This window comes from Mytilus galloprovincialis, chromosome 2 (genome assembly GCF_965363235.1).
Source record: "Mytilus galloprovincialis chromosome 2, xbMytGall1.hap1.1, whole genome shotgun sequence".
NCBI lineage: Eukaryota > Metazoa > Mollusca > Bivalvia > Mytilida > Mytilidae > Mytilus > Mytilus galloprovincialis.
Window position 1 is genome coordinate 34,402,474 of NC_134839.1, and position 59,186 is coordinate 34,461,659.

Consider the following 59,186-nt stretch of genomic DNA (forward strand, 5'->3'; position numbering starts at 1 on the left):
TACATTATTTTACAATTATTATATTTTTCTTTAAACAACATATGTCACCTGTTTACCAATAAATAGTATTTTAGTACGTTTGAAAAGCCTTACGAAACTAGAAAAAAAACTATTAAAAATCGAACGTATATCCATAAAATATCACTCTACCTAGAACAAATTTGCAGACTGGTTAAAATGAGAAATCTAAATGTATATTTGATACCATACACTCACAAAAGATTCACATTAACCTTTCATATTTCACGGGTGAAATTAAAAACAAAACTACTTTTCCGATTGATGACATCACAGTTCCTCCTACTTCTTTTCTTATTTTACTTATTCTTTTTTGACGCAAACCTTTCAATAACACCTTTCTGACTTCAACATGATTAAAAAGTGATTAGTTTTCCTGACTGTACTTTTCGGCGGTATATATACAGATTTGTTTTCCAAAAAAGAGTAAAACACTGAAAGAGGATGTACTGGATAGCTGCTTCCATCCTGCTGCTGGCAGCGTACCAGGTTAGCTTACTTGTAATATGTCTTTTGGTCTATACCAGAGGAAAAGATTTATTTCAAAATTCTAAAAAATAGTTTTCTAAAAAGAAGATTAAAGCATGCAAAATCTAATTAGTCTGGTTTCAATCTATGTATTTTCATACATATTTTATATTCACAAAAACTTTAAATAAAAATAAAGTTTATCAAAAAATTGTATCAAAATTACAATTAAAAAAATAGTTAGAAATGTAAACTGTTTTATTCTACAATTAAGCAAATTTGAAACAAAATAAACCAAAGAATGCAACAAAAGATCATGACCCGATTAAGGGTAAAAATTCCTGTTTTAATTTATTATATTTTAATTACTTCGACTTGATTATTATTCATTTTCTGAGTAACATTTTCTTGTCTTATTAATATCATGTAAAGAATTACTTTTTTAGGAAGTCCTCTTTTGACAAAAATAAATGAATAAAAATATTATTTTCTTAAAAAAAATGTATTTGCTATTTTTTTTCCAGGTTAAAGCTGGTTCAATAAATTGTAAGTACAGATAATATTTTATAAAATGTTTACTTTCTTGAATGATGTAAGGTATATGTAAGCAAGTATGTTCCTAGTGTTAACAAATTAAAGCCACGGTGTTGCATATTTATTCTTGCTCAAATGGAAAAAAGTCAAATAATTTAAAAAAGAACATGTGGTATGATTGCCAATGAGACAACTATCCACAAAAGACCAAATGACACAGATATTAACAACTATAGGTCACCGTACGGCCTTCAACAATGAGAAAAGCCCATAACGCATAGTCAGCTATAAATGGCCCCGATAAGACAATGTAAAACAATTCAAACGAGAAAACTAACGGCCTTATTTATGTAAAAAAAATTAACGTAAAACAAATATGTAACACATAAACAGACGACAACCACTGAATTACAGGCTCCTGACTTGGGACAGGAATAAATCTGCTTTTTTTATTTAGATTTATTCATATTTTAAAGCCGAATCTAACATAACTTGTTCTTGTTGTTCGAATGCCAGACATTCCATCAGATCATTAGAATTTCATCCTCAATTGAATTTGAAGAACGAAATTTACAAATCTTCGTAACGACAATGCTAAATATCTAATTTACTGCCACTAATTCTAATGCTCGTTTTGTTTGTGATACTTTCTAGTCTTGTTTTCGACATTTAGTTAAATGTAAATGTCTCTTATCAAAATAACTCTAAATTTGAGATCAGTTCGTAGTTTACCCTTTTCCACTGTAGAAATTTTAAAAGATATGTTGATATGAATCCCAATTTCTTTATTGAGACATTAAAAAATAGGTCTTGCATTTAAAAAAAAAACCAACATGTTTGAGACTTGTCCACTGGAGCAACACAACAGATTTTTCGTAAAGTGAAGATGAAGTACCCATAACCTAGGGCACCTTGAAATGATCAGGAACCTGTGACCTCATTTTACGCCGTAGATTTTTAAATTGCATCTGAATACATAATTGTTTCAATTTCAAGACATTAACATATACTTAATTCCAGTTATATAGTCATTTGGTAGTCGTTGTTTGAAGTAATCGTCTTTGTTTTAAATAGTTTTTTTTTCAAAACTTTAGTTTTCTCTTTGAATTGTGCACCATTTGTTCTCCTTTTATATTTTGGTTACTAGTAATTGGTTTTTGCTCATTGGTCATAGGGGATAGTTGTCTCATTGACAGTAATTTGACTATCTTTGTAAACTTGAAATTAAAGAAATCGGAATCGGGTAAATCAAATTGAGAATAGCCAGGAGGTCATCAGAGTAAGAATCTCCTTCTTGTCATGAATCATTCGTAATTTCGGATTTTGTCATTGAATTTGAAGGTTAAGGGGGTAGACCTTGGTTCAGGGAGATAACTCTTTAAATCAGTTATGCGTTTGTAAAAGTCAAGTTCCGTCAATGAATCTTAAGCATTTACCTGAAACAGATGGGAAATAATCTATGTCTCCAAGAAGCTTAGAACCTATTTATGAAAATAGCTGACACAAACGTACTGGTGATTTTAAGAATTATTTCCCTTAACCTCCTTAAGTTGGCTAAAAACCCAGGTTCAATCCACCATTTTATTCGGGTATTGTCAGTATCAAGTGAGGAATATGACAGTTGTTTTCCATTCGTTCCGTTTGTTGATATAGTCTAATGTTTGTGATCTTTGTCAGGTTTATGAACTTTCTTTTTTGAACTTACCTCGGAGTTCGTGTATAAAAATATATTTTTTTTCTAGGTTGTAGTCTACCAGCTGTCTATGGAAACGGCCATGAACGTGTGAGGAGATATTTCTGGGACTCGAACACCCAACAATGTATAAAGTTTGATTATTCCGGGGACGGGGGTAACGGTAACTGTTTTAACACGGAAGGGGAGTGCATGTCACGGTGTGGATCAGGTGCCCATGAATATTATGGACTTGGAGACGGATATCACAGCGAAACTATCAATAGTAAGTTATACCTTCAGACAAATAATCATATTCTGTTTGTTTTTAGTTTAGTTAAAATTTGAGTTCTTTTAATGTGAAGCCTTATAACGTGTAATGACTAGTATGCACAACAATTCTTTGATTGTTTATTGATCATAAAGGATTCTTTTACCCCTAGAATAGATGATTATGGGTGATGGGTTTTGCTCATTGTTGAAGGCCGTACGACAACTTATAGTCGTTAACTTCTATGTTATGTGGTCTCTGATTGAGAGATGTCTCATTGTCTTATATACATTATACCTGAGCTGAATGTGGCAAAATCTTTCGAAACTTTGGGCCTGCACTGCTCTTCAAATTTGTACTTTATTTTTCCTTTTGACTCCTTTATTCGAGCTTCACGGAAGATTATTTTGTAGATAGAAACGTGTGTCTGGCGTAAAAATGTTAAGCTTGGCACCAATGATGACTCTATTACTAGTTTTATTCCGTTAGCGTAGGACATTAGCGATAATTTAATGTTATAGACAAACTACGAGTATACAGTTTCTTTGCATGTACATTGTACAAGTATTTTAACATAGGACAACGAATGATTATAACGCGAAACTTTATATATAGTTTATTATTTCTGTCAGAATGAGGACGACGTTTACAAACGATTACATAAGGGTAATATCAAACGAAATAATATCATTCATGTATTTACAATTTCAGCCCCTATTAATGGCTACTGGTCTGATTGGTCTGCTTGGGGACCATGTAACCAAAATGGTTTTACAATAAAAAGAAGAACATGCAATGTCCCGCAATACGGTGGACTGGATTGTGAAGGCCATAAGGCAGTCAAAAAGAGGTGTCATCCAAAAGGTATATTGCAATTCAACAGTCTTAGTTCTTATACATCATTGATATTCATATGTTCCTAATTTAGATAACTCCAAAAAAGCGCTTTGGACGCATAAAATGTAGAATTTGTTATTTTAACTTTTTTTTCGATAGGAGCAGTGTAATTCAAAGATGATTTATCGTACATGTAAAATAGCAAAATGATTTTGTAATTTCAAGGCTCCATTAAGCCCCAAAATTATACCCTTTTGTTCAAAAAGGGTTCCAAATTAATTCATATTCATTGTTAGAGCGTCAAATAGAACAGTTTTGTCGAGATTTAAACCCTCAGTCACATACAGATTTTACTACCCTCCTTGATAGGATTATTCCCGATCTAAATTTTCAGAACGCTTGAAATGTTAAAAATCATTTATTTAATCACACAAATCAGATAATGTCATTAATCACAAAAATCAGATAATGTCATGACGCGTTCCGATTATCTCGTTCTTAAGCATAAATTATTTCAAATTGTTTCTTTCGCGTGGTAAAAAAACAATTCTCACTCCATTTGTATATTTCGCACTATTAAAAAAAGACGAAAAATGGCCCGACAGCGTACCGATTCTACAGCTTGCGACCCGATATTGGTTAAGGAACAAACGCAGGACATTATAACGATTTTGATCCGATACAACAGAATCTGGCATGATATAGTCACGGATGTAATTCGACTAAAACAAATGGCTTAGTTTCCCAAATGTATTTGCACATTGAGAGCCCTTGCAACAACTCTTTTAGGGGGCAGAATGTAGACTGTAGGAGAGCTAGATTTCTGCCTTAACTTTCAAGTGACAGTCCAAATTTTCCAAACCTTCGTTCCGGATGTCTTCTATCTGAACCAGGAATATTTGCCTCTGAACTTTAAGCAATAAACAACCAAACAACCATAATAACTTCGAAAAATCACGTCATATAGTAATAATACTATAGTCTTTAACAAGATAATTATTTGTTTTAATGACTTCAGTGGTTAAGTTATACGTCTGTATAGTAATTGAATATCTTTACTTCGAACACATTTGTGTTTTTTATAACACACATATTTACAACAGATAAGCTCATCTTATTGATATTGTATTAATTCATCTCGAAACTTCGTAAAGCAATGCTACATTCTGATTGTTCGCAACAAGTAACTTGTTATTTTTTCGATCGAAGCACATTGACTCTGGATTTTTCAGACCATCTTTCTCGGAAAGCAATACTCGATGTGTATTTCCATCTGGTGAAATGACGCCGATATTGTTAGATTTAAAGCCTGATACGTAAACACGTCCGTAATTGTCTACTGTAATACCACGTGGCTCTATTAGATATGCTTCAAGTTTAAATTTCCATTTGATTCCTCCTTGAAGATCACAACATGTAAGTGAACGATCCTTGTTTATAAAATAAAGATTATCCAACCATATAGCAATGCTGCTTAATGGAGACAAAGGAACGTTAACTAATTTTGTAATAGATTCGTCTTCTAACTTTATAACACATAATCCACTTTTAGATGAATTATAGAATAATTTTCCATCTTTGTGCACTTCTCCATAATTGTCCGACCCAACATTAATCGATTTCTCAGTTTTTCTGTTTTTGATATCGATAATTGAAATGCAACGGTTGTAGTTATACCCAGATGTAACGACAAGTATTTGGCTTTCATCTATATAGAATATATGAGATGGAAAAAATCCTGACTCCAGTGTAAAATCTAAAGTCCCGTCGGGTTTGATGACGTGTATTTTGGCATTTCCTTGGCAGGAAAAAATAATTCTGCCATCAGGTAGTAAAGTGCAATCATTGACATCTCTCCCTATTGAGTTCACGGTCTGCCTTAAAGTAAGTTTGATATCATCAATAGCAGGAATATGTGTGATAGTCATCATTATCTGGACTTGTTTGTTCTTCCTGTTTGTTAATGTTGCATCACATGACCTGGTATCCAGTGTAATTATTCCCATCTTCTTGACCGTGGTAGGTATAATCTCCACAGCGTTTTCGGTTTTCCAAGAAATACATGCATGGTTCATTTTTCTCCCTTTATTAAAGATTCCAGAAATTGTTCGTTGTTCATGACATCTCGTTGGATGTGTTTCAAAGCTAAGAATGTCTGCAGGTCTGAAGCATGCTGTTTTATTTTATCGAAAGTAGTTTGGCTTTCTGAAATCTTTCTTTCGTTCTCTTGTATGGATGTTATAATGTTTTTGATTTTTGTGCTTTCTTTTTCCTCAGCTACATACAGCTCTTTCATCAAAGTTTCCTGCAGCTTGTCTAAATGATTGTTGATTAATATTCGAGTCTGCTGAACTTCTTTTTCTATTTTTGCCCTATTCTCTACCAGACTTTTTATGTTTTCTTGCCGATCTTCCCTAATTCTTTGCAAATTTTCTGAAAGTTCTGCCAAACTGTGTTCTATCTCTAAGAATGCATTTGATGATTTAACATTTTTAATGACGTCATCAATCACATCTACCTCTTTACATTCGTTATGAGTTTCAGTAACACATCGTCTACAACATGGAGTATCATGCTTCTTACAAAATATGACGTATTTGTCATCGTGTGTTGGACATATTTGAGTAATTTCCAATATACCGGAAGGTAGATTCTGGTACTCCGAGACTGGAACAATACTATGGTTTCTGGACCCTCTCGAAGCTGCATGATGATCTTTACATTCCTGACAAAGTCCTTCATCACATTCGGAACACCAGACGACTGATGGCTTGTTGATGTTACGGTACTCACATACTCCACATACAGTCAGTTTACTCGATGACATGCTGCAAAAATAATTAAAAATTAAAATATTTGCTTGCATTTTAAAGTTTAACTCAATTTAGGTAAAACAATAAACCTTAAAATATGTATATGTTAAGGTTTATTAAATATTTTTTTTGATTTAATGAAAAAAGCAATGCATAAATTATTTTTTCTTGTTTGTAACAGGACCGAATAACTTATATTTTAAAATCTTGCAAATCTCAGTGAATGTATTTGAAATAATATTGGCGCATGTCATATTATTATATGCTTGATTTATGTACAAAAGGGGCAACTCCTAAAATTTTCGGAGTCACTCATATTTCCTGTTAGACTTATAATACTTCTTTCCTGTAAAACTGCATACAATAGACTTTATAGGAAGGCCTAGCATTTATCATTTTTGAAAAAAGGGCCTTGAATATCGGAGACAGGTAGAAGATCGTTATTCACTTTTTACCGACATTACTACTAAAAAGAAGCAGATAAATACGAAATAGAGCAAAAAGGCTATGTTGGCATGATAAATATGTAACACTAGTAATTCACAGAAAACAGTAATTTGTCTGGTGTTTGTATATACAAATACTAATACTTGTGATATAAGTATGCATCATTTAGTCCACAAAGGATAGAACCGGTGTCGGCAATACATTTGCTAACTCTGCTTTTCAACTTTGTACTTGTTTGGGTTCATAACTATTGTGACCTGAGCGTCATTGAGGAGTTTTATGGAGACGAAACGCGCGTCTGGCGTTTTAAATTATAATCCTGGTACCTTTGATAATTTTTTACCACCATTAAAGATTGCATTGTATTTCGTAAGACTTCATCATTTTTCAAAAGTTTACCCGAATCCATAAAATATGCCGTATAAATGAAGTCCCTTTTTGTCAATAACTCTGATTTGCACAGCCAGTCTAATATGACATTTAGAAACTAATCACAATTTGATATAAAAAAAAAAGAAGGATGAATTAGATGTTAAGAATGTCATTGTAAGTGTTACAAACATAGGTATACCTGAGATAAAGAAAATATCGATCCTTTCAGACAAGGTAGGTATTTGTTCACGTGACCCATAAACACTTCCTATTGAGTGTAATATCGCGGTAAAATATAAAATTATAAGCTTATTCGTGATTATTGTCTATTCTTTTATAAGTAAACACAAAACTGTTTGAGATTAGGACTGAATCCCTCTTTTTCGACATTTTATTTTTTAATATAAATTTCGATAATGTTTCAACGTACAATATATATTTTATTCGCTCTTACAACGATAGTAGTATATATGTGCTACCCGTTTATTCTTTAATACGATTATACATATCGATCGGGTAAGATCTGCGTCCGGAGCAACTACACATGCTACAATCATCTGTGTTTTATGGTAGATTTTTTTCATCTAATGCACACTTTTCTGCATTTACTTAATACCTTAATAGGAAAACATAAAACTTGTCATTCCAGAAAATTAAACATAGACATAATTGAAAGCAAACAATAAGCAGTTATCACCAGTGCGTTGTTTTATTTGGGCCTTTTTCACAGGAAAAGCATTGCAAATAGTTTGTTTCATTTTATCAAAAACATATCAACTGACATGATGTACAAATTAGAGGAGTTGAAATTCAAACTAAACAATGCACATAACACTGCAGCGGTCATACTAAATTGAAGTTAGATTTTAGTACCAGATATAAACCATTATTATTTTGATTCAGTATTAGCCACTAACTAGAGAAATATTGCACACAGGGATGCCAACTAACGTTTAATTACTGATATTTTTAATAGTTGATGGTTGCTGGGGATCATGGAGTTATTGGTCATCCTGTTCTGTGTCATGTGGTCACGGAACGAGTAGTCGAACACGTGAATGTAATAATCCTTTACCATCCTACGGTGGTCAGTCATGTGACGGTAGTGACACCGAGACAATGGATTGTTTTACACAGAATTGTGGAGGTAAGATTCTGTCACTTCCACGAAAGACGTTTTGTCAATCATTGTCAATATGGTCCTAAAAATATATTGAGCTATAATAAGTATTGTATTTTAGAGTCAACTGATGTTCAAATCCTATTAATAAATTTGAAACTTCATCTGGAATGATCATTCATCAAATATTTTCGAACAAATGCTTTATAAATAATTAAACGCACAAAAAACTCTATGATGACACTGGACCGCAAATTTTTATATAAAAGATGTCGTGTTTGATACCAATATAGTAACGAAGATGCAAGTAATTTTAAAAAGATTGATGTTTGCACAGTCCGTGAATATTTGGTACAGTAAATACTTTACACAGCATTTTTCATACCATTACCCAAAACGGCAACCAATCCATAAATATAATCATCTTAAAATATCTTTCATTTAAAATTTAAACACGAAAGCGAATCCGTTTCTTGAGCACTTCAAAAGAAGGACAAAAGATACCAGAGGGACATTCAAACTTATAGATCGAAAATAAACTGACAAAGCCATGACTTAAAAAGAAAAAGTCAAAAAGACAAATAATAGTACACCAGACACAACATAGAAAACTATAAAATAAGCAACACGACTCCCCTCTTCCACAAAAAAAAACCAAAACGTGTGGTGATCTCAGGAGCACCGGAAAGGTAAGCAGATCCTGTCTCACGTGTGGCACCCGTCGTGTTATTCATGTTACTACAAACCCGGTCAATAGTCTGATGCGGTAGGTCACATTAATGAAAAGGGAAGGGAATCGTAGTTACGACATAAGAAACATATCCGATATAATATGTGAAACAGACATTCCATAACGGTCAACCAACTCGTGATGGCGTCCGTAAAATTTACGAAATGTCATTACAAGCATTCGACCAGATAATACCTTTATAAAGCAACCATAGAAAATGCGTACAAAAGAACTTAACCTGTTTTACCCACATTTTACATGGACATTTAGTGAATATAAAATGTGAAGCTTCAATTGACAGGTCAGAAGTAACTGGTACATATGGAAGTTGTATAAGGAATAGGTTACTTGATTGTAAATAATAAAGCTCCGAAATGCGACCACTCATAGTTGTTATGTTGATTAAATCCACACAAAATGTTTGATAGATCCGTTTATAGATATTTTCAAAAATATTTACTATACATGTGTGTGTCCCATTTTTCAGTGGTGGCCTACTATAAAATTAAAAACCAAAAAAAATTGACAATCATCTTATTAAAAACTCAACATCATCTTTACAGTTGATGGGTGCTGGGGATCATGGAGTGAATGGTCAGGTTGTTCTGCCACATGCGGTCAAGGACATATGACTAAATGGCGTGAATGTAATAATCCGATGCCAGAATATGGTGGTCATGATTGTGATGGTGATACTGTTGAAACGGCAGACTGTAACACAAAGCATTGTGAAGGTAAGGAATTGTATGGTGTAACTGTGAAGGAACCTTGTTAAAACACAAAATGTCCATTTCATGTAGTCAAAATCCATGACTACCTGTATCTAGTGTTTTTATTTCCTATCTCATAATGTGATCTAGAACTAATTTTCGTATAAAGGGGCACCAATTGCAAAGATGCTGCTAGTCACAGGTAGCCGTAGGTATGAACTCAATGAACAGGTAAGATGATCAACATTCCAATTAAATTCGTCAAAAATGGTACTATTGTACAGCTTGCATAAGTCTAAAATATTCCTTCCTATATAACAATGAAGTCAATATTAAGTAAGTATAGTTACATGTCAGATAATACATGCGCATAAAAAGAAGTAGTACATTGTATGAATGCATGATTATTTACATAAAACATTTCTCCTTATTATGAATACATCTATAATTTATTTTAGTGAATGGAGGATGGGGTTCTTGGGGATCTTGGTGTGACTGTAGTGTGACATGTGGTGGAGGTATTATGAGCAGGAAACGCGAATGTAACAATCCAGTACAAGGATATGGCGGTTATGGGTGCCAGGGGGATGGGGAGGAAACACATACTTGCAACGAAGGATATTGTATCGGTGAGTTAATGAATCCTAGTTGGAGAGACTACATTCTACAGATATCTGCCAAGGAAGTTAATGCACTTTCAGGTTAAAGTTTTGAGTATACAAAGTCTGACAGAATGATTAAAACATTTCTCGAGTTCTTTCAAATGATTAACACTTATATCTACAGTTGGTCAACATTTTACTGAGTACATTGTTTTATAAAACCCTTATCAAAAGGCAAAATCAAAAGTTTAAACACAGTAAACCAATTGGCCTAGTCTTTATTTGGTACAGGCATAAAATTATATAGATTTTTTTTTTGTTAAATTTCAAAATTTCTTCATCTATTGTGGATTCATTTATTTTCGTGGGTATCAATTTTCATAGATTGATGAAAATTTGCATTTTCGTGGATATTTGATTTCGTTGTTTTGCCTATCTCTACACATAAAGTACATACACAATTTGTACTTCGTTGAACATTCGAATTCGTGGTTCATCTGCACAAACGAAACCCACGAATATTGTATCCAACGAAGTATAATGAATCCACAGTAATTGACTTACAAATTTTATTCGTACTTTCTTAGTGACCGAATCGAACGCACTAAATTGAGGAAGTGTTACTTACTATTTTCAATTGGAATAAATAGATAAGTTAATATTATCTCCCTGTCTTCTACTTGTTAAATGATAGGATTATTTCAACAAAAGATTAAAAAAGTTGTTTTATCTAAGATCCAAAAAAAAGTAAATTTTGTTTTTCGAATAGGTTTTTTAAAAAGTTTTGTTACTCTATCCTTTGAAACCACATTCGGGAGCTTTTCAGAAAGAATGAAAAGATGAACATAACTCTTTAATTAGTCGACATTCCACTGCTTGCTTATACAATAATAGTTTCCTTGATTGATGGTTGCTGTTAACAAAGAATTATCAAAGAAGGTCTAGAAGGGGTTAAGGTATGGGGAGGTGTCTTATATTTTTTATTTTCAATCATGTCAAACACGACATCATTGCTTTAATGTCATATAATAAAATGTATTACAGTTGATGGAGGATGGGGTTCGTGGGGCTCGTGGTGTGCTTGCAGTGCTACATGTGGTGATGGTTATATGAGTAGGAAACGTATATGTAATAACCCGGAAGCAATGTATGGAGGTCACGTTTGTGACGGCAACTCCGAGGAAGTACATCTGTGCAACAATGGACATTGTCAAGGTATTGGTGAACATTAAAAGTAATTACTGTGGATTCATAATTAACACCACGAAATCAAACAACCACAAAATGAATGTTTTCCTTAATCCACGAAAATTGGTTCTCACGAAAAAAAAAATTAATCCTCAGTAATTTGAGTTGCAGTTCTGACTTATCACCGGGTTTGAACATACATGAGCAACAAGAATATTTTATTTCTAATTAAGGGCCCACAAGGGGCATATAGAGAATTCATAAAGAAAAAATGAACATTGATTAGCATAGATACACAATTACTATACAATTAGACTGTAATAGACATTTGCGGAAACTAGGTCTATACCTAGGATTACATTTTAGACTTACGATTACAGGTGACAAAAACAAAGGGTCATCTCAAAATACAAAAACAAACCAAAAAATACAAATACAGAATAGAAAGATGTGTTTTCTATTAAAAAAAGAAGACGTAAGCAACACGTTAAAATTGCATGTGGCCAAACCGCTTTTCTGGATTTATCATCAGAACCGCACAAAGCGGAATATTTGAAGACAAGGATCGAAGGTGCAGATACATGTATGATATATATATATATTAAAAGCAGGAGCAATAGACTTTCCAAGTGAAACAGGGTACTTTTAATGCAATGGTTAGCATACAAAAACCAGCGTACATTTTGTTCAGAGGATACTATGCAAACTGTTTCATTTGAAATAGTAATGTTGGTGTCGTTTTTGTTATGCACGATTACAACTTTGAATCTGCAACTGTTGCCTTGCCGACTTAAATAGTTTGTGATTTTAAAAAAAATCTTTTCGCCTGCTACCTGTTGAATTTTTTATTCCCAACAATAAATTGAATAGATTTGCGTATACAATTTGTGTTTAAATGAACAACGTCGAAGTGAGAGATCACGGGCTGTTCCAGGGGTTGTAACTCCCCTTTTCTTGTCGATCAATGCTTTTGAATAGGGCCATATGGTCGGACCCCCTTTTTATCGAGGGTTTGAATCCGTTTAAAGATGGCAGGATCGACCCCTACGTCGTTAGGGACGACATCAAAAGATCGATGTAGGATAAAATAACTTAAATCGAAAAGTTTGGGGGTGGGAGATGGGGGGGATACATATATCCATATAGGTAAATCAATTTTTCCCAAATGAAGTTAAGAACGGGGGTAGGGGGGTCAGCGAAAAAACTATGTGAATTAAGTTTTTTATCCTACATTGAACATATGATGTCGTCCCTTAGTGCTCTCTATATTACAATTCCATGAAATTAGTACCAGTCTCAGAACAGGGGTTAAAGCTCATGTTTAGAGCATACCAGTTACACCGATGTTCATGGGGAATAATTATCGACACTGCGAAAAAAAAAGTTCACACTTAATGATTCCTAGATCTCCATTAAATTAATTGCATAAAAGAAAAACAACTCGAAACTCGTTTGTCAGTTTTTGAGTGTTAATGTTGAAAACATAGATAGCCAAGTTTTAACTATTTTAGTACACCTATATTCTTACATTTCAACCGAGTCTGGTGAAGAGTCTAAAATATATTTCCGACATAGAGAAGTTTTCTTTTTCTCGAATAGTTGTGATTTTTTTTCTATTGAAACCAAAAACGAAGACAAAAGTATTACTTTGTCCTATTCAGGAAAAATAAAAGATTTCAAAGTGTAATCCGAACGGCAAGTGAAATTTCATGAAGAATAAATAGCTGAAAAACACCCGTCCGCTGTATTTCCTCGTTCTCTCTCAAACAAAATAAAAGAGAGAAAGGATGTGTTAGCATAAACATGCTAACATGCTCAATGGTTGAATGCACCTTTCCTAACACAAAGTCTTGCTGACCTTTTTCAGCAATTGTCCCAATCTAGCTACTGCAACGACAATTGCGATATAGCGTGTGTCTCATGTTAAATTTATTTTTAAAATAATTTTAGTTCATTCTATCATACTTCGTACAATTACAGCATTTTCAACCTGGATAACACCGTACACAATAATTAATGTTTACACATTGCTGAAAATATATTAGAAAAAAATCGTTGTTCAACTAAAGAAAAACATTACTTTCGGTACATTGTTTTGGATCGACGGTTTAGTTTTACACTTTGAGAAAGCCCAACATTTAAGTGTTACCTGTAAGCGTAATTGTAATCCTAATCGTAGGTGTATGATAGTTTTCGCAAATGTCTACTAAGCGCAAGGTTTAAAGTATATGATACCAACCTTGATTTTTGTTTGAATGTTCTCAATGCATCTTTCGCCTATATTTTAATATAGACAAATTTGATGTTGAAGTAATTGTGAAAATATAACTAATGCCAAAATCAAGAAACAATATCATTGTTTTCATAACATGTGATGAAATATATTTCAGCTGGTTTCATGTCCTGAATAAAAAAAAATACAATCATGTCTTATACAATTATGCAAAAAATCATCATTATGAGTTCACAAGTTATCTTCAAAAGTCAAGATTTTGATTCACAGCTATACTACCTTTCAAACAAACCGTGAATTAAGGAGTTTTATGTATGGTCTAAAGATTTTTTAACCACTATTTACGACAAATTTCAAAGGGAAGTATTTATTGACAGTAGTGCTTGCACCACAAATAGAAAAAACATCATGTATATATATATAAAGTAATATACTATATTACAGTTGATGGTGGATGGGGTTCGTGGGGTTCCTGGTGTGCTTGCAGTGCTACATGTGGAGATGGTTATATGAGCAGGAAACGCATATGTAATAACCCCTCACCAGGCTATGGCGGTCATGATTGTAATGGAGACATAGAGGAATCAGCCTCCTGCAATAATGGGCATTGTCACGGTAAAATGATAAGTTAAAAGAAAATACTTACGAGGTGTGCAAACTCGTGGTTTAGTAAAAACTAATGGTTAAGAGCAAACACACTGACGTAAATGTTAAACATTAAGTTTAGTATTCCTCGATGAAACTTACTAATGGTTCTTGAACACTCGCAAGCGAGCCACCAGTTGACCTTGTAATGTCATAATATTATCAAAGCTGGAACAGTTTAGTGGAATATTGCATACTTGTCGACCATTTAAAAGCGCTTTCTTTAATTTTGTTGAGGCTTTGATTTCTTGTAACCTAAGTTTTCAGTTACTTTTAATCAATATCTGAAGTAATTATCAAATTCAAAGAACACATTAACACAAAGACTAGATTTGTTTTTGGTTATATCTGAAGTGTCCGTTGGAAAAGGTATAAGAGCGCTAGAAGTCAGATCTTTGTGATGACAGAGGGACTCATTTTGATTGGTGTAGCCGCGAGAAAAATTTTCTATCAAATTTTTCTCGTAAATTAGAAAAAAAAACCAAGTATGTTCTAAAAAACCATGGAAAACATCTATGCTGAGATTAGCATAACAAGTTATCTTCCAGGTTTTTTATGATGTGCGATTTCTTTTTGTCCGCTTGTATACACCAAATTTTAAATGAGAAATTGAGCACTTAAGTGAATATTGACAATCTAGTTCATACCAAAATAAGAAACACCATCATTGACTTTATAAAATTTTATACATTGTAAAACATATTACAGTTGATGGTGGATGGGGCTCCTGGGGTTCCTGGTGTGCTTGCAGTGTAACATGTGGTGATGGTTATATGAGCAGGAAACGTATATGTAATAACCCCACACCAGGCTATGGCGGCCATGATTGTAATGGAAATATAGAGGAAACACATCCTTGTAATGAAGGACACTGTGGAGGTAAGTAGAAAAATATACAGATTAGGGGAAAAGAAAAATTAACAGATTATGGAAAAGGAAATTGAAAGATTAAGAAAAAAGAAAAATAGACAGATTAGGGAAAAAGAAAAATAGACAGATTAGGGAAAAAGAAAAAAAGCAGATACGTTTCTTTCCATCTATGAAGAACAAGAAATATGTTTTAAAAAAAATCGGGTTTATCGAATCAAACAGATACCTGATGATATACTGACACTTTTATAGATTTTTCTATTTTGTTGCTCTTCAACCTCGTTATTGAATTATACTTGCAATGATTTTGATTGGAGTGCCATTTTTGGGGCGTATGTAGGCAAAAATATTTCATCTATCATTATTCTAAGACAAAATACTACATAGCATAATAGTCTTGCCGAGAAAATGTCAACATGTTGCGAGTAAACATAGAAAAACTGCGCGTCCATTCATCTTTTCGGTCTGGTAATCGCTCGCACATGTACAATTCTTGCTAGATGTTTATAAAACTTACAGCATAGATTAATATCAGCAATGATTCGAACTTACAGTGACGGACAATTATTTTTAAAAGAGTGATACCCCTTGGACATTTTAATTTTATGCAATATTGAACTGTTCGCGTTTTGTCTGTACAATTCTTGCAAGATTTCCATAAAATTTACATTAAAGGTTTAAATCTGCAACGGTCGAACATCATTGCTTGAGTATCAATTATTTTTTAAAAAGAGTTGTGTCCATTGAAAATATAAGTTATAATAGAAATCGCATATAATTTGAACTGAGACACTCGTTACTCTAAGATATTAATGAACGTTTTAAAGAACCAAAAACAAATTTTTTTCAGTTAATGTCTTTGTACCTTAGAAATATAAAATAGTTCATTAAAATTCAGTTCTTTTGTTGTTACTTTTTTCAAACAATTTTTCCTCTATTCTTGTCTTCATACCTTATTACTGTAGTTTATTATATTTGAACAACGGTAAACTACTGTAGGCTATAAACATATATATACAATATTAGGTCAATGTTAGAAAAAATATCAACTTTTTTGTATGAGGCTGAGGAACTGGGAAATTGACATTGTACAAAATATAACTGTGTTACTATATTTAGGAAATAAACACAACTAGTTGCGGTATAAAACTTTAGGGGTTTCTGGTCATTGATATCATAATCCAAATTCCTCATCCGCTTCAGCTTATATGTAAAATACATAAAAAGAAGTAACTGGTATAGCAAAACTAAAACGTTACATAAACATCATATAACGCATTTGAATCTGTTCTCTCATTATGTACGTGAAGTTCAATATATATGAAACAGATATTTGAGTATACAACCGAATAAGAACAACCAACACAAAACAATCAGGCATCTAGAGGCCAGCATTTGCTTTCCCACAATTGACAGGTGTCTATATAATATCCAATCCAAAATTGAACTCCTTTGGTATTTTTAACCTCATTGTTATAGTGTAGAGTTGAACCAAAGCGAAATACACATTCCAACACTATCTAAATTTCACATTTATGTTTCAATTAACGGGGAATTGTAAGCTTGAAGTCAATTATCAGAATCTAGTAACTGATTTTGGAATTTCACGAGAAACTTGATGTGCATATGTAATACACTAGCCCTGTAATTTACAGCATATGCAAACAAAAAATATCATTGTAGTTTTAAGTTCCAATATATAATATTACGATAGGGATCGTACATATAGCTATTGATCAAGGGAATATCATATTTGATGAATGTGCTAAATTGATTAATACAGGGCATGTAACGTTTTTAGTTGTTGTGAAAATATGAATATAGACCTTTTGAAATATTACAGTTGACGGCGGCTGGGGAGCATGGTGTGAATGGTCGTCATGTTCAGCTACCTGTGGTAAAGGTACAACAAGACGATCCCGTAAATGTACCAATCCTACTCCATCTTATGGAGGACACACCTGTGGTAGTGATTCAGATCAGGTCATGGATTGTTATGTCGAGACTTGCATACGTAAGTCAAGTTATGAATTTCATGTAAAACAATGTCGCTACTGAGAAAACGATTCTTCATATATACCTACGTACACGGATGTATACAACTACAGATCACTTTACGGATTAGAATGATGAGCAACACTCATTACCTATACGACACATATCTATAATATTCCAAACCAACGAAAACACTTGACCGATCGAATTTTAGCTGAGGACAAGAACTTCAAGACAGTAACATGGTTAATTGTGTTTATATATATATACATATTTGTTTTGATCTACGTTTATTTTTCTCATTAGCAAAGGGGGGAAACAATTATAATTCGAATGTTTAAATTATTTAAGGCTTTATAAAAATAAGGATATGTTATATTATTGCCAAAGAGAAAACTATCAACCAAAGTTAAAATACATTGGAAGTAAGTAATTATAGGCAACCGTGTTTATTTCTCATGTTATCCCCTTGATATTTTTATGTATATAATTGTAGCCGATTTAAGTTGCCCAGGAGGTGGTACACCACTTTTGGATTCCTATGGTAATATTCTGTTTTGTGGAGGATCTGAATCCTGTCAGAAATGTCCTTACGGATATCAGTGTTATCCTGGCTCTGGTTCACAACGGTATTGCTGTCCATACAGTGATGATTATGTTAAAGACTACGGTATATATCATACAATAACACAGTCATAGTTGAACGTTACCATATTTGTTACAATTTATCAGTTAAACTACTTTAGTACTGGCATAAAAATACAAATATTTATTTATTTGATGTTGAACCTACTTTAAATTATGATTCTTTGTCTGATCTTAGTTTATACAGCTTTTCAATTTTCGAATACGTTTTGGATTTTCGAATGTATAGCCTCCTGTATCACTGACAAGACATAAATTGTCGAAATGCGCATCTGATGCAGTAACATTGGTACCGTTTAAGTAAACATTAATGCTCTCTAACTCCGTATTTTAGTTGGAGATATCTGCCGTGATAAGGTTAAATTGGAGACATATCTGCCGTGATAAGATGTAGTTTAAAAAAATTTGGAATTAATTGAATTATACCCTGAATTTGAAGGAAAAACAATCGCAATTATAACATGAAGCTTTTCCCTAAAAGACGTAAATAGTCTTACTCGTGATTTACTCACCTGTTTTTAAAATGTATTTGAAGTCTGGACATTTTTACTGATCTTTAATGTCTTTGTTAATGAATCAATTATCATTACTGACAAAATAATTGGTCATTGATTATTGTTGCTAAAATACAGACCTATTTCATATAATTTGCTTTGCATTTCAGATGTATGTAATATGGAACCTGATTCCGGAAATTGTCAGAATTCGTACTCTCGATACTTTTATTACAATAAACATACCGATACCTGTGAATACATGGCATACGGTGGTTGTGGGGGAAATCTCAATCGTTTTAATACTTTACAAGAATGTGAGAAGAGATGTAGAAATACTAAAACAACTAAAGATGGTAAGACAATCATAACCTCATTCTATGGGATTTGGAAAAAATATCTTGCATTATCCAACTAGTTGAAATATTAGTATCATCATTGTTTGTAAAAGGTAAGAAGAAATGTAGAAAACGATATTTTTCATCATCTTTTTTAGTGTGTCGCCTGTTCGTCTGACGAGCGCTTTATTAACTTTATCCCCTGAATGTGGTTAGATGGTACTAAACTACACGTGCAAAGACTTCTCGACAAGAAAGCAACTATCCACCTTATTGTTTTAGATTTCCAATTCTATAGTATAGACTTCAATAATTTCTGTTCCTTATAATTTAAAGTCTGCAGACGGCAATAATTGTATTATTTTACACTGCTTCCTGTAATATAAATTTGCAGATATGAATATGATTCAATAAGTAATAATTCAATCTAACAAATACGTATTTTTATATAAAAAAGGAGATGTGGTAAGATTGCCAATGAGACAACTCTCCACAAGATACCAAAATGACACAGATATTAACAACTATATGTCGCCGTACGGCCTTCAGCAATGAGCAAAGCCCATACCGCACAGTCAGCTATAAAAGACCCTGAAATTTTTCTTATATCATCATCTTTTGTATTTTTTTCCAGTATGTAAATTGCCCTGCAACACTGGAGATACTTCCGGTTCGTACTGTTTCTTTGAATACAGTGAATGGTACTATGATGAATCATCCAATCAATGCAAGGCTTTCACCTACAGCGGATGTGGAGGCAATCTAAACAGATTCCATGACAAGGTCACGTGTGAGAGTGTATGTACACGACAGTACGATACCAGCTATAGTGGTGATAGTCAGTATTAATATAACACATATAGTTTTTAAATTGCAATTGGTATCTAGTTATACAAGAAAGGGACAACAGCACACCTAACATTGAAGTTTATGAACTAGATAAAATTATAAAAAGTAGACATAAAATAAAATATATTATTCATCAATAATACCAATGTGGTATGAAGGTCGAAATTAGGATTACAGCATCGAAAACAACACAGAAAAGAAAAGAACGGGTTAACAAAAAGACAGACAATGACGTGGTGTTAAATTATTAAGAAGAACACAGAATAAGTCTACCACTTAAAAAAATGTAAACCCCTCTAGACTCTCATGATAGTGAACACATTTTGAATTCATTTATTGGAGTTTGCATGAATAAGATAGTTTACAAAATGGTTTTTTTCTCTCTGTTAAACGAGTTTACAAAACAAACAATGACATGTTTTGCATTCTGCACATGTACAGAACCAACTGTACTGCGACATATAAATAATAATACTATTATTGTTATAAATAGTATGTAACATGTAATAGTAGTATATACATAATAATTATTTCTTCAATTATTCAGAATGCAACCTTCCAAAGGATGCTGGATATGGGAAGTTCCATGTGAAAGAGTTTTACTATAACAAGGTAACAGATTCGTGCGAGGCTTTATGGTTCAGAGGAACAGGTGGCAATGACAACAGATTCTACGATTACTACACATGTGAGGCAGCATGTAAACTGAATCCAATAGATCCCAACGGTATGTGTTTATTACAACTAAATATATTGTAATGTATACTGAATACAATCGATCTTAACGGTGTGTGTTTATAACAACTAAACATTTTGGGAAATGCTAATTGAATCCAATCGGTCCCAACGGTATGTGTTTATAAACAAAACCTATTGTAAGATGTAAATTGAAAACAATCGATCCCAACGGTATGTGTCTATAACAACTAAACATATTGTAATGTAAACTGAATCCAAAAGATCTCAACGGTATGTGTCTATAACAACTAAAACATATTGTAATGTAAACTGAATCCAAAAGATCTCAACGGTATGTGTTTATAACAACTAAACATATTGTGATGTAAACTGAATCCAATAGATCCTAACGGTATGTGTCTATAACAACTAAACATATTGTAATGTAAACGGAATCCAATAGATCCGAACGGAATGTGTTTATAACAAATAAACATATCATAAGATGTAAACTAAATTCAATCGATCCTACGGTATGTGTTAATAAAACAAAACATACTGTAAGATGTTCTACCTAATCACCCCCCCGCCCCCGCCCCCAACCGAAGGTGATCGACATACTTGGAAAATAATTATAAACAAATCGTTGTCTATTGGTAATAATGAACAACAATCAGAACTTGCTGATTTCTCGTTAATCACGTGACAATACAATAAACTGTAGTTGGATAATATTTAAGTAAATGTATTTGGATGAGACTTTTCACATTAAATAAAGGCAACAGTAGTATACCGCTGTTAGAAATACATAGATCGTTTGAGAAAAAAACAAATCCGGATTACAAACTAAAACTGAGGGAAACACATCAAATATAAGAGGAGACCTACGACACAACAGAAACACTATACTAAAATGAAACACACACAGAAACGAACTATAATGAAAAAACCACAATGTAAATCTAACGTATAAACTTGAAGAAATCATGGTCCATATTAATATTCCATGTTTATCACTATGATTATAGTTTAAATATGCACTTTGGGTTTGAACAACTATTATATAATCAATATTGTTTTCAAAGTCTTTGTTTTGTTATTCACATATCATATAATTGTTTGAGAAGAAAAAGAGGGACGAAAGATACCATAGGGACAGTCAAACTCATAAATCTAAAACAAACTGACAACGCCATGGCTAAAAATGAAAAAGACAAACAAACAACAGCACACATGACACAACATAGAAAACTAAAGAATAAACAACACGAACCCCACCAAAAAATTAGGGGTGATCTCAGGTGCTCCGGAAGGGTAATGAGATCTTGCTCCACATGTGGCACTCGTCGTGTTGCTTATGTGATAAAAAATCCGGTAAATAGTCTAATTCGGTAGGTCACATTCATGAAAGGGAAGGGGATTGTAGTTACGACGTAAGGAACATATCCGATATCATTTGTGAAATGGTTATTCCATAACGGTCAACCAACTGGTGATGGTGTCCATAAAATTTACGAAGGGATGATTTCAACTTCACCATTTGGAACTATTGGTTTAATAGCTTCCTTGTGAGCAGCAACCCTCTATCAAGAAAATCATGATAGGAAATACAAGCACGGGAATATCGTATCAATTGGGAGATATATACCCCGTATGCAGGTTGATGCTGGAATGTTGCTACTTAGAAATGGAAAGTTCACAATTGGAAAGCTGAAATCATCTCTTTTGTCGTAAAGTTTTGTTTTCAACCGACCCTCATTGTCAATTTCTAGATGTAAGTCAAAATATGAGGCCGACTTAACTGTATCTGTAGTATCCTTTATCTCTGGCTCGATTGGATAGAATTAATATCATGTTATTAATTTCTAGTGTGCTATTTGGAGCCTGATCGTGGAAGTGGTAATGAAGGGTTTGATCAGTGGTATTTTGATTATACTACTCAGTCCTGTCAAAAGATCATATATGGAGGAAGTGGTGGAAACCAAAACAGATTCCATGACGAAGACTCCTGTGTAGCCACATGTAAAGACAAAAGTGTTACCGGATCAGGTATGTTTTTGTTCCTGTGTAGCCACTTGTAAAGACAAAAGTGTTACCGGATCAGGTATGTTTTTGTTCCTGTATAGCCACTTGTAAAGACAAAAGTGTTACCGGATCAGGTATGTTTTTGTTTCTGTGTAGCCATTTGTACAGACTCAAGTGTTAATGAATGTTTTTCTATCAGACATTGTTAGCAGTGTGAAATTATACCATCGCCCATCGCTCATGGTCGCCAATGACCCCATCTTCCGTCGAAATTTGTCACCTGTAGTTAATTAGCTCATATTTCTCATAAGGTTGTCACCGGTTGCGTATAATGCGATCTTTTTACTTCTTTAAACATTGCTCTTTGTGGCGACTGACCCCAATTTCCAAAACTTACAACAGTAGATTAAGCCAATTGGTGTGTCGCATTTAAATCAGGCTATGTTCCCCTCTCCGGAATCGCCTTGGTTTCTGCCGGAGTAAATGTTGTTCAGTCTTTGGTTTCTTTTATTTTTATGTATACTGTCGTTTTTCTTTTCTTGCCCTAGCTCTTTCATTATATTCTTACTTATGAGTTTGATATCAATATAGCATCTTTCGCCTCTCTTTTGGAGAGTGCTTCATATTGTTATTGGACAAAGATGCACATATAAAGGCAGCAATTTGTTGTTTCAATTATAACTCGTCCTGGAAATTAAAAGGAAACATAAATATGCCTTTCTAGTATATGTAAAAAAAATTACAATCTGTAGATAGTATGATGCATGTAAAAAGTCAATTTCTGACAGCGTATTACTTTCAACCAGTAATATGCAAATTTCTTATTCCTGTTTTCTAAGAAATAATGAGATAACATATAACAACTAGCACATTGACTTTTAATGTTTTAATGTTCTGTCTACTACATTCTTCAAAATTCCAAAAACCGGAAAATACAGGAGAACATGTGTATGACTAATTGTTTATTATTCTACTACAGTTTGTACCTTACCGAAAGCTGATGGTTCTGGCTGGGATCATTTAGAGAGATATTACTACAACAAAGGAACAGGTGCTTGTGAACAGTTTTATTACAAAGGACAAGGTGGAAATGAAAACTGCTTCACATCTCAAAAGGAATGTGACTATACCACACAGTTTTGTAAAAAATATACTCCTCCAACTCAAGGTAATATATAAATATATAAACAAATTGAAATTTCTTCATGTTTAACTGTTTCTGTTCTAAAAAATGAATATGTTCAGATACACAATAAAAACAACGACTTCGTTGGTGAAACACAACAAAATGGTACAATTGATATCATTTACCAGGCAGTGTTTTTTTTAATTGTAAAAATTCAACACTAAACGAGTTCTGTTAACATTGTGTGTTTTTGATTTTAGCTTGTTATATGCCCAAAGACAGCGGATACAGCATGGGACATACAGCACCTACAACATATTGGTATTTCGACTGGAACAAAAAACAATGCAACACGTTCATACATTATGGCTACGGTGGAAATGACAATGTATTCTTTACAAAAGAGGATTGTGAACATTTATGTGGGTCATTCAAACCGTCCCCTGATGGTAAGTAGATCCTTACATTTATGTGGGTCATTTAAACCGTCCCCTGATGGTAAGTCGATCCTAACATTTATGTGGGTCATTTAAACCGTCCCCTGATGGTGAGTCGATCCTTACATTTATGAGATTTCATTGTGCAATCGCTTATTACATGACTGATCGCAATTTGTTCCTGATCTGTTTCACAAGAAGAAGTTTCAGCAACAACAAAATACATTTTTGTTTAATTCATATTTCTATACATATATTTCTTCTGTCTTTAAATATATTAACTCAATCTTCTAATGTGTCCTTTTTTTACCCAGAATGAAAATAATTCTCTATGAATGTAGATTGCATTTGAAGCACTTTTTCTTTCACTATCACCAGGAACTCTCAAATCCAAAAATATGAGCAACAATGATGTATGTTTACTTGAAAACAGTCAATCATATCTCCGATTTTGGTGTAACAGAGAATAGTTTTAAAATGTCTGTTTCATTTGTTTACAGTTTGTTCATTGCCATTTGAAACCGGAAATTGTCATCAGAGAATAACAAGATATTACTTCGATAACTATTTGAAGACATGTAGGGAATTTACATTCACTGGTTGTTTTGAGAATGGAAACAATTTCCTAACGAAATCAGACTGTGAATCCTTATGTGGAAGCTTTACACCTCAACTCACTGGTAAGTCATCTTACATTACGATTCTATTCTAAACAAATTGTTTATGATGATTATAGAAACACATTAATTATGAGACTAGTTCTCTTCCTAGTAGCCAACAAAGGACCCTGTGACGGTTGCTACTATTTTTTAGTTTGCAATTTTGAAATTTATAGACCATCTCATGCTCAGAGATCATATATCCGTTCCGTTCTATAATACGTAACACTACACTCAATATGACGAGATCATTTTCAGAGAAGTATTGCGAAGCAGGTATGGAACGAATATCAACTATGTGCCGGAGATTGATTTAAAGTATGAACAATATATAACAAGAACTGATAAAGAAGCAATAACAGAGTCTACCTTTTGTCAGAGATGTTATATTAAAACAACAGAAAATTAATTTTTATTTTTTCTTCTCTCAAAAGTATGAACTATAATGTGTCTGTATTTTGCTTTGTTGTTACGGGTACAGACGTAAAAAGTATCGTGTCTAGGAACCGTTGTTAATGTAGTGATGCTTATGCACTGATGCCAATAAAATGCTTGATATCAACGTACTGAAACGAAACTGAAGTTGATATCTTTTAACATATAAGCATCCAACAAGTAATAATTATGCAATACAATGTTATTACAGACAATTGTGTTGACGACAAAAATAAAAAAGGTAAGATATAAAAAAATGGTGCAAATTGAAATCAGAAATACCATCTATTTTTCAGTTTGTGATCTCCAAAAAGACGCAGGAAATGGGTATTATTATCAACGACTTTTCTATTACAACAAAGTGACCAAGAGTTGTGAAATATTCGATTACACTGGTCAGGGAGGAAACGGGAATAGATTCGGCACTTATAATGACTGTTTTAACACCTGTGTTCATACCGACTATAGCGGTGAGTTTAAACCATGCTTTTTGTAAACTTTCATATGCATATTTTCAATGTATAAAATTATTTTTTTCTTTTGACGTTTGTTATGGTGACTGTCGACAATAATTGAAAATGTTTTTCTCAAACGATTGTGAGTAAGCGGTTGCAGGGAGAACTGTCGCAAATTATTGAATGCTTTTCTCAATTATCTCTAGTAATTTGATAAAGGGACTACCAATGATAATTAGATGATTTGACGACAGATTATGATTCAAGGTTGATAGGGGTACTGTCAGTGATTATTGAATAGTTCTTAGATTGTTACAAAGAATTTTCATTATAATTTTAAAGATTGCGAGTCAGCGTTCAATATGATGTATGTCACTGGGTTTGAATGTTCCTAAACAAAAATTGTAGATCAGAGTTTGGTAGGGGACTATCAATAGTTATCTAATATTTCTCTCTACAGATTGTGAGTCAGACTTCGATAGAAGATTGTGAATCAGTGTTCAGTCACTGATGAGTCTTGTGTAGACGAAACGCGCGTCTGCCGTACAAATTTATAATCCTGGTATCTTTGATAACTATTCAAAAAGATGTGTTTCAGTGTTTTTGAATGTTTTTTTTAAACTATTGTTGATCAGAATTTGGTAGGGGAGTATTAATAATCATCTTTTATTTCTCTCTACAGATTGTGAGTCAGAATTCGATAGAGGAACAGGTGACGGTTATCTTATACAATACTACTATCATAAAAACCTCAAAGAATGTTATCGGTTTGCTTACAAGGGAACTGGAGGAAACAATAATCGATTTCCTGACAAGGCAGCATGTGAGAAAAAGTGCAAAACTTAAGGTAAGTGTCAATACTGTCAGACTATAGCAATAAACGTTTAAGCCGTAGACGGAAAAATGATGTCGATTGAATATAATTGACCCTTCAGAAACAACCTCGCCGTTTTATCTCCCTTCATAAATTTGTTTGCTGTTTTACTTGCCTTCAACCCCCCCCCCCCCCCCAATCCCCTCGGTCATTTCACCCTTAGTACCGATATGTTCCATGAAATCGTTGTTTAATTTTATTTACTGTATTGGCGCAATTAAAAATTAGGGCATTAAAGGTACCAGGCTTATAATTTTGTACACCAGAATCGCATTATTGACGCTCGAATAAAAAAGTTCATAACACAACAATGCACAAAGTTTAAAATATTTGAACATTTAATTTATAAATACCGTATCAATGATAAATCATTGCAACGCCATGGCTAACTACTGAACTCGGAATACTACTGTGGAGGTAACATTCACAGCACTGACATCAACAAAATAGTTTTAAAAAATCGCACCTAAAAACATGACATTATATATATGTACGAATTCGTTACCTTAATGTGTGTTTACCAGTTGTATGTGAGGGTTCTCTTTTTGTTCATCATCAATAAAAATGACCATGTAATTGCTTAAGTAAGATGAAGTTATACACTATTTTCCCCTCCTTTATATATACAATATCCTCTATCTCTAAACATGTTTGAATGAATAGCTTGCCTAAACGAAACCGAACGATTTCATATAATTAACGGTTAGCAAAGGCTGGAGAAAAATAGGATTTAATTGAACATTTTGTAACACTATATTTTTCAGATCAATATGGAAAACGAAAGGCTCATCTACCCTTACGACACGATCTACTTCAAAGACTTTTATCATTATATTAATTCATAGAATAAATTCTGCATTATCAACATTGTGTAAATTAATTAGTCATAATCTTGAACTATCCTAAGCTGCACAACACCGGCTGCTACAAAAGGATAGCAATAATCTACAAAACTACATTTTCCCCCTTTATCTGCCTTTTCTCAGAAAAGCATAGATCAAACAATTTGAACAGAGAGAAATGGGCTAAAATATAACAAACGAGAAAAAAACCCAAAGTGTTTGAGAATTAAAAGCTTAAAAGAGGGACGAAAGATACTTCTAAAGACAAACTTGTCTTGAACAGCTTTTTTTTAATCATTTGTATTGATATAAAAATAAGCAGATGTGTTATAATTGCCAATGAGAAAAATTTGGTCCAGATAGCGTAGTTTAATGCGAAAATGTTCTAGTTTTGAACTTTACTGGTTTTTAAACCGGTTTCAAATCTCAATTAAATATAAAAAAAGCCGACAACACTTCCAAAATTGGGTCAAATTTTCAAAGTAAAAATTGGTTGCTATTCAGTCATGTACTAACTACGTACAGAGATAAGTACAACACGTAATTTTATTAATGTTGAATCCGCTAATATGAGGTTACATGCAATCAATATTTCAAATAAGTTCCAAAATTTGCGCGGAAATGATACCCGATTACTTTAAAAATAACAACTGTCATATCATATTCCTTCACCATATTAAATGTTGTTGCATTCAAAAGTGTCATTCATATGAGCGTATAAGTACTACCGAAACTCAAAAGTTGTGGAACATATTAGAATGCCTTCGGTTTTAGTTTGTAACCCGGATTTGTTTTATCTCAATTGGTTTTTGACTTTCGGATAGCGGTACAAAACCTTTGTCTTTCTTTATCCTTAAGAATTTAAAAATTTAAACTTCTCGATTGCTTTGATCATCATCCTTATAAAAATATAGTCATACTGCTCATATTATTACTGAAAAATCATAAATCGATTGAGAGAAAACAAATCCGGGTTACAAACTAAAACCGAGGGAAACACATACACTATAAGAGGAAAACAACGAAACAACAGAACTATAAGGGAACAAATGTCATATCCCTAGCTTGAAGAACAAAATGGTGAGTTGAACCTGGTTATGATGTCAAGCCAAACCTCCAAGCTTTATGGTAATGTTAAATATACCGCTAAAATTACAACATTACATGACGGGAATACAGTACAAATAAATGCTAGAACACCCAAGACAGAGAAATACTTTAAAAAATAATATAATAGTACATTTTGAAATGTAAACTACAGACTAACAACTAATTTAGGACAGTACACAAATACAGCTTAATAAAATTACGATTTGATAAACTGACAATAATCATGTTATCTGAATAAATCAAAGGATTCAAAGTTGAGTTGTCAAGATTTCAGAAGAACAGTAAAATCTATGACGTATGTACACCTGTGGTTAAGATGCATTATGTATTGTGTCTAGTTAACGCATCAATGTAAATATAACGGAATTTGATGAGACTGTCATCAAAGTAAGAGGGTTAGCGCTATAAAACCAGGTTTAATCCACCATTTTCTACATTTGAAAAGGCCTGTACCAAGTCAGGAATATGACAGTTCTTGTCCATTCGTTTTTGATGCGCGTTTTGTTATTTGATTTTGCCATGTGATTATGGACTTTCCGAATTGATTTTCCTCTACGTTCAGTAGTTTTGTGATTTTAATTGTTATCTTGGCAGACAAGTCTTATTTTTTGTATGCAAAAATCATTGTTACAAATGTCAAACTAAAAAAAATTTGAATCAAGCATATACCCCTTCTTCTTTGAAGGAAATTTTAAAAACAACTACTAACTTGATTAATAAGTGTTTTAAGTTGATGAAACAGGGGTATGTCAAAGAGCGTGTCGTTCTTTTTCTAAAAAAGTTCATCGGAAGGTACCAAGACCTTGTTGATAAATATTCCGTATCAACTTCTCAAATAATACACGATGGTCTTGATGTATAGATTCTTCGTACTGATGTTGTTTATCATCTTAACAACGTGTTTTATAGTTCTTTCATTTGTCTTTGTTCTATCATTAATATTACTTTTACTGTTGAATGGTTTTATGTGATATCCGTTTCACGTGGCTCGGTACTTATACATCTCGTCAATGTGTTTGTATTGGCTTTCATTTTTTTGTGGTTTGTTTTGTATTTGCGACTTTTTGTATTTCTTTTGTTCTTATAACGTGACTCTGTACTTTAAAGATCCCGTCAGTATGATATTGTTCTATTATATGTCATTATGATATATTTCTATTATGAATTACAATATACGTTGAACCACAAACGTCAAAATCATTCAATCGCGTAGTGGTATTAACTATTTTTGGATTCTTATAAATTCTATATATAACTTTTGGACTAGTTTAAATCTCGGTCTATTTCTTAAATTTTTCTTACATACTTTTGATTTTTTAACCCTGTATGCTAACATTCCCATGAAAATTTTAAAATTGTTTGTACGCACATTGAACGACAAATTTATGTGATGTATAAAATTTTCTGACGGAATTTGATGAGACTGTCATCAAAGTAAGAGGGTTAGCGCTATAGAACCAGGTTTAATCCACCATTTTCTACATTTGATAATGCCTGTACCAAGTCTGGAATATGACAGTTTTTGTCAATTCGTTTTTGATGCGTTTTGTTATTTGATTTTGCCATGTGATTATGGACTTTCCCAATTGATCTTCCTCTAAGTTCAGTATTTTTGTGATTTTACTTTTTACAGGTAATGTTTCTCACATTATTTTCATTGGCATTTACTCTTGATAACCATATCGCCAAATGTAGACAACTAATGTGACTATCTACACAAAATTTATTTTTAAGTAACTCTTTACAATAGAGGGGCGAAAGATACAGGGAGAAAATTCAATCTCATAAATCGAAAATAAACTGATAACGCCATGGCTACAAAAGAAAAAGACAAACAGACAACCAATAGTACACATGACACAACATGGAAAAATAAATACTAAGCAACACGAACCCCACCGAAAACTGGGGGTGATTAAAGGTGCTCTAAAAGGGTAAGCAGATCTTGCTCCACAGGTTTGACCCGTCTTGTTGCTCAAGTTAGTTGTTAAACATAGTTTGCATTAAACGAAAATAAAATAAAATAAATTACTAACAGTTACATTCAATTTTTTTATTTTGTGATTGAACAAATCAAAAAATTTCTCAACACTTTTAAAAAATAAATTCAATATCTGAAACACAACTCTCATATACGTGTGCTGTTGTTGATTAATATCAAGAGACACAATAATCGTAATACTATCCTGATGACACCTAATAAATTATATTATGAAATAAAAAAATGAATGTTATAATATAACTATCCACACTCCTCTGTGTCCACACTTGTACCAGTAGACAAACGAAAATTAATCATTCAGAGTCAAAGGGACTCAACTCTGAACAATTTTGCGAAATGATGATATAAATTGCCTTTATTCAAATATAAAGATGAAATATTTTGCATAGAGTTGTAAACTTCTATGATATAGCTTATCAACAAACATAAAAACATCAATACATTTATGTTTATTCAGATCAAAAGGCTTCACAAACAGATAGATTATTAATTACCGTGAACAGTATGAGTTAAAATTATCTTATGTATATGCACGATGTATAATACTTTTATTTGTACGATCTTTATCTTTGTGTACTAACTTTATAAGGTACCCAATTAAAAAATGTGAAACTATTTGGGTTGGTTTCGACACGTTTCTATAACATTTGATAACAATAACAACATTAAGGGGTCCTCATAAGGACTTGCATCTTGATATTTACCTGTTATCTCTAAGATATATGCTAAAAAATGTAACACTGGATATAGTTTTGAGTCTTTTGTAGACGAAACGCGCGTCTGGCGTAAATACAAAATTTAATCCTGGTTTCTATGATGAGTTTATTTACAACCACTGCTGGTGGAGTTTGAATTCATCAAGGATATCACAAGCCCCGGAGTTATTATTGATATGGTCATAAATGTGAAATTAACTGTTTACAAAACATTTGAATTTAAAAAAAACTAAGGCTTTTCTACCTCAGGAATAGTTACCTTAGCTGTATTTAGCAAAAGTTTAAGAAATTTTGGTCTTTATTGCTCAACATCGTGCCTTATTTGGCTTAAAAAAAACTATTAAGGATTCGAGCGTCACTGATGAGTCTTTTTTAGACGAAACGCGCGTCTGGCGTAAATACAAAATTTAATCCTGGTATCTATGATGAGTTTATTTAGAATATTAACAAACCTTTTTTCTTTACAATAACTGTTTTTTCCATATATTGTTTTGTCGTATACAATCAGACACTGTAACTATGGACCAGGTATCCTTCGCCTCTCTTTTACGTAATTACTTTTATCCGTACTTGAATTACAAAATAAACAAGTTCACAAAAACTGCTTGAATAAGCAAGTACATTTCAAATCATATTGAAAGTTTCATAATTTAATTAGGAATAATCTAATGTGTTTTTTAAAATGATGTTTTATTCAAAATAACATGAAACATCGTAATGTTCACTGACTGTGCCCTAATTCAGGAATTTATTCTATTACTTGATATAGTAGTCGTTGTGTCTTGGTATGCTGTCAAAGCAGATGGAAGAATTAGTTGTACTACTGTCCACGTTTTACACTAAAAAGGAAAACTACAAATTGGTTACATCTAGCTGTTATAACTATAGAGTGTTACATCTTCTGACATCAGACTCTGACTTCTCTTAGTTAAACATATTTATTCATCATCAATACAAATATATCATCATACAAAATATTTCTCTTGAACTGAATTTTAATGTGCGTATTGTTATGCGTTTACTTTTCTGCATTGGACAGAGGTAAAAGGGGAGGGTTGAGATCTCATAAACATGTTTAACCCCTCCGCATTGTTGCGCCTGTCCCAAGTCAGGAGCCTCTGGCCTTTGTTAGTCTTGTATTATTTTTAATTTTAGTTTCTTGTGTAAAATTTGGAGTTTAGTATGGCGTTCATTATCACTGAACTAGTATATACATTTGCTAAAGGGCCAGCTGAAGGACGCCTCCGGGTTCGGGATTTTCTCGCTGCATGGAAGACGTGTTGGTGACCTTCTGCTGTTGTCTGCTCTATGGTCGGGTTGTTGTCTCTTTGACACATCTCCATTTCCATTCTCAATTTTATTCATAATAGCTCTGGTAAGATAAAATATTTATGTTTATGCAAGATCGCAACAGTATAATCAATAAGACATTGATATGGAAAATAGAGTGAAACAAATAAGAAAACAAAGTAATACAAACATTTAAATAACTGTGCTAGATTATATCGACTTTAAAATCTTAATAATCAAAACCAATTATTGTAAAATTGTTAATGCTTTAATACATATCTTTACAAAATATACCCTTTTTTAACACTATTGTTGTTAAGAACAGCTGAATTACAGGTAAAAATCAAGTTGTCAGTCCGTAAGAGGACCCCTAATCATTAATGGTGTTTTGGTCTCATTAAAAAATGTTGGAGGAAAGTTATTGTTGCTTCAATCACACTACGCAACATTGTATCAAGTGTCGTAATTTGACAATTTGGTTACGGTTAAGGGACTTTTGTTTTGTCCATGTGCTTATACGATTGTTTCAGAAAAAGGAAATTATCAAATTATGATTTTTTTTATTCTCAGGCCCAAAGAAAGATGGACGACGAGCCAAGTGCTTGATGTGATAAAATGTGAATTAATACTTAAAAAAACCTCTAAATAAGACACGTTATCATACTTTGAAAATACTTAGGAAACTTCATATTGAAATATACTTAGATATGCCATACATATATTAAAATACTTCAATTCCAAATCGAAAATACAACTTTAAATCTATTCAAGAACTTTTTAATTGCTTTACAAAGTGGTTACTTAAGTTTTCATCCATTTCAAGATGATTGTTAAAGATTCCAGATATTAAAACCATTGAGAAATCTACGTACTTGTTTGTAAAGAAACTTTGGATTAAATTTAAGTATCACTTTATTAAGAACTAAAACTAAATATCATAAAGTGTCTTGCTGATGACATTAAATAGTTAAGTATATCGCCAATTCAAATTAGTGATTTTACTTTTTCTGGTAAAGGATAAATTTCAAGACGGCACAATGAGTTCAAGTTGTCCTCCTGATAGTTTATTTCAAATAGCTTTTAAATGGAATAACTAAGACCAGAGTAGAAAGTTGGACAAAATATTCTTGAGACAGAAGTTAAATCACAAAAATACTCCGAGGAAAATTTCAAAAAGAAAGTCCTTAATCAAATGGCAAAATAAAAAGCTCCAACACATCAAACGAATGATCGACAACTGTCATATTTCTTACTTAGTACAGGCATTTTCTTGGCGGATCAAACCTAGTTTTATAGCTTGCTAAAGGACACATTCAGATGGTAATTTTTGTAAATTAATATATAACTCAATATTCACAATTTATGCCGTAGTGCAGTGTTTTTTTTATTTTAGAAATTAACAAAGGTGACACATTTCCATATGCGAAACTTGTTTTCACATTCCAATCAATCATGTTATGTTTGAAACAAATCGTTTGCACATCAGAATGAACAGTTAAATGAATTTAGTGATTTGCTTTGAACAACCGATTTTTTTGGTTTAGTTGGCTTATAATCAAATTAAAAGTCAATTAGAAAATGTCGAACTCCGAGGAAAATTAAAAATGGAAAATGCGAAATCAAAGTCTAAAACACACCAAAAAATGGGTAACAACTGTAAAATTCCTAACTTGGTACTGTTATGTTATGAAAATGCATGAAGAAAGATAAGATCAGCACGTGTAGCAATAGACTGAGAGTTGTAGATTTGTAGCATAACTGTACATATGTAGTTTTGAGAATAGAAAATAGTTACTAAAATATAGTTATTAATCATTAGTATCCGACCAAGTAAAACACGGATCTATCAGACATTTTCATATGTAGAAAAACCTGGTTTTCAAGCTACCTTAACCTCTCACTTGTATGACAGTGGCATAAATTCCACCACAATGACAACAATGTGCGAAAAAAACCAACAGACATATTATGGATGTTTTTAAATAGGGGTACAACAGTCAACATTGTGTTATTCTCTTTTGTTATATGTTACATAGGAGCACAAAAAGGCATACATCAAATTTAACAACTTCATTATGCTTCTTCTTTTTTTTAATGATTTTTCACCTTAACGTTGTAGAAATTGAAAGCTGTACAGATTTACATGTTATTTGAGACCGTTTTACAATAAGAAGACACACATTAAAAGGTTTATTCACTATATCAAAAAAGGTTCAGAAGGAGCCTGTGATACCATTGACTTCAATGACAATGGAGAGCGGACCTTACAAACACATGGGCTCTACAATAACTGTTTTTCAATTGTTAACTCGGACAAGTTGTTTCTATTAGTGTGTCCCAGTAAATTGATGTTGCTGTAATAGGTGAACGGATACCTTTTACCCTTTGATCTATTAATTTACTACCCAAATATATGAATTTTATCTTCTAATAAAAAACATTATAAAGCTTAGAATTAAAAGAAGAGTGCAAATGAATATCTTCACAAATTAATTTTCATCTTTTACTGGTTATAGTTGTATATATATCATAGAAGTAAATAAATCTTAGTGACCCCCTCCCCCCCAAAAAAAAACCCAATAAAAAAACTTACAAAAAAATCTTAAAACGAACAAAAAACACTAAATCAAAAGGGATGTGTGTTTGCGGTGACAGACTGTTTATGCATTTATTTACAGTTTCCACCATTTCTTTCCTCTCTTTCGTCTATCACTGGTAAATTATTAATTCAGGAATTTCGTTACCATGAATCGCTTAAAACTTTTTATTAAATTCTTTCAAAGATAACAAAGATATGATTAGTAAATATGGGTTAACCTGTAAAAACTTCTTCAAACGATATTCCATATTCTTAAGGGGGTAGACCTGGTATATGGGAGACAACTCTTACACAAGCATTGAAAGTCATTAGTGCGTTCTAACATAGCAGTAAATTGAACAGTGATCAAGCATTTATGTTGTTTACATTTATCTATGAGAATGATGCAGACAGATCCAGTAAGCTGCACATGTTTGACACCACCAAACATTAAACTAAAGAACATATTTTTATTAATGATGTGAATTAAAAGGTAGAATATTTCCATTCATGCATGAAATGCTTAAAAAAACACCAGCAATGGCAATAAACTGAGTCTGATGAGTTCAGTGGAGCAACTTTACTGACTAAAGGACCTTGTGGCATCATTTAGTAAAAAATCCTTTTAAATTTTGGGAAATTCGATTTGAACATATGCAGTAAAAATATAAAACAACACGTTTAATAATTTATTGCGTCCGAAGCGCTTTTCTGGATTTACCTTCATCAGGAACGCTCAAAGCCAAACATTTGAAATCCGAAGATGTATAAGTACCGAAAATCGTTGAAGAGCTATATGTTAAAAACACCTAAAATAAATAGCCAAATTCATCTAAAGCCAACTTTGCCTGAGGGAGTTGAAACCTTAGTTTCATAATAATTTCAAAATTTATAAACGGACAATTTTAGTAAAGTTTGTTTAAATAATGAAGAAATATGGTTTTAGTGCTAAGTCATTGATACAGAGTTTGTACTTACTGTTTGTGTTTGTTTTTTTTTCCAATATAAAAGGCTATATTCTAGAAGATATGACCTGAACATCAATCCTAGTACAAGCTTATGCTAATAACTCATCTTCATTAACACAAAAATAGTACTTAGATAGTGACAGACTGTCAAAACAATGATTTTCTGAAAGCGTTTGCTATTGTTGACAGGGGCATTTTGTAGTTTGGGGAGAGAAACAAATAAATAGTTGTGATAAAAAATTATGTCAACTGATCCCATACTGAATATTAATGTTTTTTCCTTATATAATTAATACAATTATTGTCGGGACAGTACTCCTTCACGTTTTACACATTAAAAGAATGCAAAAACAGTCTGTATGAGGTTTTTGTAAGGGAAAAATGAATTTTGTCCAAAAATTCTATTTTTTTCGTGTGCCTTGTTAGCCAACTTGTTGAAACTCAAAGATTTTGAAAATTTCAAAGAGTCAAATTTGATAATATTTTGTGATTTAAAAGATTAATAACCAATAAATGTTAAAACAATTTTTTGCAGGAATTTAACGATAATTTTTTTGGGGGGCTAAATTTGAAAAAAAAATGTGTTACTTGGGCTGGCCAGACTTTTGCCGTATCAATTATCAAAAACAGTTTGTTTTACGTTCAGTCAATTTGTATTACTATGATGATTCCCATTTCTCAGCAGTAAAATTAACATACCCTCTGCCCCTTCGTATGGTGTTTACATATCACAATTGATACGTTATTCTCGTGCTTGTTCACACTATACGGACTTCATATACAGGAGTGTGCTCCTTACGCAGAAACTGCTCCAACAAAAATATGAGGAGGACAGATCAAAATTGACACTCCGTAAATTTTATGGACACCATCACGAATTTGTGGATCCGTACGATGTGTCTTTGACCAAACTAGCTAAGGACATTTTCACTACATCGTAGATTGTGGTTTATTATTTCGTCGTCTAATTTTTTAATTACCAAACGTGACTTATTCCCGATTGTGACTGTTTTGCTGAGTGTAAATTCGAATTACTATAAGACGTGTTACGGTACTTATCTATCCCAAATTCATGTATTTAGTTTAAATGTTTAATGTTATATTTGTAATTCTCATCGGATTTTGTCAAATGTGTTGACGTCTTTTCTATTATATTGATTTTTATGGTAAAGAAAACTAATCACCGCCTTCATATATTAGATTTAATTTTGTTCAACGTAATCTGTACGATGTTTTACGTTTGAAGTTAGATTCAAAACAAACCGGACTTAGCTATATACTATAGTTAATTGCTACCTTTATAGTTTGCTATTAATAAGTATTGACATGTGCATTGTTATTAAATGTTATATCAGTATTTAGTATTAAATAATCCTAATTCTATCTTATTCATTCAAATGTGACGTCATTTTTCATTCTTTGATGATCTGTTTTACAAATTCAAGTGTGACGTCATTTTTTTTGTCATTTTTTACAATTTCAAATATGAGGTCACTTGGTGTTGAGGTTTTGACTTATTCTGATGTGTCTATTTTTTGTGTTGCATTTTGTCGGGTTATGTAATGTATTTCGGTTGTTTCCTGTAATTAGTTAATACTTCAGTTTGATCATGTATATCTTTTGTATAGTCATTTTATAAAATTTACTGTTTGCAAAAGTATAAATTATTCTAAATATTAGGGATGTTCTGGTACCTAACAGAAAACCGTGGCCGTTTTTGGCACAACTTTTTTGAACTTTTGGTCCTCGATGCTGTTCAAATTTGTACTTGTTTCGGCTTTCAAACATTTGTATCTGGGCGTTACTAGTAAGTCTTGTGTGGACAAAATGCACTTTTGGCGTATTAAAATTTTAAACTTGTTACCTTTTGTTAGCTATTATTCGTGTGTTTCTTTGTCAATTGTGTTCTTCTATTTATTTATATGGTAGTCCTATAATGTTGTGTTGTCATTTTAATGTTATATTTCACATGGCTATAAAAGAGGGAGGTTTGGCATGCCACAAAACCAGGTTCAACCCACCATTTTTGTCTTTAAAAATGTTCTGTACCAAGTCAGGAATATGGCCATTGTTATATTACAGTTCGTTTCTGTGTGTGTTACATTTTAATGTTGTGTTTCCGTTGTGTCGTTTGTTTTCTCTTATATTTGAGTGTGAATTCACATTACTATAAGACGTGTCACGGTACTTATCTATCCCAAATTCATGTATTTGGTTTTGATGTTATATTTGTTATTCTCATAGGATTTTGTCTAATGCTTAGTCCGTTTCTGTGTGTGTTACATTTTAATGTTGTGTCGTTGTTCTCCTCTTATATTTAATGCGTTTCCCTCAGTTTTAGTTGGTTACCCCGATTTTTTTTTTGTCCATGGAGTTACGACTTTTGAACTGCGGTATACTACTGTTGCCTTTATTTCAGATTTACTTTAAGATATGTTTCTTTTATGCAATTTAACAGTTAGGGTATTTCTAATGACAACATGTTCATAAACACTCAATGATTTTTACCTACAAGTGTTTTCGACCGTTTTTTAGGGTACCCCAGAAATGGTCATATTCAGTATACCCTAAACATAAAATGAAACGGTCAATTTCCTTAATACTTTAACAGATGAAGCATGGACCCCTGCCTTTTCAATGATGTAAATATAAGAAAAATTAAACGAAGGAAAATTTTGGTGTTACCAAGACCTACCCCCTTAATTTGACAATAACATTGTACTTACTGCGAGGAAATCTTTTTGTGTTGCGAAGTCTTTAGTTTTCTATCTTATGTCTCGTGTACTATTATTTGTCTGCTTGTCTTTTTACTTTTTGACCATGGCGTTGTCAGTTTATTTTCAATCTATGAGTTTGCCTGTCCTTCTGGTATCTTTAGCCTTTCTTTTATAACAAACTTAAAGACATGTCTCCTTTGACTGTCCATAACGTTACAGAACTCAATCGCTGGAATGTGTTTTGGTTGATTTTAGTCTCTGATGCATGATGTTTTATTATCAATTGTTTTTGGCTTTCATTAATTGTGAGTACTCTAAAATCGTAGTTTCTTGTTAATATGACATATAATACATTTTGTTATGCTTTTTTGCTATTTGATGTTTTCTAATTTGGTGTTATATCTCGTGTCTCTATTTTTGATATATATCAAGTGTTTAATATGACTATGAATTTAAACTTCTGTTCTCGCACTATTTTGTAAAAAAATATTTCCATTCTATTCTCAATTTGTACTGTATACCTTAAGTCAAATTATATTCATTTACCTGTGTACAAAACTCTATTTGGCGGCATTTTGTTCAAGGTTATAGTTGTTGTTTTTTTTAAATTAGTTAACATCTTACCCCTTATTTTTTTGACTTTGTATTTACATTGTGTAATAGATCAAATTTATTCGTTCAGTATATGTTCACTTGTGTTATGTCTTTTGATTGATCTACGCCATTTCAATTGATATCTTATACATGTTATAGTGTGTATTTCTATCCGGTGATGTTATACTATTGTGCCAGATAGAATGAAGGTTTGTACCTATCAAAACGTTTAAACCCGCTGCATTTGCTCGCATCAGGAATCTGATGTTCAGTACTTGTCGTTTGTTGATGTGGTTCATAAGAGTTTCTCGTTTTTTATATAGATTAGAACGTTGGTTTTGCCGTTTGAATGGTTTAACACTAGCAAAAATGATTAAAATTATTACACCTTTACAAAATTTATGTCACGATGACTATCTTCCTAACTGCTGAACATTAACTCACCATTCTAAGGAACAAAAATAACAGCGAAATTAACTTAAACAACTGTACAGGTCAAAACCATATTTTTATAAAAAAAAATTCAGAAGATGAGGTAAAATGCCAATGGGACAACTCTTCTTCAAAGACCAAATGATGTACCAGTACTAGTTAACAACTGCATGCCACCCTACATCTTTCATAAATGCGTAAAACCTACACCGCATAACAAGCTATAAAAAGCCTCAAAATGACAGACGAGAAAAAAGGGCCTGCGTTATGGACAAATAAAATTGAAAATTGAAAGAAAGATCATAAGATGATTATGTAAACAATATTAGGTTTTGGTGCAGGATCAATAGATCTACAAACACGAAATATAATTAACTATAGAAACATCCGCAAAATACACACACACACAGCTTCTTCCGAGAAAAACAACCTAATCAGGAACGTCACAGATTAAAGCAAACTTTTCGTAAAATAACTGTATGGTGGTTTTCTGCAGAATCATTATGTTGGTGCTAATTAGAAAAACAACATTTCGTCTATGAAAACAATATTATTTGACATACAAGTCTTTCCTGCTTATTTACACGCTTTACGGCATTATGCATAAATAATTATGAAGTAAGGAGGCCATTGCGAAGTGTCGGTTTAGGTTTTCGATTTTAAATCGAAACCAGCTATTTTTCAATAGTAAAAGCGCTTTGTATGCAGTTTTCAGTATCTGTGACATTTCATCAAACATACCCCCCAAAAAAGAAGTTTCAATGCGTTTTAGAAAACAAATTAAATAACTAAAACTCTTATATAATAGTACTGTTGTTGATTTATACAATGTCAACACTAGTACCAGTAGACAAACGAAAATAAATCATTAGTCAAAGGGACACAACTCCGAACATTTATTCGAAATGATGAATTGATATGCGTTTTTGAGAGTTTTAAACTTCTATTGAATAGCTTACCAACGAACATAAAACATCAACATCTTTATGTCTATTTAAATCTAAATCAATTAGCACAGAGTTATATTTTAAATAAACATGAACACTATGAAAAATATTAACCTAATGTTTATATGCCATGTTTACTGTTTGTTTGTTTTATTGTTTATTTATATGTAATATATCATTGTGTACTTACTTTATTAGGACCCAAGTAAGATGGATGAAAACTAATTTGGTTAGTACACTCTTTAGATAAAGATTATTAACATTATTATTATTGTTGTTCAAATAACATTGTATCGGGTGTCGTATTTTGAAAGTTTGGTAGTGGTTGAGGAGAAAAGCGTATGTAATTTGAGTCAGAAAACTGGCGGAAAGAAAATCGGAACGACACACTAGGTGGCTGATGTAATAAATAGTTTATCTGGTATTTAAAACAAACTCTAAATAAAACACGTTATCATTCTTTGTAAAATGATTAATAAATAAGACACATTATCATATTTTGTAGAGTACCGAGAACATTTTACATCGAAATATACTAACATTTGTAATATAGTTCTTGGAATACTTTAAATTTTCAAAACGAAAATACCACTTGAAATCAATTCATGACCTTTCATATTGCTTCCCACGTGTACGGTATGATTCAAAAATCAAGCGGATGTTTCAACTTTTTCCAAAGTGGTTAATTAAGTTTGTGTCCATTTTTAGATGATCGTTAGAGTGTCCAGATATTTCAACATACTGGGAAAACTAAGTACAAATTTGTAGATAAAAACATTGTTTATTAAAAACTAAAACTTAAATCATAAAGTTTCTTGCTGATAATATGACAATTGCATATATCGCCAGTGATTAAGTGATTTAACCTTTAGTGATAAAGGATAAATTTCAACACGGTGCAGTGATTTCCAGTTACCCTCCTGATAGTTTATTTCAAATAACTTTAAAATGGAATAACTTAGACCGAAGTAGAAGTTGTAAGTTTGACAACTAAAATTTTAAGACACAAAGGACACATTACGATGTTATCAATAGATATAAACAATTTACCACAAAACTTCTTGTCTGTTGGTGAAAGCATTCTTGAGTAATTGTTCGAAAACTGGCGATCCCCATTTTTAATGAATAAAATCCCTTAACTCTGAAACGTAAAATCTAAAATTTATAAAAAACGAAATGTAGCTCACGTCAATAGAAACAAACAAATCACCAAAGTTTAATGCAAATTGGTTCAAACGTTTTTTAGGTAATGTCCAACATGTTGACAACGGACAGACAGACAGACAACAGTATATCATAATACGTTTCGTAAACGGGCGTTTAAAAATCATCAAAAATAAAACAACAAAAAACATTAAAAGAAAAGGGATCTATGTTTGACGTGACATGCTTCTATGCATTTTTCTTAGCTGGCTTTTACTCAATACAAAATGTAGCGATAGCAACAACTGTTATAAGAAAGAGATTTGAATAGATACAGTTTCCATCATTTGTTTTATTTCCTTGATCTCTTTCGTCTATTACGTCACCATTATCTCTTTCGTAGTCTCTTGAAAGCAATGAAACGGATAAGACAGGGTGTTCAAAACCATTTTTCGATTCTAAAGTTCCATCTGCGTATGTCCAAAAGTCTCCAGAAGAAAGTTTTAGTAGACCATTATCTGCCAAAAGAACTTCAGGAAATACATACCGAGTTTCAAACGTCCCCTTTAATTTGATACTCGTGAAATTGGTCAGTGATTCTTTTACATTTTGATCTCCACAGCTAGTTCTATTTGCTGTTTTACATTTTAAAAGTGTGCACACTTTCAAGTAGTATGGTTGTACTCTCGACTTGTGAAGACCATCGAATGCACCAAATGCAAAATATTCTGAATCACTACCAACTCGTTCATAAGACAGAAAGCAGCACAATTTCCCATCACACACACTCACATTTCCCTTATTGTTCTGTATAGGAACAAACATAAATGGATCATGTCGAACTTCAGATTTGAACTGTCCGGGACTTGCCGATGACCTTTCTATTTTAATATCTGGTCTTTGAAATTTGGTCGTAAATGCGTTTGTCTTTACAACAGGTAAATCATCAATTAAAAGCTTTCCTCCGTGGGATTCGCTGTAGTGGAAAGCTTTGTAGCCTGTTGGGGAATATATTCCACTTCCATGAAATCTGTACTTTGGCAGGTTTATGTTTGCCGCTAGAAGATTAACCTTCGCGCCGGCCGCAAACGCAGAATGAAACTGAATGCCAGCAAGTAAAGGGAGAGCATCCATCCAAGCTGTAGGGAACACAACATTCCCAACACCATCTAACTTCAATACATCGATTGCAGGTGTTTTGAAAAGAATATCAAAACAGGTAAAGACAGCAAATTTACCAAATGGTGTTTCAAATGTCACCAGTTTTGTTACTGGGGGTATGTCAAAATGTTTCTCGTTGTATAATTGTATTTTATGGTATTTTGCAATCAGATCACCCTTAGGGTTATAAACAACGTTGGTATTAAATTGATAGTGTCCGTCTTTGGGACAGTTCGGATCCTCTCCAATATCACATGGCTGGCGATCACCGAAGTTAACCACAAGATACATTGACGTGTCTTTTGCAAGACAACTTATATGTCTTTGTATATCTGTGTCTTCATACTTGTCTGGATGTTGACATGCATTCCAGTTTTCTTCTGGATCAGGAATATACTCTAGATATGATGCTATACCTTCTCGTGATATTTTCATAGTACCATAAATTCCATATTCAGGAAAAACCATGATTTCCACGTTCTAAAATCATAGATAAAAAAAAAATACGTAATGTAATCATAAAATTGCCTCCGTTGAAATTTTGCAACCATCCCATAGAGCAAATTACATGGATGATTAATATTGACCATTTGGCATATGGCTGTGATATTAGCTACACGTACATGCTGTTCACTAATTAATTTGTTGAATGAAATCAAATCTTTAACTACTAATGGGTGCCGTAGGAGGTCCACCGGATTTGTTAACGAGGATTTCTTGTCATGATTATAATATATATTATCAATATATAAAACATGAAATTATAATGATTATATCCAGGCTGTAATTGCTATTAAGTACATAACCAAGCATAATTCATCTTCGTTAGCTAAAGGTTACGATCCACGTCCCTCTTCTCCACCCTTGGCGGATTGAGATAGAATTTCGGAAACACAAGGTAACAATTGTCATTGGTTGCAGTCGAAACTCGCTGCATCCAATCAAAACGCGCCTATAACATGACCAAGTGTCAGTGTAGAAAGTGTATATAAACAATTGTCACTTGCTTATTGTGCAACAAGTCTTTAAATCCCTAAGCATACGACTACATTTAGTGGCAATTTGAATATGTTTGATCAATTAATAGAAGTTTCTGTGTATGTTTCTTGCATAAATGCATGAATGTCAACTCATATTTTCGTTTCCTGCTTTACCAAGTGTGTAGAATCTAGCCGCCATCGTGTTTTTACCTCCAAAATGAAGAGTTAATGTGCTACCATTGGTCAGAAAAAATGTATTCGGAATGGCTGTGACTTAAATTTACCGATAGATGGCACAACATTGTTATCACAAATGTTGGCTTAATCTGCCAACGGTGGAGAGGAGGGAAGTGGATCGTAACTTTTAACTAGCAAAGATGAGAATAATTGTGACGAATGGAATAGATGTTAATTGCTAGAATCTGTAAATTTAAAAATATCTACCAAGGGAACAATTGATTTTTTTTTTTTATTTCCAATAAAAAGAGTAATGGAGACTGGCAACTGTAACGATAAATGTTCGATAAGGCCTTAATTTAAAATAACCCTTATATCTAGCTATATAAACAATTTCAAATCAAATGTATTGACTAATATCAAAACAAATCAATGCTAATACAAGAACTAGTTAGAAAATATGTCTTTTTGTTGATAATATCCGTACTTGCGTGCTATTCATGAAGTCCAAAAATAGCACTTATTTTGGTTTTTAGGAAAATTTAGTAAAAACGAGTAAACCATTAATTTTTTTAACAAATATTTTTTTTTCTCACAAAATGTTGGTTATATATAAATTCAACCGCTGCAACAAGTGTGTTATGATATTTCTCCACTCGAGACGGTTCAAGTAAATTTTTATATTTAAGCACGAGGCTTGCTGAGCTTTTCAAATAAGTAAAAGTTAACTATTTGGTCCATTACTTATAAACAGCGACGACAACTCCCAAAATCAATCTGTAATTTAGTGGTTGTCGTTTGTTTATGTGTAACATATTTGTTTTTCGTTCATTTTTTTGCATAAATAAGGCCGTTAGTTTTCTCGTTTGAATTGTTTTACATTGTCTTATCGGGGCCTTTTATAGCTCCCTATGCGGTATGGACTTTGCTCATTGTTGAAGGCCGTTCGATTACTTATGTTGTTAATGTCTGTGTCATTTTGGTCTTTTGTGGATAGTTGTCTCATTGGCAATAATACCACATCTTCTTTTTTATATTTCATTTTGTGGTTTGGAACCTATTTTTTATAATGTATAGACGTCCATACACTGATACTCGAGTTAGTATCTGTGAAACAGACAATATAGTCCCCTTTTTTGCCTTTAGTAATAGCTACAACAATAACCCTGAAATCAATACCAGCCTTCTTATTGTGATATAAAACTTTGTGTCAATTGCATTGAGATTCAAACACTTTTATTCAAGTTATTGCCGGCTACCAAATTTGCAATGTACGACGAGTCGATGCAGACATCTCCATAACATAATACGAACGAAATTAATTGGGGGAACGGGACTCGTTTCCTTGCTAACAAATAAAATAGATTAATTCACAACAAATTCCTTTATCAATGGAAATTCTTCTGAATCTTCTTAAAAAAGAAAAAAAGAAATCACCAAAGAAATAAGGTGAATTTGTAATCGTAAATATGCCTTATAATACACATAAGCTTTACATATGATACAAATCTTAGATGGCACACGATCTACCTTAGCAGCGGCTTTTTTGTACATGCACACAGAAATCAAACAATTTAGATGTATTTTTATTTGTATCCATCCGATGAGTTAAGCCTTTTCCAACTGATTTTTATAGTTCGTTCTGATGTGTTTGAGCTTTTTAATGTGTTATTTGAACATAGGGACTTTCCTTTTTGAATTTTTCTTGGGAGTTCGGTATTTTTGTGATTTAATGTTAAATAAATTGAATAGGTTCTTGCATAAATGTTAGTAAATAAACTCATCTTGATACCAGGGGTGGTATTCTCGAATCTATCTTAGGATTAGGACGTGTACTAAGACCATATTAGGACAAGTCTTTGTCCTAAATCGTGTTCTCGATGCTCTCTTAGATTAAGGTATATCGCATTTTGGTCTTAACTTTAGGACACCTAATTAGTTGTCTTAAGACCATCCCTTCTTTATACCTACTTATTTGGATTTTGCTTTTTATTCATTATTTAACTTGAAAATGAACATGTATAAAGGAGGTGTACATGATTTTAAACTTTGAACTTCCTTGTTTCACTATACAATGACACTTCAAATTCAATTCTCTTTTCAATTTAAAGTGCAATACTATAATTATGATAGTTACATTTGAAATCATTTATTTAATTCTGTACATGTAATTATAAAATTAATTATTCGTAAACAATTGTATTTATTGTTGTCGTCATTAATAAATGTTTTATCAAAATATTACTTTTACGATTTAAAATTTCGCACTTGGATATGTTAAGGACGTTCTAATATTCAACAATTGATAATATATAATATATTTTTTTAAATGTTAACTAAAATAATATATCGGTAATTGATTGCTGTTACACATCACACTGTGTTACAATATATATTTTAAACGTTTAAAACACACAAAATCTGACCTCTGGTGTCTTAATATACAAGTTTATTTGAAATTGCTTTTACATGATACTTTAATCGACCACAAAGTGAACATGCGGCTTATCTGCAATACAGAAAATGAACTGGGATTCCAACAATCTTGGAATGAATAACCTGATCATGATGTTCAGTCGTTTGTTTATGTGCTTCATAAGTGTTTCTCATTTCTAATATTTTATATAGATTAGACCGTTGGTTTTTCTGTTTGAATGTTTTACACTAGTTATTTTAGATGCCCTTTATGGCTTGCTTTTCGGTGTGAGCCAAGGATCCCTGTTGAAGGCTGTACTTTGAAAAAAAGGGCGAAAGATACGAAAGGGACGTTTCAAATCATAGATAGAAAATAAACTGACAAATAATAGTACATACGACACAAATAGAAAACTACAGACTAAGCACATTGGTTTACTTTTACAACTTTTTTAACAAATATTTTTCAATAATATGTATGACATACCTGTTTGCCTGCTTTTGTAGCTTGTTCCTTGTAAATTTCAATATTTTTCATCATATGTTTTAATGCAGTTGACCTGTTAGCCGGTCCCTTATCGGTAGGAATAATAACCGCATGTTCATAAACTGCCGCTTTAAAGGTTGATTTTTTAGCATCGACAAGATAAAAAACAAACACAAATAAGTAAATGCAAATACACCCCATCAAAACGTGTCAATAAAAAAACAAAAGATTGACTCAGTCAGACAAGCGATACATCAGTTTATGAGTTTTGGAAGTTTACTATGTGTTCTTAAATTTCTACTTACAATAAGTCTTTTTATTGGCTGATGACTCCTTCACAAAATGGTATATGATTATGATAAGGTGAATGCATTACAATCGTCACTGTATATAATTTGTTTACTGAAAAAAGGGTCGCAGTATACTTACTTATTCGTGGGGTTCATGTTGTTTATTCTTTAGTTTTCTATGTTGTGTCGTGTGTGCTGTTGTTTGTTTGTCCTTTTCATTTTTAGCCATGGCGTTGTCAGTTTGTTTTAGATTTATGAGTTTGACTGTCCCTTTGGTATCTTGCGTCCCTCTTTTATGTGACATTTTTAATTTTGTGTCAAACTTGTCAAAGGGTCGGTTATATTTTTTTCGTACCGACTTTCGTTTTGATTTCTTCTCTAGTTGCACTTATTTTTGAAAGCTATCGTGTGGATATGTATTTATGTATCAAGGGAAAATTTTAACGTTAAGTAATAGACTGCGCATCTCACAAACAAAATCATTCTCAGAAATATGTGTCATTTGTTCTATCTTGTTAAATGTATGATATTTATAGAATGAGTACTCATGTACTCTTTTAAAGAAGTCTTTTTTTTTTAACTAAGTACGAAAAGGAACAGAGTTCAAATGTTCCCGCGATGCATGTATTCTATCTATCTATGGTACAAGGGCAATTACTAATAAAACACTTTCTTTTCTTTAAAACTTTTTAATAACTATCTGAGGAAGACTGAAGGCTTCACAGCAAATGCAATGTGATTTCCATTATGATTTAAATTTTCAAGTGGCATAACTTGTTTTTACATTAATGATCAATTGATCAATGATTAATTATTTCGTGCAAGACATTGCTAAGCTATATATCTTTGATTCAAATTTCATTTAATTCTAACAAGTGTTGTACTTTTAAAAGCGCTTTCTATGCAATTGTCCGTATGGTTTATAGGGGCAAAACTCTTTTTAAAATAATTAATCGACATTGATTTTTGAACTATTTTAAGACATTGCTGATATAAACCTATGATAAACGTTGCATAAAACACTGGCAAGAATTTGAACACATGAGATCGCTAACGATAAAACTTTCAATGAATGTAATATTACCTATGACATAACTTTTTTAAAAAATTAATTGATCAGCACTGAAACTCGTTCAGTATATTGCTTATATACATTTTGATATACGTTTTATTTAAATCTGACAGGAATTGTACACATGAGAGCGCTAACAATGCACTTTGCGTATAATTTATAATTTTTTAACTGTATTATAATTAATTGATCGGTACTCAATTTCGAACTGAACAGTTCCAAGACATTTCGAAAATAAATCTATTATATAAGTTCTTAAAAGCTGGTTAGAATTGTACACACCGGAGCATTTAAGATGCAATTTTCCATCTAATTTATGTTTCCAAAGTTAATAACTCTATTAGAAATAATTGATAGGCGTCTGATGTTCGGACTTGTTCACGACATTGCTGATATAAACCTATGATAATGTTGTTTAAAATGTTAAGTAAAATTTAAATCATACACGTAAGTGAAGGAAGAATGCCCGGTATTTTTTAACGCGTTAAATATACTCATCATCGAAACCAGGATTGAATTTTGGATTTGCCCCAGACCCGCGGTTCGTCATTAAAAGACTTATCAGTGACGCTCGAATGAAAAAAAATATAAAACGACCGAATAGATACGAACTTGAAGAGCATTAAGCGGGACACAATAATTAACGTAATGTACAGCAGAAGAGTTACAAAATAATAGGTTACCAAGAGCCTGAATTGAACAAATGGTAAAAAGTATGCCATTTTGATATTCATTTGTTTCATTTATTTCAATCAGTTATACTTAGAGATGAGAAGATGTGGTATGAATGTCATTGAGACAACTCTCCATCCAAGTCACAATTTGTAAAAGAAACCACTGTAGGTCAAAATACGACCTTCGACACGGTGTTTTGGCTCACACCGAACAGAAAGCTATAATAGGCCCCAAAAAATACTAGTGTAAAACCATTCAAACGGGAAAACCAACGGTCTAATACATTTTTTAAAAAATGAGAAACATTGATGAACTACATCAACAAACGACAACCACTGAACATCAGGTTCCTGAATAAAGACCGTTGCAATCAATTGCAGCGGGTTTAAATGTGTAATAAGTGTATACCGTCACCCTTACCTAAAACAACATAGATAGATACACTATAAAATATCAATTGAAATGGCTTAACTCAATCAAAAGATTTATGAAAACAAACAAGTGACTATACACTGAACGAATCAACTTGATCTTTGACACAATGTAAATACAAGTCAATAAACTAGAGGCTTTTAAGAGCCTGTGTCACTCACGATGGTCAATGTGCATATTGAACAAAGGACACAGATGGATTCATGACAAAATTGTGTTTTGGTGATGTTGATGTGTTTGTAGACCTTATTTTACTGAACATTATTGCTGCTTACAATTATCTCTATCTATAATGAACTTGGACCAGTAGTTACAGAGGAAAATATGTTGTAAAAATTTACATATTTTTCAAATTGATGAAAATTGTTTAAAATTGACTATAAAGGGCAATAACTCATTTTTAAAAGAGTTCAAGTAATTGAAAATTTCAGGGCAGATAGATCTTGACATAAAGAACAATTTCAATCTCCACTGGTTCGATGCGACTGCTGGTAGACGTTCCCGAGGGTATCATCAGACCAGAAGTCAGCACTTCGGTGTTGACATAAATATCAATTATATGGTCATCTTAATGACTTTCCTGTTGACAAAACTTTAAATTTTTCGAAAAACTAAGGGTTTTCTGATCCCACAAAAAGATTACCTTAGCCGTATTTGACACAACCTTTTGGAATTATGGTCCTCAATGCTCTTCAACTTTATACTTGTTTTGCTTTATAACTATTTTGAACTGAGCGTCACTGATGAGTCTTATGCAGACGAAACGCGCGTCTGGCGTATTAAATTATAATCCTGGTACCTTTGATAACTATTTACCCATAATGCTTTGGTTTCAGAGATATAAGCCAAAAACTGCATTTTACCCTATGTACTAATTTTAGCTATGTCGGCCATCTTGATTTGCGGGCTTGGTCATCGGACACATTTTAAAATCTAAATAGCCTAAATATCTAAATATGCTATATAACTATTTTGAACTGAGCGTCACTGATGAGTTTTATGTAGACGAAACGCGCGTCTGGCGTATTAAATTATAATCCTGGTACCTTTGATAACTATTTACCCATAATGCTTTGGTTTCAGAGATATAAGCCAAAAACTGCATTTTACCCTATGTACTAATTTTAGCTATGTCGGCCATCTTGATTTGCGGGCTTGGTCATCGGACACATTTTAAAATCTAAATACCCTAATTATGATTGTGAACAAGTTTGTTTAAATTTGTCTCAGTAGTTTCAGATGAGAAGAACTTTGTAAAAGATTACAAAAATTTACGAAAAATTGTTAAATTTGACTATAAAGGCCAATAAATCCCTCAGGGGCAAACTAAACATTTTGCTCATGTTGACTTATTTGTAGATCTTATTTTCTTGAACATTATTGCTGTCTACAGTTTATCTCTATATATAATAGTATTCAAGATAATAACAAAAAACAGCAAAATTTCCTTAAAATTACCAATTCAAGGACTGTAACCCAACAACGGGTTGTCCGATTCATTTGAAAATTTCAGGGCAGATGACACTTGACCTGATAAACAATTTTACCCTGTCAGATTTGCTCTAAATGCTTTGGTTTCAGAGATATAAGCCAAAATCTACATTTTACCCCTATGTTCTATTTTTAGCCATAACGGCCATCTTGGTTGGTTGGCCAGGTCACCGGACACATTTTTCAAACGAAATACCTCAATGATGAGTGTAGTCAAGTTTGGTTAAATTTGGCCGTGTAGTTTCAGAGGAGAAGATTTTTGTAAAGGTTAACGACGACGGACGACAGACGCCAAGTAATGAGAAAAACTAAAAAGGGAGTGAGATAATAAACAATTTCAGAAAGGCAACTATATCCTTAAACTAAATGCTGCCATATGCACGATATAACGATGTAAATCTTGAACCAAATGCCGCCAAACAGAATGTGTGCAAGTAACAAAAAAAAAGAAGTAAATTATGTTTTAATTTGTTTGTAGAAACGGAGCTCCTATTCCTCAAAACCCCACAAAGAAACACAAGGGTAAATGTCACAAAAGGCTTTTATAACTTAGTTTCCATGCAGTTTTGGTTTTGCTTATTATTTTAGGCTGTACGGTGATCATGATTGCCTTTTTTTCTTCGACATTTGGTCATTTTTTGTTCCCTACTGACGAAGTTGAAGGGGACTTTCGGTTTGTACTCTGTCTGTCTCTCCATCTGTCAGTCCGATAAATCAGTTTTCCACTTTTTTCTTTGTGCTTGAAGATATTGATTTAATATTCAGTTTGTCCGCACCTTTTTTCGTCATGCTTAAAGATATTGATTTGATATTTGCTATATATAGTTTAACCATAATAAGTTACAGATCAAGTTTTGTTCAATTAGGATGATTTTTGTAGTGTTATGGTCTTCAGAATTTTCAGACAAATAATCAGTTTTCAACATATTTTTCATCACGCTTGAAGATATTGACTCGATATATGATATGTAGTTTACACCATGACAAGTTAAAGATCAAGTAAGCTCTGAATTTTGTTCAATATAGTTGTCTCATTGGTAATTATAGTACGTCTTCGTAGTTTCAAACAGTAAAGGAGCAGTAATGGAAAAGATGTAAATTGTCAAAAACACATGCAAAGAGGAAAATTTCATATATGCGTTGTCTTGTATCAAATTTCACTGCATTGCCATATTTTTTGTTCACAATTAATTTTTTAGTTTTTGAAAGTTTTTTCGTTTTACTAGACATTTTACTGTCAAATTTTCATGTTACTCGTAAAAAGAAACTGTTTAATTTAAATCGTAACCTGGAAAAAATATAACATAAAATTGGGAATGGAGAAGGGGATTGTGTCAAAGAGACAATAACCCGACCAAAGAGTTCACATATCTTTAATAAAGAATATCTACAAAATGAGTCAATCCTTTCAATACGGCATCCACTAATCGTATCGCCAATTTATTTTCACTGATTTTCCAATCTTCAAACATTCATAAAATGTAAAAAAAAAAAATTCAAGTCCTTTCCTACAAAATAAAAATTTTCAAATTAAATACTGAGCTATTCACATATAGTGTGTGTACTTTGCAAGAGCATGCATGGTTTGGTTATGAATTCAGGATACTATTTCGAGTCAGACCACCAAAAAAACAAATATGGTATCAGATTAACAATACTAGTTGTTAGATAAAGGCAAATATAGTATACCCGTTGTTTAAAAGTCATAAATCGATTAAGAAAAAACAAATCCGGGTTACAAACTATAACATTGGTTCTGACTTATTGTCTTATCTTTTAATATCGTATAATCAAAAAGCAAAACGAGGTTGTTAAATTTGATATATGCCTTTTTTTGATTCTTTGTTACATTTGTTTGGTTGTTTTTATAGTTGTGAAGATGATAACTCATTGTTGCATCTGTCGTAAATACAAATATTTAATCCTGGTATCTATGATGAGTTGATTACTTATTGTACCCCTATTTTGACATTTTTACCTATTGTGTCTGTTTGTTTTGGTCACGTACCGTTGTGTATATAATGAAAGGAGTACAGTAGGTCCGGTAAGGACCGATTTTGGCCTCAAATTTCAGGTTCATCTGACGAAAGATTTTGACCACTTTTTAAACACTTAAGTGTCTATTTTATTTGAATTAATTAGTTTATGTGAAAGATTTTAATAGATTTAGTCATTAAAAACGATCCGATTCAAGCTCAAATATGAAAAATCTACCTAATATGCCGAAAAATGTCACTTTTCAGATGGTTTTTGGTAAAAATGAAAGTGGCCGCATCCGTGTTCATCCTCAGCCTTTATATATGTTATGTATTATCATAAAATACAACTTACATTTCAATATTAAGGATGAACACGAATGCGGCCACTTTCGTTTTACACGAAAACCGTCTAAAATTTAACTAAAATGCTAGAATTATGAGGATTTCAGTAATTTAGCATGACTTATTGGTGCTAGTACCGAATATATGTGCATTGTATAGTAAAAAAAAAGCCCATATTTATGTAGCAGAAGCATTCTACTGTCCAATAAATAACTAAAGGTTTACATTTTAACAATTTTGTAAAACTGCTATATTTTGGGGCCAAAAAGGGGTCTTACTGAACCTACTCCTTTGATACGACTGTTTTACAAGTGAGAGTTTAAGCTAGCTATAAAACCAGGCTCAATAAATCTTTTTCTACATAAGAAGTTGCCTGTATCAAGTCAGGAATATGAAGTTGTTAACCAATCGTTTGTTGTGTTTGAGCTTTTGATTTTGCCATTTGATTAGGGATTTTCCTTCTTAAAGTTTCCTGGGAGTTTAGTATTTTTGTGATTTTACTTTGATACCGATATTGTTATTGTTGTTTAGTATTTCACACTATAGTCTTTAGTACAGTGTTCTAGCTAACACGGTGGATTGTTGCTTCTGTCTGTGTATGCTAGTGTGTTATGTACAGGCACACTATATCTATAAATTCGCACTACTAGTATGCCATAATAGGGGAAATCGGCAGATACATTGGCTGAAACTATGTTAAACAAAACCACAAGGACTGTCTCCATTAGACAATTATGTGTATTAAACATGCTTACCATGACCTAAGCCAACTGCTCGCAGTACTCTTCGCATTCCTCTTTGTCGTAGAATCTGTTTTTATTCCCCAAAGTCCCTTTGTAGAGAAACGTTTCACACGAGCCCGTCTGTATGTTATAGTAGTAGAATGAGGCACTGTAAGGACCAACTCCTGGATCTGCTGGGAGCTTACAGTCTGTAAATACAAATACATATAATTTAAATTTAAAGTATTTATAAATATTAGTATAATTAATGTATGAGATGATCAGAGAACGATATACACTTATGTTTAAAACTGGACAAAATGCCAATAGGCGAGTTTTTTCTTTTCTCACATGATCCTGTTATAACCCTTTAGATTAGTGTGCTCTCAATTGTTTTATAAAATCTTGGCTTTCCATATTGTCTTATTTATGTTAATTGCGAAAACTAGTATCACAATGATTGACTACAGCCAATCCGTGTCAACTGCTGGTATATTCATGTCCATAAGGGTATTAATGGCCAAATCAGTGTGTTGATGCTGACAAATCTATCGAAGCTGTTACATTTGGTTAGTAAATTCGCAAGAACTTCATATAATAGTTTTTTTATATTTACTTTTAAAATGGTTGGTGATTATATCCTTTTTCAGTGTTAAATATTTCTAACTAAATTCAGACTCCGAGCTATTTAGTGCAAATCAACTCATCATACATACCAGGATTAAATTTAATATTTTCGCCAGACGCGCGTTTCGTCTACAAAAGACTCATCAGTGATGGTCGAATCCGAAAAAGTTAAAAAGGCCAAATAAAGTACGAAGCATTGAGGACCAAAATTCCTAAAAGTTTGCCAAATACAGATAAGGAAATCTTTTCCTGAGGTAAAAAAGCCTTAGTATTTAAAAAATTCAAAAGTGTTGTTACCAGTTAATTTATAAATATGACCATATCAATGATAATTCATGTAAGCATAGAAGTACTGACTACTGAGCTGGTGATACCCTCGGGGAATTAAAACTCCACCAGTAGTGGCATCCACCCAGTGGTTGTAAATAAACTCATCATACAAACCAGGATTAAATTTAATATTTTCGTCAGACGCGCGTTTCGTCTACAAAAGACTCATTAGTGATGGTCGCATCCGAAAAAGTTAAAAGGCCAATTAAAGTACGAAGTTGAAATGCATTGAGGACCAAAATTCCTAAAAGGTTTTGCCAAATACAGCTATAAGGTAATCTCTTCCTGAGACCCGTAGAAAAGCCTTAGTATTTCAAAATTTCAAATGTTTTGTTAACAGTTAATTCAATAATTAATATGTATGTAAAAAATCTGGCAAACGTTGTATTTAAAGATTTTCGTGGTTTTTGTGGTCCGAGTCATGTCTCCTTCGTGTGCGTGTGTGTTTTGTGTGTTTTACGTGTCGTCTGTTTGGATCACACATACATTGTAAAGCCAGAGACATATACATTATGATATAGGTTATTTTTCTTACCATCTTCTGGTATCTTACAAAGATCCTCACAGCTGTCACGGTCATGGAACCGATTATTGTTACCATAGCAACCAGTGTACACAAACGATTCACATTCATTTGTTGTTTGGTTGTAGAAATACTGGTTGAATTTAAACGGACAGTCACCGATTGACCTTGGTTGATCACATACTAGCAAAAAGAAAGAAAGAAATAATTAGGATATTTGATTAGAAATGTAAATTTGGTAAAGAGCTATCAAACAATATCATTTGACTTATTATTCAGGTGCATAATGTGTCAATCTGAATTATAGAAGCCAGATAATTGAAAGGTCTAGAAATGGACAGTGAAAATATGTTGTATGTTTTAGCAATCAAGTCTTTCTCGTGTTCAATAAAAATTCCACAAGTATGTGCCTTCAAGCTTTGTATTTGTAATTATTCAACTTGATAAATAACGTGCATCTCATTTATGCAAATGTTTAACAGATGGGAAACACCTTTTGAGTAAAAGCTGGTAGAAGTTTCTATAATTTTGATATTATTTGTCTCACTGGTAGTACACTACACTGTAAAAATCTTTTTGAGAAAGAGCAGGTGCGATTTTTTTAATTTGAATTTATTGTCTTAAAGAAATGCACTACGAAATAACTGTGTTCTCGGGCCAGTAACCAACATCATACTATTTGGTTATGTTGTCGTCGCTTATATGTTTAACCACTGTGACACCACATTCTGTATGTATGTGCCTTTCCCAAGTCAGGAGTCTGTAATTTAACGGTTGTCTTTAGCAAGCCGTTTCACTACTTATTCGAATTTCAAGATATCTCATATAATATATAACATACTAGTATCTTGTTTAATATATAAGATACCTTGCCATAGTTGTCAGTTGCTACTGTGTTACATACTATTTTCTGTTCATTGTATTGTACTTTTTTTTGTCAGGGAATGTTAAGATTAAAGTTCTGCAGTTTTTAGGTACTAATTTTCATGTTAGGCTTTAATGTCCTAAGTAATTACATATTATGTTTTAATAAAGCATTAAGTTATTGATTAATTTAAGTAAAAAATGACACCAAAAGCACTTTTTTGTCAGGGAATGATAAGATTGAAGGTCTACAGTTTTTAAGGTCCTAATTAAGTTATTACACAGATATAACGTCTTAATAAAGCATACCTTCTGGTGATTGATCTTCCACGTGACAAGCTGCCTCGCATTCCCGATAATCATAGAACTTATTGGCGTTTCCTAGACAACCACCATAGTTAAACTTCTCACAGGTTCTAGTATCAGAATTATAATAGAACATTACAGAGTTCACATCACATGGGCCTGCATCCAAAGACAAATTGCACACTGGAAATAACACAATATAATCAGTTTACCCGTAATAACAATATTAAAGCAGAACATAGTGCCCTACATATAAAGCGAAACTAACATCATTGTGTCTCTGTGTTAAATGATCATAGGGACGCCGGGTTTTTTATTTGTTTATTTTGAGGTGTGTTTTAAAAAGGTAAAATTCATACATTCCCGTCAATAAAGAAAAAATCAGACATGTAATAGAAACACATGCATGTCATATATTTTTGAATAACATTCTACATTCAGATTATTTTTGTTGGTTAAATAAATCGTTTAAACACACTATCCGTGAGAAAAGTGTGCTAAGGTCCCGACATGAAAATATGAAACAATTCTCACTTGAGACAGGCACAAGCAGAATGTAGTTTGATAGAGGAACACTTACATATATCCCTAATATCATCTTTGTTTCCTTTGCCTATCCTTTTTTAATGTTATTGAGATATATAGTGTACATTAGTGTCTATTCTACGTGCAATTTACATACTTACTAACATATATCATCACTGCATGATGTGTTTCCAAAATTATATTCTTATAGATTATACATTTAAAATAATGACTTGACGCTGTCATAATATATATATATATATATATATATATATACAACTCGTCTAAACATCAACCCAACAATGTTAGATCTGTAAATTTGCTTTCGCAAATTTTTGGTTCTTCCCTTGCCGGGATTCGAACCCATGCTACTGTGATATCGTGACACCAAATCGCCTGCACTGCAGCCGTCCCGCTAGACCACACGACCACCTGGGCTCTGTTTAGACGAGTTGTATATACATTATGTACACAGCCATGTATCACCATCATTGATGGCTATCCGATGGATACATCTGTTGTAGGGTTGTCACTGACTCAGACGTACTTATATAATATATATATATATATATTTAAAAACATTTTTAGGGTCTTGTTATTGTAATAAAATATCAAACGAATGGGACGATGTTCTTAAAATTGAAAATAAAAAATAGTCTAACCGAATTTTTGTTTTGAATAGGCGTATTGTAAACCAACGATAATTTTCGCGACTATAAAATAGCTACTAATTGCTAGAGATATAATAAAGTCGTCTGCACAGTTTCATGGTTTTAATACAACTGATAAACTAATACAAATTACACGCATGATAAGACGTGATTCTAACGGTCTGCATCTGTTAAAGTTATTAAGTTCTGTAGTGACTTTAGATAAACAATTTCAATACATTACAGCAACCCATTTAATTTTGCGACTTCCGCGATTAGGAAAATAATACGAAAAAGTAGTCGCGAATATTAACAATTTATGACTTACGGTAATGGAATAGACAACGGAAACTAGAAAATCGCGGAAAAGTCGATTGACAATTTCTAAACTCTTAATAAAGTTTCCGTGAAAACAAGTTGGATTACAGTAGCTTTTTCTACATACCATCATCGGGATCTTCAGGCTCCGAGGTATCTAATCCTTTAGTTGTTTCTAATGAATTAGTCGCACGATCATTGTTCAAATCCGTAGTCCTAATTATATTTGCCACAGAAAAATTCAAGAAAACAAGAGCGCATATTAAAAGTTGTGTAACCATCATAACACAGATACTGTTTGAAGTAAACTTGGAATATCTTGTGCTTATGAATCAATGTTGTACGTACATGAATCATAAAATTTTAATAATAAACAGGAAGAAATCACCATAAAAAAGTTATCGCTTCTGTTAAAATCATTTAAACTTGAAGGTTTTTCGACATGCAGTGCTACAATACATAATTTATTATGAATCTTAGTAAACACCAGTCAGAAAATGTTTACATGATGCAGTGCTTATGACTAGAGCAATGTTTCCATTTCTTTTATTTTGCCAAATTGAAAGGATTTACTACCATAAATATCTAACCGCGTGTAAGCTTACTGCGTTATAACGTTTGTTAAAACTTTAAGGATCTCACTCGTGCAAAACATCTAAAGATGTAAATAAGTTTACTACACAAATGAAAAATAATAAACTAACGGTATGAGTCAGAATTTTTCGAAAAAATACTGAACTACAATAACAAATAAAATCACAACAATCTTGAACTCCGAGGAAAATACTAAAAGGAAAGTCCCTAATCAAATGGTGAAATCAAAATCTCAAAACATCAAACGAATGGATAAAAACTACCATGTTCCTGACTTGGTACATACATGCATTTTCTCATGAAGAAAATAGTGATTTAAACCTAGTTTTAAAGCTAACTAAACCTCT

General features: G+C 32.6%; 3 protein-coding genes across 3 annotated transcripts; 1 reads left to right on the forward strand and 2 right to left on the reverse strand.

Annotated features, from left to right (window-relative positions):
• The first annotated feature begins 375 nt into the window (after nt 1–375).
• Nucleotides 376–27,405, forward strand: LOC143063440 (uncharacterized). Its single transcript, XM_076235595.1, has 22 exons — nt 376–507; nt 1,011–1,032; nt 2,763–2,978; nt 3,675–3,827; nt 8,409–8,579; nt 9,846–10,016; nt 10,451–10,621; nt 11,639–11,809; nt 14,460–14,630; nt 15,369–15,539; nt 17,374–17,544; nt 18,022–18,195; nt 18,835–19,020; nt 19,637–19,840; nt 20,399–20,578; nt 22,399–22,578; nt 23,534–23,722; nt 23,941–24,129; nt 24,618–24,797; nt 25,508–25,681; nt 26,349–26,513; nt 27,305–27,405. The coding sequence occupies exons 1-21, from the start codon at nt 463–465 to the stop codon at nt 26,510–26,512; spliced, it is 3,453 nt and encodes a 1,150-aa protein (XP_076091710.1). The 5' UTR covers nt 376–462; the 3' UTR covers nt 26,513; nt 27,305–27,405.
• Nucleotides 27,406–42,090: 14,685 nt separating this feature from the next.
• LOC143063441 (pantetheinase-like) lies at nt 42,091–47,362 on the reverse strand. The gene is made up of 2 exons (XM_076235596.1): nt 47,100–47,362; nt 42,091–43,520 (listed from the first exon to the last, which is right to left on the reverse strand). The coding sequence occupies exons 1-2, from the start codon at nt 47,298–47,300 to the stop codon at nt 42,153–42,155; spliced, it is 1,569 nt and encodes a 522-aa protein (XP_076091711.1). The 5' UTR covers nt 47,301–47,362; the 3' UTR covers nt 42,091–42,152.
• Nucleotides 47,363–52,416: 5,054 nt separating this feature from the next.
• Nucleotides 52,417–58,557, reverse strand: LOC143063442 (carboxypeptidase inhibitor SmCI-like). Its single transcript, XM_076235597.1, has 5 exons — nt 58,373–58,557; nt 56,756–56,935; nt 55,595–55,765; nt 54,136–54,311; nt 52,417–52,567 (listed from the first exon to the last, which is right to left on the reverse strand). Exons 1-4 carry the CDS (start codon nt 58,527–58,529, stop codon nt 54,142–54,144), a joined length of 678 nt encoding a protein of 225 aa, XP_076091712.1. The 5' UTR covers nt 58,530–58,557; the 3' UTR covers nt 52,417–52,567; nt 54,136–54,141.
• Nucleotides 58,558–59,186: the final 629 nt, after the last annotated feature.

Excerpts from the sequence above, each read along its gene's own strand:
- LOC143063440 (XM_076235595.1), top strand. The coding sequence starts at position 463 with ATGTACTGGATAGCTGCTTCCATCCTGCTGCTGGCAGCGTACCAG. Across the intron at positions 1,033-2,762 it reads TAAAGCTGGTTCAATAAATT|GTTGTAGTCTACCAGCTGTC; the intron begins GTAAGTACAGAT and ends TTTTTTTTCTAG. Across the intron at positions 19,841-20,398 it reads TACCAGCTATAGTGGTGATA|AATGCAACCTTCCAAAGGAT; the intron begins GTCAGTATTAAT and ends TCAATTATTCAG.
- LOC143063441 (XM_076235596.1), bottom strand. The coding sequence starts at position 47,300 with ATGGGGTGTATTTGCATTTACTTATTTGTGTTTGTTTTTTATCTTGTC. Across the intron at positions 43,521-47,099 it reads CTACAAAAGCAGGCAAACAG|AACGTGGAAATCATGGTTTT; the intron begins GTATGTCATACA and ends CTATGATTTTAG.
- LOC143063442 (XM_076235597.1), bottom strand. The coding sequence starts at position 58,529 with ATGATGGTTACACAACTTTTAATATGCGCTCTTGTTTTCTTGAATTTT. Across the intron at positions 55,766-56,755 it reads GGAAGATCAATCACCAGAAG|TATGTGATCAACCAAGGTCA; the intron begins GTATGCTTTATT and ends TCTTTTTGCTAG. Across the intron at positions 54,312-55,594 it reads TTGTAAGATACCAGAAGATG|ACTGTAAGCTCCCAGCAGAT; the intron begins GTAAGAAAAATA and ends TTGTATTTACAG.